We start from the raw sequence: 72089 nt of genomic DNA, 5'->3' as shown, positions 1-72089 counted from the left end.
CCACATCACTCAGGAACACCACCACATCACTCAGGGACACCGCCACATCACTCAGGGGCACCACCACATCACTCAGGAACACCACCACATCACTCAGGGGTACCACCACATCATTCAGGATCCACCACCACATCACTCAGGGACACCACCACATCACTCAGGGGCTCCTCTCAGGGGCACCACCACATCATTCAAGGACACCACCACATCACTCAGGGACACCACCACATCACTCAGGAGCACCACCACATCACTCAGGGACACCACCACATCACTCAGGGACCCCACCACATCACTCAGGGACACCACCACATTACTCAGGGACACCACCACATCACTCAGGGACACCACCACATCACTTAGGAACACAACCACATCACTCGGGGACACCACCATATCACTCTGGGACACCACCACATCACTCAGGAACACCACCACATCACTCAGGGACACCACCACATCACTCGGGGACACCACCACATCACTCGGGGACACCACCACATCTCTCGGGGACACCACCACATCACTTGGGGACACCAACACATCACTCGTGGGCACCACCACATCACTCAGGGACACCACCACATCACTTGGGGACACCACCACATCACTCCGGGACACCACCACATCACTCCGGGACACCACCACATCAGTCAGGAACACCACCACATCACTCAGGAACACCACCACATCACTCAGGGGCACCACCACATAACTCAGATCCACCACCACATCACTCAGGGACACCACCGCTTCACTCAGGAACACCACCACATCACTCGGTAACACCACCACATCACTCTGGGACACCACCACATCACTCGTGGACACCACCTCATCACTCGGGGACACCATCACATCACTCAGGGGCACCATCACATCACTCAGGGACACCACCACATCACTCAGGGACACCACCAAATCACTCAGGGGCTCCACTGAGGGGCACCACCACATCACTCAAGGACACCACCACATCACTCAGGGACACAACCACATCACTTAGGAGCACCACCACATCACTCAGGGACCCCACCACATCACTCAGGGACACCACTACATCACTCGGGGACACCACCACATCACTCGGGGACACCACCACATCACTTAGGAACACCACCACATCACTCAGGCACACCACCACATCACTCATGGGCACCACCACATCACTCAAAGACACCACCACATCATTCAGGGACACCACCACATCACTTAGGAACACCACCACATCACTCGGGGACACCAACACATCACTCAGGAACACGACCACATCACTCAGGGGTACCACCACATCATTCAGGATCCACCACCACATCACTCAGGGACACCACCACATCACTCAGGGGCTCCTCTCAGGGGCACCACCACATCATTCAAGGACACCACCACATCACTCAGGGACACCACCACATCACTCAGGAGCACCACCACATCACTCAGGGACACCACCACATCACTCAGGGACCCCACCACATCACTCAGGGACACCACCACATTACTCAGGGACACCACCACATCACTCAGGGACACCACCACATCACTTAGGAACACAACCACATCACTCGGGGACACCACCATATCACTCTGGGACACCACCACATCACTCAGGAACACCACCACATCACTCAGGGACACCACCACATCACTCGGGGACACCACCACATCACTCGGGGACACCACCACATCTCTCGGGGACACCACCACATCACTTGGGGACACCAACACATCACTCGTGGGCACCACCACATCACTCAGGGACACCACCACATCACTTGGGGACACCACCACATCACTCCGGGACACCACCACATCACTCCGGGACACCACCACATCAGTCAGGAACACCACCACATCACTCAGGAACACCACCACATCACTCAGGGGCACCACCACATAACTCAGATCCACCACCACATCACTCAGGGACACCACCGCTTCACTCAGGAACACCACCACATCACTCGGTAACACCACCACATCACTCTGGGACACCACCACATCACTCGTGGACACCACCTCATCACTCGGGGACACCATCACATCACTCAGGGGCACCATCACATCACTCAGGGACACCACCACATCACTCAGGGACACCACCAAATCACTCAGGGGCTCCACTGAGGGGCACCACCACATCACTCAAGGACACCACCACATCACTCAGGGACACAACCACATCACTTAGGAGCACCACCACATCACTCAGGGACCCCACCACATCACTCAGGGACACCACTACATCACTCGGGGACACCACCACATCACTCGGGGACACCACCACATCACTTAGGAACACCACCACATCACTCAGGCACACCACCACATCACTCATGGGCACCACCACATCACTCAAAGACACCACCACATCATTCAGGGACACCACCACATCACTTAGGAACACCACCACATCACTCGGGGACACCAACACATCACTCGGGGACACCACCACATCACTCAGGGGCACCACCACATCACTCAGTGGCACCACTACATCACTCAGGGGCACCACCACATCACTCAGGGACACCACCACATCACTCAGGGACACCACCACATCACTCAGGAACACCACCACATCACTCAGGGACACCGCCACATCACTCAGGGGCACCACCACATCACTCAGGAACACCACCACATCACTCAGGGGTACCACCACATCATTCAGGAACCACCACCACATCACTCAGGGGCACCACCACATCACTCAGGGACACCACCACATTACTCAGGGGCACCACCACATAACTCAGATACACCACCACATCGCTCAGGGACACCACCGCTTCACTCAGGAACACCACCACATCACTCGGTAACACCACCACATCACTCAGGGACACCACCACATCACTCTGGGACACCACCACATCACTCGGGGACACCACCACATCACTCAGGGGCACCATCACATCACTTAGGAACACCACCACATCACTCAGGAACACCACCACATCACTCAGGGGCACCACCACATCACTCAGGGACACCACCACATCACTCAGGGACACCACCACATCACTCTGGGACACCACCACATCACTCAGGGACACAACCACATCACTTAGGGACACCACCACCTCACTCAGGGGCTCCTCTCAGGGGCGCCACCACATCACTCAAGGACACCACCACATCACTCAGGGACACCACCACATCACTCAGGAGCACCACCACATCACTCAGGGACACCACCACATCACTCAGGGACCCCACCACATCACTAAGGGAAACCACCACATCACTCGGGGACACCACCACATCACTTAGGAACACAACCACATCACTCGGGGACAGCACCATATCACTCTGGGACACCACCACATCACTCAGGAACACCACCACATCACTCAGGGACACCACCACATCACTCGGGGACACCACCACATCACTCAGGAACACCACCACATCACTCAGATACACCACCACATCACTCAGGGACACCACCGCTTCACTCAGGAACACCACCACATCACTCGGTAACACCACCACATCACTCGGGGACACCACCTCATCACTCAGGGACACCACCACATCACTCGGGGACACCACCACATCACTCAGGGGCACCACCACATCACTCAGGGACACCACCACATCACTCAGGGACACCACCACATCACTCTGGGACACCACCACATCACTCAGGGACACAACCACATCACTTAGGGACACCACCACCTCACTCAGGGGCTCCTCTCAGGGGCACCACCACATCACTCAAGGACACCACCACATCACTCAGAGACACCACCACATCACTCAGGAGCACCACCACATCACTCAGGGACACCACCACATCACTCAGGGACCCCACCACATCACTAAGGGAAACCACCACATCACTCGGGGACACCACCACATCACTTAGGAACACAACCACATCACTCGGGGACAGCACCATATCACTCTGGGACACCACCACATCACTCAGGAACACCACCACATCACTCAGGGACACCACCACATCACTCGGGGACACCACCACATCACTCGGGGAAACCACCACATCACTCGGGAACACCACCACATCACTCGGGGACACCACCACATCACTCAGGGGCACCCCCACATAACTCAGATACACCACCACATCACTCAGGGACACCACCGCTTCACTCAGGAACACCCCCACATCACTCGGTAACACCACCACATCACTCGGGGACACCACCTTATCACTCGGGGACACCACCACATCACTCGGGGACACCACCACATCACTCAGGGGCACCATCACATCACTCAGGGACACCACCACATCACTTGGGGACACCCCCACATCACTCGGGGACACCACCACATCACTCCGGGACACCACCACATCAGTCAGGAACACCACCACATCACTCAGGAACGGGAGGAGCGAGACCAGCGCGAGACCAGTGCCGGTGTTGAGGACGCCATCGGGCGGTGTCGTGAGGGAAACGGCTGCGTGATTGCAGAAGGGGAGCGCCGGGAGAATGCCTCCCGTAAGACTACATTCCCCAGCAGCCTTAGGGGCGCCCGTGACGCGAGGCTAGCGCACAGAGGCGCTTGAAAAGCCGACGCGCCCAGGAGCCCCTGGGGGAGCGAGACCAGCGCGAGACCAGTGCCGGTGTTGAGGACGCCATCGGGCGGTGCCGTGAGGGAAACGGCTGCGTGATTGCAGAAGGGGAGCGCCGGGAGACTGCTTCCCATAAGACTACATTCCCCAGCAGCCTTAGGGGCGCCCGTGACGCGAGGCTAGCGCATGGAGGCGCTTGAAAAGCCGACGTGCCCAGGAGCCCCTAGGGGAGCGAGACCAGCGCGAGACCAGTGCCGGTGTTGAGGACGCCATCAGGCGGTGCCGTGAGGGAAACGGCTGCGTGATTGCAGAAGGGGAGCGCCGGGAGACTGCCTCCCGTAAGACTACATTCCCCAGCAGCCTTAGGGGCGCCCGTGACGCGAGGCTAGCGCACGGAGGCGCTTGAAAAGCCGACGCGCCAAGGAGCCCCTGGGGGAGCGAGACCAGCGCGAGACCAGTGCCGGTGTTGAGGACGCCATCGGGCGGTGCCGTGAGGGAAACAGCTGCGTGATTGCAGAAGGGGAGCGCCGGGAGACTGCCTCCCGTAAGACTACATTCCCAAGCAGCCTTAGGGGCGCCCGTGACGCGAGGCTAGCGCACGGAGGCGCTTGAAAACGCCGACGCACCCAGGAGCCCCTGGGGGAGCGAGACCAGCGCGAGACCAGTGCCGGTTTGAGGACGCCATCGGGCGGTGCCGTGAGGGAAACGGCTGCGTGATTGCAGAAGGGGAGCGCCGGGAGACTGCCTCCCGTAAGACTACATTCCCCAGCAGCCTTAGGGGCGCCCGTGACATGAGGCTAGCGCACGGAGGCGCTTGAAAAGCCGACGCGCCCAGAAGCCCCTGGGGGAGCGAGCCCAGCGCGAGACCAGTGCCGGTGTTGAGGACGCCATCGGGCGGTGCCGTGAGGGAAACGGCTGCGTGATTGCAGAAGGGGAGTGCCGGGAGACTGCCTCCCGTAAGACTACATTCCCCAGCAGCCTTAGGGGCGCCGTGACGCGAGGCTAGCGCACGGAGGCGCTTGAAAAGCCGACGCGCCCAGGAACCCCTGGGGGAGCGAGACCAGCGCGAGACCAGTGCCGGTGTTGAGGACGCCATCGGGCGGTGCCGTGAGGGAAACGGCTGCGTGATTGCAGAAGGGGAGCGCTGGGAGACTGCCTCCCGTAAGACTACATTCCCCAGCAGCCTTAGGGGCGCCTGTGACGCGAGGCTAGCGCACGGAGGCGCTTGAAAAGCCGACGCGCCCAGGAGCCCCTGGGGGAGCGAGACCAGCGCGAGGCCAGTGCCGGTGTTGAGGACGCCATCGGGCGGTGCCATGAGGGAAACGGCTGCGTGATTGCAGAAGGGGAGCGCCGGGAGACTGCCTCCCGTAAGACTACATTCCCCAGTAGCCTTAGGGGTGCCCGTGACGCGAGGCTAGCGCACGGAGGCGCTTGAAAAGCCGACGCGCCCAGGAGCCCCTGGGGGAGCGAGACCAGCGCGAGACCAGTACCGGTGTTGAGGACGCCATCGGGCGGTGCCGTGAGGGAAACGGCTGCTTGATTGCAGAAGGGGAGCGCCGGGAGACGGCCTCCCGTAAGACTACATTCCCCAGCAGCCTTAGGGGCGCCCGTGACGCGAGGCTAGCGCACGGAGGCGCTTGAAAAGCCGACGCGCCCTCTCGCCCCGCGAGTCGCGCGCGGGAGGCGCCAGGGGGAAGCCCGGGACAAGGGTGGGGCCGTCTGTGGCCGTCCGGGGCCGGAAGAGGCAGGGCAGGGCCAGAGACCCTGCTCAATTCATCTGGAGACTCGTAACGCAACCACAAGGTAAAGAGAGTGTAATAGCATAAGGTCCTTCGTGAACTGTTGCGCTATCGAATTGACCTCACCGTCGTAAGCTCTGAACTGGTTAGCGTATATTAAACTCTTGGCCCAGCACACATGCCGGGGCCCATGAAAGACAAGGCTATTGTGGGGGCGGGTTCTATTGACAATTTTCTTGTAAAAATGGTGAACAAGATCAATAATGATAGAAGGGTCTCCATGGGTAGAGGTAATTCCTCAGATCAAGATAAAGGCCAAGTCAAGGAGAGCCCCTTTCCATTAGAGGTTCTACCGGATACTGTCACCATTACAGACATTGAACCAGAGGCAATCATTGCAGTAGAAGCACTGAACCACCAGGCCCCGGATACAGAAGTACTTGACAAGTCCATCTCAGAGTATGAGGAGGAGGCAGCTCCTGTCCAAATCCATTCTAGGCCAGTTAGAACCTGTAGGAAGCAGCAAGGTAAGAGGGCGGGAAGACATACACTGAAAAGAAAGGCAGAAACTTATCAATCAGATAGCAACCCCTTCACGGATTTGCCTGTTATGGTGGGGAATAAGAGTGAGGATAATATAACCTTGAGCCCTGGGCAATTGGGCCTGTTAATTCAAGCTATGGAAGCCAAATTCGAGTTGAAACTAGCGGAATCCCTCAAACCACTAGTGTCTCAGCTGGAAACCGTTACTGCAGAGGTCAAAAGACTAGGTGGCCTGTTAGAGAAGCAGTTAGCTGACATAGATAAAGTTAACCCCTCTCTACCCACACCTAATACAGACTCCTTGGAGAATGGCAGGAACGGGACAGCCATGATTGATAAAAACTTACACGCCTTAAGTCAATCCTCTAGTGCTATGCAAGAATCTCCTGGTTCTTCTGTCCTACCCTTACCTCCATCTATCAGTACAGGAGTACACCCCAAACCTGGGCCAGTCACAAAGCCAATTGCTACCCCTATTAGGAGAAGTAATTTTATTGATCTTCCCCCAAGTTGTGCCCCTTACGTAATTGCATTAGTAAATGTGCCCCCACAAAACTCATCTTTGGTTGAGCCATTTGAGGAGTCACGTGACTCCCTAAAATATAAAGTTGTATCTTGGCTGAATTCAAAATGTGGTTTCCCTCCAAAATTCGCAGGAGATATAATTACAGTTAGGAGGGTAAACTGGATTGGCCCCACACGCAAAACTTGCACTGGTGATTGCGTGGTGGTAAATTTTAGATTCCCCCAGCATGTGGCCACAGTTCTATTAAGGGCAGCCTCGATGGCCACCGATAGCAGCAGTATCTGTGTGCGCCCTTTGGGTTATTTCTATAATTATCTTACAGGACCTTCCACCCCTAGCTTGGGCAGCTTAGGCAGAAGCTCCTTTACACCTTATGGCCCTCTATCTGCTATCCCTAGCCAGGCTCCAGGGAGGGAGAACCTCTTTAGGTTTGGACCCAACATTAGTACGCACAATAGATTTGACGCTTTGTCGGGTCTCGAGTTGTGCGATTGACGGGGGGCTGGAGAGGGTATGGAAGATGCTGCTGTAGTGGTTCATGCCCCTATGGCTCCTGTACCTTCTTCAGTTAGCAATGGATGTAAACCGGAGCTGGGTACCCCAGATAAAAGGGATAAGATCAGATTATTAAGCTGGAATATTGCCGGCTTACGGTCCAAGAGAGAAGATCCCAACTGGCTGAACTTTGTAAAAACGTATGATATTGTTGCTATTCAGGAGACCTGGGACTTGGACTGTGACTTTTGGTTGGATGGATTTACTTCTTTCTTTGTCCCGGCATTACCATCTCCTGCAGGAAGGAACAGAGGGGGCCTGCTGATGTTGGTTTCGGTGAACGTAAAGGGTAAAATTATAAAAGTTGATTGTGACACCCATAACTGTCTAGTCTTAGAGGTAACTCTGGTTGACGGCAACAAAGTACTCTTTGTGAATTTTTATAATTCACCGAATGGCTACCCTGTAAATGAACACTTAGTGTGGCTAACTGACTTTTTAATTACATATAAAGAAAAGCAAACCACTTATTGCCATTTTATACTGTTGGGCGATTTTAATGTACATTTATGTGTAAATTGTGACCTAATTGACTCAGATGCCCCTGACAGTATTTCCCCCCCGCATTTTGAACACAGTCAGAAGGGAGTGGTTATGGAAAATCTATTGGCAACCAATGATTTATATGAGGCAGAATTTTTTGACAAAAATACTAGGGTATCTACGTATACTGGAAGGGACTGTGATTCAATAATTGACTATATATTTTTATCGTTAGGTCTTCTTAAATTCGTGATTTCTTATAATGCTGTACCGATGCCAGCGAGCGACCATAACCCCGTGGGGATGGAGCTAGTTAATGGCTTCTCCCTTATGAATTCTACTGATACATCTCAGGTTGTTTTATCAATTAAGACCAAAGACCAGGGGAGGAGGATCAAGTGGGGACAGGTAGTACCAGATGATTTTTTTCTCACCATAACCACTGAGGCTACAGAACAATTGAACATCTGTGTTAATCCCCTTTCAAAAGGAGAGGAGGTTCTAACCTCATTTGAAGACATCTGCCATATAGTATCCCTGAATTTAACATGCAAAGGTCAGGGAGGGAAAAATAGACCGGCATTAGGTTGGTTTGACACTACTTGTAGTAAAGCTCACAACCGCCTAAAAAAAGCACTTAATACCTGCCCAAGGGACATAGCCTTAGTGCGGCAGCTGAGAAAGGACTATTCCAGGGCAACCCAAGCACGTAAACATCATCTAAAAAGGGAAGCCTGGGTGGAGCTCATGGATAAAGCTACCTTAAAAAATAGCTCGAAGTTCTGGTCAATAATAAATACCCCACTATTTGCACGTGATCAAAATGTGGAACTGGAACTTAATATCCCTGAGGACGACTGGCTTAACCATTTCGAAAAAATTTATGGAAGCAACATGGAGCAGGAGCTCTTTGAGCTTCCTGCTTCAGAATTTCCTATAGTGCCAGTAAACTTCAACATAATTGAAGTTATTGAAGCAATCGAGAGTAGCGCGGGTCAAAAGGCACCTGGACCCGATGGGGTTCCTTCGGATATGTTTAAGGCTAACCCGTTTTATTGGGCAGATATTTTATCTAAAGTTTTTAATGTTTCAACTGTTGAGGGATTTCCGAAATCTTGGTCCAGAGCTACCATAATCCCTGTGTTTAAAAAAGGCTAGAGGGGAGATCCAAGATGCTATAGGCCCATATCATTATTGGACTCCTCTGTTAAGATCTTAGGAAAAGTTGTACTAGCTAGAATAACAGCTTGGGCTACCAGGAATAATATCCTGACGGATGTACAACATGGCTTCAGAGCGGGGAGGAGCACAGAGGACCAATGTCTTAACCTCCACCTGATAATATCAAAGTACACGAGGGCTAAAAGGGGATCTATATTCCTAGGCTTTATGGACCTATCCACAGCTTTTGATCTAGTTAATAGATCAAAGCTGTGGACTATGCTCCTGACAATGGGCCTTGATTCCTCTTTGGTATACTTCCTGGCGGAGCTGCATAAAGATCTAAATGCCTCCATTAGGATGACTACCGACGGGAAGTGTACCGCAAACTTTAGGTCCCGACGAGGGGTACGCCAGGGCTGTATTTTGGCCCCAATGCTGTTCACGTTGTACGTGAATTCGTTGGAGGACAACTTAACAGCTGTAACTCAGGACATACCGTGCATGGGGGGAGACCAATCCCGGTGCTCCTCTATGCCGACGATGCGGTGCTGATAGCCAGGACCCCGATTGCCCTACAAAAACTCCTAGATTCTTTTGGATCCTTTATGTCCAATCTGGACTTGGTCATTAATAATGCCAAATCGCATACAATGTCAGTGGGTTGTTCTAAAAGCAAAGAAAAAACATTCTTCTGTGGCAGTGAAGTTATCTCCGGTGTAAAGGTTTTTACCTACTTAGGTGTAGTGTTTGATCAAAGGGGAACCTGCGTTCCGCAGGTAACCTCCAAGGCAAATGCGGTTAGAAGTTCTGCTTCCGCAGTATTGGGGTTTGCAAAAAGACTTGGGGGGAAACCCACAGAGGCTATTCTGGCTATTTCCAAAGCCAAATCAGTTTCTATAGCATGATATGGGGCAGCAATTTGGGGATACACAAAAACAGATTGCATCCAAGTGGAAGAAAATAAATTCCTACGATCATTGCTTGGTCTGCCCCAACAAACAGCGACCTATCCCCTACACCTTGAATTAGGGGTGGGATTTATTACTGATATGCTAAAATTAGCACCCATAATGTTATGGATAAAACTCTGGTTAAACCAGAATCTTAGTTTGAATCATATAATCGTTAAAGACTGTATGAAACTAGATCACGTGAGGGATATCCAGTGGTTGTCATATGTAGAGAATGTGGCTGCAAGGCTAGGACGTCCTGAGATTTTTGAAAGACCGGAATCCCTATGTAAAGAAGATCTAGTATGGGTGAAGATCAATTTCATTAAGCACTGTGACGCGGAGCAAGAGGCGAAGGAACTGGGTAAATCCTCAGTGAGGAGTCATGTAATGATAACTACCACTCCTGAGATGGCGCCTTATTTGTCAGTGGTAACAAACTTTTTCCATAGATGGTTGCTGACAAAATTCCGTTTCAATCAAATTCATACAGTCTTATGGGATATGAAAATCTGGTGTAAGTTAGAGGATTCCACCCCATGTAAATGTGATGACAAGTCTATTCAGGACACTGCGCATTTCCTATTTTTTTGCCCTTGGTTTTCTGAACCCCGTAAGCGATATGTCAAACCTTTGCTGAAAGAGATGAGTTTTCACAGTATAAACCTGCTCTGCTATTTTTGTTAATGTTGGAAACCCCTGTCATTATGTATTGTATTGCTAGTTTTTTGACAGCTGCTGTAAGAATTAGGAGATTAAGATTGGACTTTTAATGCTGCAAAACATTTTTTTTTTTAAACTGTATTTTGTATACGAATTATCGATTGTGGGATTTGTATGGAAAAGGAATCATGAATTTAATTGTATTAATCTGACTTTTTATACTGTTTTTAATATGTATTTAACATGTTTTAGTATACTTTTATGATTTTAATTAATCGAATAAAGTGGTTTTGACTGACTGACTGACACTCAGGAACACCACCACATCACTCAGGGGCACCACCACATAACTCAGATCCACCACCACTTCACTCAGGGACACCACCGCTTCACTCAGGAACACCACCACATCACTCGGTGACACCACCACATCACTCGGGGACACCACCACATCACTCAGGGGAACCATCACATCACTCAGGGACACCACCACATCACTCAGGGACACCACCAAATCACTCAGGGGCTCCACTCAGGGGCACCACCACATCACTCAAGGACACCACCACATCACTCAGGGACACAACCACATCACTTAGGAGCACCACCACATCACTCAGGGACCCCACCACATCACTCATGGACACCACCACATCACTTGGGGACACCACCACATCCCTCTGGGACACCACCACATCACTTAGGAACACCACCACATCACTCAGGCACACCACCACCACATCACTCATGGGCACCACCACATCACTCAGAGACACCACCACATCATTCAGGGACACCACCACATCACTCAGGAACACCACCACATCACTCAGGGACACCACCACATCACTCGGGGACACCACCACATCACTCGGGGACACCACCACATCACTCAGGGGCACCACCACATCACTCAGAAGCACCACTACATCACTCAGGGGCACCACCACATCACTCAGGGGCACCACCACATCACTCAGGGGCACCACCACATCACTCAGGGACACCACCACATCACTCAGGAACACCACCACATCACTCAGGGACACCGCCACATCCCTCAGGGACACCACCACATCACTCGGGAACACCACCACATCACTCGGGGACACCACCACATCACTCAGGGACACCAATACATCACTCGTGGGCAACATTTTTTTTTTTAAACTGTATTTTGTATACGAATTATCGATTGTGGGATTTGTATGGAAAAGAAATCATGAATTTAATTGTATTAATCTGACTTTTTATACTGTTTTTAATATGTATTTAACATGTTTTAGTATACTTTTATGATTTTAATTATTCGAATAAAGTGGTTTTGACTGACTGACTGACACTCAGGAACACCACCACATCACTCAGGGGCACCACCACATAACTCAGATCCACCACCACATCACTCAGGGACACCACCGCTTCACTCAGGAACACCACCACATCACTCGGTAACACCACCACATCACTCGGGGACACCACCACATCACTCGGGGACACCACCACATCACTCGGGGACACCACCACATCACTCGGGGACACCACCACATCACTCAGGGGAACCATCACATCACTCAGGGACACCACCACATCACTCAGGGACACCACCAAATCACTCAGGGGCTCCACTCAGGGGCACCACCACATCACTCAAGGACACCACCACATCACTCAGGGACACAACCACATCACTTAGGAGCACCACCACATCACTCAGGGACCCCACTACATCACTCATGGACACCACCACATCACTTGGGGACACCACCACATCACTCTGGGACACCACCACATCAATTAGGAACACCACCACATCACTCAGGCACACCACCACCACATCACTCATGGCACCACCACATCACTCAGAGACACCACCACATCATTCAGGGACACCACCACATCACTCAGGAACACCACCACATCACTCAGGGACACCACCACATCACTCGGGGACACAACCACATCACTCGGGGACACCACCACATCACTCAGGGGCACCACCACATCACTCAGAAGCACCACTACATCACTCAGGGACACCACCACATCACTCGGGGACACCACCACATCACTTAGGAACACCACCACATCACTCAGGCACACCACCACATCACTCAGGAACACCACCACATCACTCAGGGACACCGCCACATCACTCAGGGACACCACCACATCACTCGGGGACACCAACACATCACTCGGGGACACCACCACATCACTCAGGGGCACCACCACATCACTCAGAGGCACCACTACATCACTCAGGGACACAACCACATCACTTAGGAGCACCACCACATCACTCAGGGACCCCACCACATCACTCAGGGACACCACCACATCACTCGGGGACACCACCACATCACTCGGGGACACCACCACATCACTTAGGAACACCACCACATCACTCAGGCACACCACCACATCACTCATGGGCACCACCACATCACTCAGGAACACCACCACATCACTCAGGGACACCACCACATCACTCGGGGACACCAACACATCACTCGGGGACACCACCACATCACTCAGGGGCACCACCACATCACTCAGAGGCACCACTACATCACTCAGGGGCACCACCACATCCCTCAGGGACACCACCACATCACTCAGGGACACAACCACATCACTCAGGGACAATATCACCTCACTCAGGCGCTCCTCTCAGGGGCACCACCACATCACTCAAGGACACCACCACATCACTCAGGGACACAACCACATCACTTAGGAGCACCACCACATCACTCAGGGACCCCACTACATCACTCATGGACACCACCACATCACTTGGGGACACCACCACATCACTCTGGGACACCACCACATCAATTAGGAACACCACCACATCACTCAGGCACACCACCACCACATCACTCATGGCACCACCACATCACTCAGAGCACCACCACATCATTCAGGGACACCACCACATCACTCAGGAACACCACCACATCACTCAGGGACACCACCACATCACTCGGGGACACCACCACATCACTCGGGGACACCACCACATCACTCAGGGGCACCACCACATCACTCAGAAGCACCACTACATCACTCAGGGACACCACCACATCACTCGGGGACACCACCACATCACTTAGGAACACCACCAAATCACTCAGGCACACCACCACATCACTCAGGAACACCACCACATCACTCAGGGACACCGCCACATCACTCAGGGACACACCCACATCACTCGGGGACACCAACACATCACTCGGGGACACCACCACATCACTCAGGGGGACCACCACATCACTCAGAGGCACCACTACATCAATCAGGGACACAACCACATCACTTAGGAGCACCACCACATCACTCAGGGACCCCACCACATCACTCAGGGACACCACCACATCACTCGGGGACACCACCACATCACTCGGGGACACCACCACATCACTTAGGAACACCACCACATCACTCAGGCACACCACCACATCACTCATGGGCACCACCACATCACTCAGGAACACCACCACATCACTCAGGGACACCACCACATCACTCGGGGACACCAACACATCACTCGGGGACACCACCACATCACTCAGGGGCACCACCACATCACTCAGAGGCACCACTACATCACTCAGGGGCACCACCACATCAGTCAGGGACACCACCACATCACTCAGGGACACAACCACATCACTCAGGGACAATATCACCTCACTCAGGCGCTCCTCTCAGGGGCACCACCACATCACTCAAGGACACCACCACATCACTCAGGGACACAACCACATCACTCTGGGACACCACCACATCAATTAGGAACACCACCACATCACTCAGGCACACCACCACCACATCACTCATGGCACCAGCACATCACTCAGAGACACCACCACATCATTCAGGGACACCACCACATCACTCAGGAACACCACCACATCACTCAGGGACACCACCACATCACTCGGGGACACCACCACATCACTCGGGGACACCACCACATCACTCAGGGGCACCACCACATCACTCAGAAGCACCACTACATCACTCAGGGACACCACCACATCACTCGGGGACACCACCACATCACTTAGGAACACCACCACATCACTCAGGCACACCACCACATCACTCAGGAACACCACCACATCACTCAGGGACACCGCCACATCACTCAGGGACACCACCACATCATTCGGGGACACCAACACATCACTCGGGGACACCACCACATCACTCAGGGGCACCACCACATCACTCAGAGGCACCACTACATCACTCAGGGACACAACCACATCACTTAGGAGCACCACCACATCACTCAGGGACCCCACCACATCACTCAGGGACACCACCACATCACTCGGGGACACCACCACATCACTCGGGGACACCACCACATCACTTAGGAACACCACCACATCACTCAGGCACACCTCCACATCACTCATGGGCACCACCACATCACTCAGGAACACCACCACATCACTCAGGGACACCACCACATCACTCGGGGACACCAACACATCACTCGGGGACATCACCACATCACTCAGGAGCACCACCACATCACTCAGAGGCACCACTACATCACTCAGGGGCACCACCACATCACTCAGGGACACCACCACATCACTCAGGGACACAACCACATCACTCAGGGACAATATCACCTCACTCAGGCGCTCCTCTCAGGGGCACAACCACATCACTCAAGGACACCACCACATCACTCAGGGACACCACCACATCACTCAGGAGCACCACCAAATCACTCAGGGACACCACCACATCACTTAGAGACCCCACCACATCACTAAGGGAAACCACCACATCACTCGGGGACACCACCACGTCACTTAGGAACACAACCACATCACTCGGGGACAGCACCATATCACTCTAGGACACCACCACATCACTCAGGAACACCACCACATCACTCAGGGACTCCACCACATCACTCGGGGACACCACCACATCACTCGGGAACACCACCACATCACTCGGGGACATCACCACATCACTCGGGGACACCACCACATCACTCGGGAACACCACCACATCACTCTGGGACACCACCACATCACTCAGGGACACCAATACATCACTCGTGGGCACCACCACATCACTCAAGGACACCACCACATCACTCGGGGACACCTCCACATTCCTCGGGGACACCACCACATCACTCTGGGACACCACCACATCACTCTGGGACACCACCACATCACTCGGGGACACCACCACATCACTCAGGGGCACCATCACATCACTTAGGAACACCAACACATCATTCAGGAACACCACCACATCACTCATGGGCACCACCACATCACTCTGGGACACCACCACATCACTCAGGGCCACCACCACATCACTCAGGGACACCACCACATCACTCTGGGACACCACCACATCACTCAGGGACACAACCACATCACTCAGGGACACCACCACCTCATTCAGGGGCTCCTCTCAGGGGCACCACCACATCACTCAAGGACACCACCACATCACTCAGGGACACCACCACATCACTCAGGAGCACAACCAAATCACTAAGGGACACCACCACATCACTCAGAGACCCCACCACATCACTAAGGGAAACCACCACATCACTCGGGGACACCACCACATCACTTAGGAACACAACCACATCACTCGGGGACAGCACCATTTCACTCTGGGACACCACCACATCACTCAGGAACACCACCACATCACTCAGGGACACCACCACATCACTCGGGGACACCACGCCATCACTCGGGAACACCACCACATCACTCGGGGACACCACCACATCACTCGGGGACACCACCACATCACTCGGGAACACCACCACATCACTCGGGGACACCACCACATCACTCAGGGACACCAATACATCACTCGTGGGCACCACCACATCACTCAAGGACACCACCACATCACTCGGGGACACCACCACATTCCTCGGGGACACCACCACATCACTCCGGGACACCACCACATCAGTCAGGAACACCACCACATCACTCAGGAACACCACCACATCACTCAGGGGCACCCCCACATAACTCAGATACACCACCACATCACTCAGGGACACCACCGCTTCACTCAGGAACACCACCACATCACTCGGTAACACCACCACACTCGGGGACACCACCACATCACTCGGGGACACCACCACATCACTCGGGGACACCACCACATCACTCAGGGGAACCATCACATCACTCAGGGACACCACCACATCACTCAGGAACACCTCCACATCACTCAGGGACACCACCACATCACTCAGGGACACCACCACATCACTCGGGGACACCACCACATCACTCGGGGACACCACCACATCACTCAGGGGCACAACCACATCACTCAGGAACCACCACCACATCACTCAGGGGCACCACCACATCACTCAGGGGCACCACCACATCACTCAGGGGCACCACCACATGACTCAGGGACACCACCACATCACTCAGGAACACCACCACATCACTCAGGGACACCGCCACATCACTCAGGGGCACCACCACATCACTCAGGAACACCACCACATCACTCAGGGGTACCACCACATCATTCAGGATCCACCACCACATCACTCAGGGACACCACCACATCACTCAGGGGCTCCTCTCAGGGGCACCACCACATCATTCAAGGACACCGCCACATCACTCAGGGACACCACCACATCACTCAGGAGCACCACCACATCACTCAGGGACACCACCACATCACTCAGGGACCACATCACTCAGGGACGCCACCACATTACTCAGGGACACCACCACATCACTCAGGGACACCACCACATCACTTAGGAACACAACCACATCACTCGGGGACACCACCATATCACTCTGGGACACCACCACATCACTCAGGAACACCACCACATCACTCAGGGACACCACCACATCACTCGGGGACACCACCACATCACTCGGGGACACCACCACATCTCTCGGGGACACCACCACATCACTTGGGGACACCAACACATCACTCGTGGGCACCACCACATCACTCAGGGACACCACCACATCACTTGGGGACACCACCACATTACTCCGGGACACCACCACATAACTCCGGGACACCACCACATCAGTCAGGAACACCACCACATCACTCAGGAACACCACCACATCACTCAGGGGCACCACCACATAACTCAGATCCACCACCACATCACTCAGAGACACCACCGCTTCACTCAGGAACACCACCACATCACTCGGTAACACCACCACATCATTTAGGGGCACCATCACATCACTCAGGGACACCACCACATCACTCAGGGACACCACCAAATCACTCAGGGGCTCCACTGATGGGCACCACCACATCACTCAAGGATACCACCACATCACTCAGGGACCCCACCACATCACTCAGGGACACCACCACATCACTCGGGGACACCACCACATCACTCGGGGACACCACCACATCACTTAGGAACACCACCACATCACTCAGGCACACCACCACATCACTCATGGGCACCACCACATCACTCAGGAACACCACCACATCACTCAGGGACACCACCACATCACTCGGGGACACCAACACATCACTCGGGGACACCACCACATCACTCAGGGGCACCACCACATCACTCGGGGACACCACCACATCACTCAGGGGCACAACCACATCACTCAGGAACCACCACCACATCACTCAGGGGCACCACCACATCACTCAGGGGCACCACCACATCACTCAGGGGCACCACCACATGACTCAGGGACACCACCACATCACTCAGGAACACCACCACATCACTCAGGGACACCGCCACATCACTCAGGGGCACCACCACATCACTCAGGAACACCACCACATCACTCAGGGGTACCACCACATCATTCAGGATCCACCACCACATCACTCAGGGACACCACCACATCACTCAGGGGCTCCTCTCAGGGGCACCACCACATCATTCAAGGACACCGCCACATCACTCAGGGACACCACCACATCACTCAGGAGCACCACCACATCACTCAGGGACACCACCACATCACTCAGGGACCACATCACTCAGGGACGCCACCACATTACTCAGGGACACCACCACATCACTCAGGGACACCACCACATCACTTAGGAACACAACCACATCACTCGGGGACACCACCATATCACTCTGGGACACCACCACATCACTCAGGAACACCACCACATCACTCAGGGACACCACCACATCACTCGGGGACACCACCACATCACTCGGGGACACCACCACATCTCTCGGGGACACCACCACATCACTTGGGGACACCAACACATCACTCGTGGGCACCACCACATCACTCAGGGACACCACCACATCACTTGGGGACACCACCACATCACTCCGGGACACCACCACATAACTCCGGGACACCACCACATCAGTCAGGAACACCACCACATCACTCAGGAACACCACCACATCACTCAGGGGCACCACCACATAACTCAGATCCACCACCACATCACTCAGAGACACCACCGCTTCACTCAGGAACACCACCACATCACTCGGTAACACCACCACATCATTTAGGGGCACCATCACATCACTCAGGGACACCACCACATCACTCAGGGACACCACCAAATCACTCAGGGGCTCCACTGATGGGCACCACCACATCACTCAAGGATACCACCACATCACTCAGGGACCCCACCACATCACTCAGGGACACCACCACATCACTCGGGGACACCACCACATCACTCGGGGACACCACCACATCACTTAGGAACACCACCACATCACTCAGGCACACCACCACATCACTCATGGGCACCACCACATCACTCAGGAACACCACCACATCACTCAGGGACACCACCACATCACTCGGGGACACCAACACATCACTCGGGGACACCACCACATCACTCAGGGGCACCACCACATCACTCAGAGGCACCACTACATCACTCAGGGACACAACCACATCACTTAGAAGCACCACCACATCACTCAGGGACCCCACCACATCACTCAGGGACACCACCACATCACTCGGGGACACCACCACATCACTCGGGAACACCACCACATCACTCGGGGACACCACCACATCACTCGGGAACACCACCACATCACTCTGGGACACCACCACATCACTCAGGGACACCAATACATCACTCGTGGGCACCACCACATCACTCAAGGACACCACCACATCACTCGGGGACACCTCCACATTCCTCGGGGACACCACCACATCACTCTGGGACACCACCACATCACTCTGGGACACCACCACATCACTCGGGGACACCACCACATCACTCAGGGGCACCATCACATCACTTAGGAACACCAACACATCATTCAGGAACACCACCACATCACTCATGGGCACCACCACATCACTCTGGGACACCACCACATCACTCAGGGCCACCACCACATCACTCAGGGACACCACCACATCACTCTGGGACACCACCACATCACTCAGGGACACAACCACATCACTCAGGGACACCACCACCTCACTCAGGGGCTCCTCTCAGGGGCACCACCACATCACTCAAGGACACCACCACATCACTCAGGGACACCACCACATCACTCAGGAGCACAACCAAATCACTAAGGGACACCACCACATCACTCAGAGACCCCACCACATCACTAAGGGAAACCACCACATCACTCGGGGACACCACCACATCACTTAGGAACACAACCACATCACTCGGGGACAGCACCATATCACTCTGGGACACCACCACATCACTCAGGAACACCACCACATCACTCAGGGACACCACCACATCACTCGGGGACACCACGCCATCACTCGGGATCACCACCACATCACTCGGGGACACCACCTCATCACTCGGGGACACCACCACATCACTCGGGAACACCACCACATCACTCGGGGACACCACCACATCACTCAGGGACACCAATACATCACTCGTGGGCACCACCACATCACTCAAGGACACCACCACATCACTCGGGGACACCACCACATTCCTCGGGGACACCACCACATCACTCCGGGACACCACCACATCAGTCAGGAACACCACCACATCACTCAGGAACACCACCACATCACTCAGGGGCACCCCCACATAACTCAGATACACCACCACATCACTCAGGGACACCACCGCTTCACTCAGGAACACCACCACATCACTCGGTAACACCACCACATCACTCGGGGACACCACCACATCACTCGGGGACACCACCACATCACTCGGGGACACCACCACATCACTCGGGGACACCACCACATCACTCAGGGGAACCATCACATCACTCAGGGACACCACCACATCACTCAGGAACACCTCCACATCACTCAGGGACACCACCACATCACTCAGGAACACCACCACATCACTCGGGGACACCACCACATCACTCGGGGACACCACCACATCACTCAGGGGCACCACCACATCACTCAGGAACCACCACCACATCACTCAGGGGCACCACCACATCACTCAGGAACACCACCACATCACTCAGGGACACCGCCACATCACTCAGGGGCACCACCACATCACTCAGGAACACCACCACATCACTCAGGGGTACCACCACATCATTCAGGATCCACCACCACATCACTCAGGGACACCACCACATCACTCAGGGGCTCCTCTCAGGGGCACCACCACATCATTCAAGGACACCACCACATCACTCAGGGACACCACCACATCACTCAGGAGCACCACCACATCACTCAGGGACACCACCACATCACTCAGGGACCACATCACTCAGGAACGCCACCACATTACTCAGGGACACCACCACATCACTCAGGGACACCACCACATCACTTAGGAACACAACCACATCACTCGGGGACACCACCATATCACTCTGGGACACCACCACATCACTCAGGAACACCACCACATCACTCAGGGACACCACCACATCACTCGGGGACACCACCAAATCACTCGGGGACACCACCACATCTCTCGGGGACACCACCACATCACTTGGGGACACCAACACATCACTCGTGGGCACCACCACATCACTCAGGGACACCACCACATCACTTGGGGACACCACCACATCACTCCGGGACACCACCACATAACTCCGGGACACCACCACATCAGTCAGGAACACCACCACATCACTCAGGAACACCACCACATCACTCAGGGGCACCACCACATAACTCAGATCCACCACCACATCACTCAGAGACACCACCGCTTCACTCAGGAACACCACCACATCACTCGGTAACACCACCACATCACTCGGGGACACCACCACATCACTCGTGGACACCACCTCATCACTCGGGGACACCATCACATCACTCAGGGGCACCATCACATCACTCAGGGACACCACCACATCACTCAGGGACACCACCAAATCACTCAGGGGCTCCACTGAGGGGCACCACCACATCACTCAAGGATACCACCACATCACTCAGGGACACAACCACATCACTTAGGAGCACCACCACATCACTCAGGGACCCCACCACATCACTCAGGGACACCACCACATCACTCGGGGACACCACCACATCACTTAGGAACACCACCACATCACTCAGGCACACCACCACATCACTCATGGGCACCACCACATCACTCAGGAACACCACCACATCACTCAGGGACACCACCACATCACTCGGGGACACCAACACATCACTCGGGGACACCACCACATCACTCAGGGGCACCACCACATCACTCAGAGGCACCACTACATCACTCAGGGGCACCACCACATCACTCAGGGACACCACCACATCACTCAGGGACACCACCACATCACTCAGGAACACCACCACATCACTCAGGGACACCGCCACATCACTCAGGGGCACCACCACATCACTCAGGAACACCACCACATCACTCAGGGGTACCACCACTTCATTCAGGAACCACCACCACATCACTCAGGGGCACCACCACATCACTCAGGGACACCACCACATTACTCAGGGGCACCACCACATAACTCAGATACACCACCACATCACTCAGGGACACCACCGCTTCACTCAGGAACACCACCACATCACTCGGTAACACCACCACATCACTCGGGGAAACCACCACATCACTCTGGGACACCACCACATCACTCGGGGACACCACCACATCACTCAGGGGCACCATCACATCACTTAGGAACACCACCACATCACTCAGGAACACCACCACATCACTCAGGGGCACCACCACATCACTCAGGGACACCACCACATCACTCAGGGACACCACCACATCACTCTGGGACACCACCACATCACTCAGGGACACAACCACATCACTTAGGGACACCACCACCTCACTCAGGGGCTCCTCTCAGGGGCGCCACCACATCACTCAAGGACACCACCACATCACTCAGGGACACCACCACATCACTCAGGAGCACCACCACATCACACAGGGACACCACCACATCACTCAGGGACCCCACCACATCACTAAGGGAAACCACCACATCACTCAGGGACACCACCACATCACTTAGGAACACAACCACATCACTCGGGGACAGCACCATATCACTCTGGGACACCACCACATCACTCAGGAACACCACCACATCACTCAGGGACACCACCACATCACTCAGGGACACCACCACATCACTCAGGGACACCACCACATCACTCAGGGACACAACCACATCACTTAGGGACACCACCACCTCACTCAGGGGCTCCTCTCAGGGGCACCACCACATCACTCAAGGACACCACCATATCACTCAGGGACACCACCACATCACTCAGGAGCACCACCACATCACTCAGGGACACCACCACATCACTCAGGGACCCCACCACATCACTAAGGGAAACCACCACATCACTCGGGGACACCACCACATCACTTAGGAACACAACCACATCACTCGGGGACAGCACCATATCACTCTGGGACACCACCACATCACTCAGGAACACCACCACATCACTCAGGGACACCACCACATCACTCGGGGACACCACCACATCACTCGGGGACACCACCACATCACTCGGGAACACCACCACATCACTCGGGGACACCACCACATCACTCAGGGGCACCCCCACATAACTCAGATACACCACCACATCACTCAGGGACACCACCGCTTCACTCAGGAACACCACCACATCACTCGGTAACACCACCACATCACTCGGGGACACCACCTTGTTGGACAGGCCACATGAAGGGCCGCTCTCCCCCGGCCCAACCAGGCCCGAACCAGCCACGCAAGTACCACACACCACCATTACACGTCCACCGTCCCCGCAGGGACCCCTACACTCGAACCTGTTGACCGCGTAGGCCGACCCACTACCGGCCTGCGCGCCCATCCTGGGCGCCATCTTGGACACTCCACCACGAGGCCGCCTGGCCCCCGATCAACCTCAACCCTGGGCCTGGCCAGGCCTCAGACATTCCGGCACCAACATCCACCCAGGAGGTGAGCGGGCTACTTGGTCAGTCAATGGGAGCAAGAGGTGTCGATGGCTCTCCCCCGCCAAGTACCGCTCGCCCATCGCCTCCCCGGGCGCTGGCTCCACCCCCCTGCTGGGTGTCTGAACCCCCTCATCCCGGACCTCCCGACCTCCAAGTGCGAGGGTCCGGACATCAAAGCACACCAGCCCTATAACTGGGGCAGCTCCAGAGCCGGACGGGAGTTGTATCTTGGAGTCGAGAGACGCAAAGAAGAACTCATCCTTGACGGACTACTGGCGCTGCCGTAGCTCTGTCTTGTGCACCCTCGTCTTGCCTGCTGGCGCTGCCGCGGCTTTGGGAACCACCCTATCCTTCATCGTCGTCGGGACCTGCTGGCGTGGCCGCGGACCGTTTGTAACCACCACCTTCATCGGGACCTGCTGGCTCTGCCGCGGACCGTCGTCTTCCTTCATCCATCACGGGACCTGCTGGCTCCGCCGCGGCCCGTTCATCTACACCACCGAGCTCGAGGATTGAGAGCTATTTCCATCTCTTTGGTAACAAGACTGTCCCGCTACCCTTTTCCCAAACAGAGACCAGAATAGAGGGGACCCCTGAGTCCAGACCTCCTTGTACCATTCTACCGTACTTGAAGAATTGCCTATAAAGTATCGTTGAACTTTATCATTGTGTGGTGTCCGTCTGTGGGGGGGGAGTTACTTGTCTGTACGATTCACTGGAGACGGCTCTCCCCGGAGACCTCTCCCCTTATCCTCGGCCGACCCTCCCGGTCCGTCTAACATTGGTGGCCAGCGACGGGATCCGAATCACCGCATAAACCGTACAGAGAGTAGCTCACCCCACGGCGAATCACGATGTCAACTAAAGACAGCGGATCAACGGAGAAATTCCAGATGGAGAAATTGGACGAGTACAGCCATCGTGAACTTAAACAGTTCTGTATCGAATTAGGTATCGCTACCACCGGACTAAATACCAAAGATGACTTTAAGCAGGCCCTGGAATCTTGGGCAGAAACCGGGGCTGCCGGAACCCCCGATCAAGACATCGCAGCACAAACCCCCATGGCCCCTGAAGAACGAAGAACGGGTCTCTCGCCAGACGAGATCCAGGAACGAGAAAGAACCCGACTACACGAGCTGGAAATGGCCCGGCTCAAAATGGACGTTGAACTAAAGTTGGCCGAACAGAAAATCAACTTAGAGCACCTGCGTCTCCGAGAAGAAAGAGAGGAGAAACAGAGACAAAGGGAGCTCGAGGAAAAGAAACTGGCATATGAACATGAGCGGAAATTAGCTGAAATCGACCTACGCAAACAGAATAAAGAAGCAGGGGTGCCCGAGCAACCCCACACTCCAGGGGCAACAGAGAAGAAGGTACACATCCCCAAGGATGTCGTTCGAGAATACTTCCGAGAGGACGACATCCAGCAATGGTTTAAGGCCTATGAAATCGCTATGACTGCACACCGGATCGATAGAAGCGATTGGGGGGCCGGTCTGTGGGGGAGATTCCTCAATGAGGGCCGCGACGCCCTGCTGCAACTCCCGGACCACCAGATGACCTCCTATGACCATATGAAAGCTGCACTCCTCACCCGCTATGGCCTCACACCCGAGATGTACCGTCAGAGGTTCCGAGACTGCACCCGCATCCCAGGTACAACTTGGGTGGACTATGTCAATTACTTTAGCCGAGCCTTCGAGGGCTGGATCAAAGGAAGCAGGGTCACAACCTACGAACAACTGTTCAATCTTATGGTATGGGAGCATCTGTCGAACAATTGCTTCATTGAACTTCGTCAGCACCTCCTCGACAGCAAGTTAACGGATCCCCGGCAGCTCGCAGCCGAAGCAGACCGGTGGGAGATCACCAGAGTGAGTCGAAATGGGTCCTCCGAACAGAACCGGAACAACAATGGTCAGCACCGTCCCCGAGGAGGTGGAGGCCAAGGACGCGGAAGAAGCAACGCTCCGGTCACCCTCACTACCAGCCCCACCCCCCCGGCCAACCGGGGCAGCACCCCAGCGCGACCGGGACATCGAGCCAATGTTACCTGCCATCGATGCCAACGAGTCGGACACTATGCAAACGACCCAAACTGCCCCCAGTACCAGAGCCCAAGACCCCGCCAAGTAGCCGCTGCTGCTCTGGGGGAGGAACAGATCTCAGAGGAACAAGAAGAATATGAACAGGAACACCAAGAATGGGAGCCAGCCGCCATGGCTCTCGCCTGCCTAGGGGGGAGAGACATGGTCCCGCGGGTCCCCCTACCCGCTAATACCCAGAAGTACAGCCAATGGGTGGGCATCAATGGACGCCGGGCTGAAGCCCTTCGTGACACTGGGGCCAGTATAACAGCCGTCCGCTGTCACCTGGTGACCCCCGAACAATACTTACCAAACATTCTCTGCCCTGTACGTTCAGCCGATAACTCAGAAAGTCTGTGTCGGATGGCCTGCGTCCCCTTCGAATGGGGAGGGGTCTCCGGCATGTTGAAGGTGACGGTCCGAGATGATGCCCCCGTAGACTGCCTCCTGGGTAATGACCTGGAAAGCTCTCCATGGGCAGCAGTCGAACGAAAAGAGCACCTGGGGATGCTGGGCGTCCCGGACTGGGCGTGCGTCACCACCCGGTCCATGACCGCCCGTGCCAACACCCGCCCAGAGGAACTCGAATGGCCGGCGCCACCGCCTCCGGTCGCCCCCGCCGAAACCACCGACCGTGACGTCCCCCCCGAACCAGCTCAACCTCCAGACCTCGCTAACCTCGACCAGTGGCCTCAAGAGGGGGGGCCCACGCAAGAACAATTTCGCCAAGAACAAAAGACCTGTCCCTCCCTCGAGGGACTCCGCCAGCAAGCGCTAGCCCAAAGCGCAGGGGATACCTCCGGAACTCACTGGGTCTACTGGGACAATGATCTGCTGTACAGTGAGCAAAGAATCGCGGAGCTGGGGGCCAGCCGAGTCCTAGTGGTACCCCTCCGTTTTAGAGACTTTCTGCTAAACCTGGCCCACGATGTCCCCCTGGCAGGACACTTGGGTCAAGACAAAACCTATAGCCGCCTGGTGACCCACTTCTTCTGGCCCAAAATGAGGGACAATGTACACCAGCATTGCCGATCTTGCCCCACGTGCCAAGCCAGTGGGAAGAGCGGCCGCAAACTGAAAGCCCCCCTGCAACCTTTTCCCGTGGTCACCACCCCGTTCGAGAGGGTCGGAATCGATATCGTAGGGCCCCTGGACCCGCGCACAAAACAAGGCCATCGATTCATCCTGGTGCTAGTGGACCACGCCACCCGCTACCCGGAGGCTGTTCCCCTGCGGACTGTGACAGCCCCGGTAGTCGGCCGGGCTCTGATGGGGATCTTCTCCCGGGTGGGCTTCCCCCGGGAGGTCGTCAGTGACAGAGGCACGAACTTTATTTCGAAATATATGAAATCTCTCTGGCAACAGTGCGGGGTTACCTACCGGTTCACGACCCCCTATCACCCTCAAGGAAACGGCCTCGTTGAGCGGTTCAACCGCACGCTCAAAGGGATGATCGGGGGGTTGGAAGAGCCCCTCCGTCGCCAGTGGGATGTGCTGCTGCCGTGCCTCCTCTTCGCATATCGAGAGGTTCCCCAGAAGTCCCTGGGCTTCAGCCCATTTGAACTGCTATATGGACACCCCGTGCGCGGGCCGCTCAGCCTAGTTAAGGAAGGCTGGGAGATGCCCCCTCTAAAGAACCCACCAGATGTTTTCCGCTACCTCCTAACACTCCGCAACCAGACCCGGCGATTCCGAGGACTAGCAAAAGCCAACCTAGAGGCCAGTCAAGAGGACATGAAAAGGTGGTATGACCGGAATGCCTCCTCCATCGAATTTGAACCTGGGCAACAGGTATGGGTGATGTCCCCCACCGAACCCTGCGCCCTACAAGACAAGTGGACAGGGCCCTTCAAAGTGGTCGAGCGCAAGGGTCCGGCTACCTATCTCATCGACTTGGAATCTTCCCGGAACCCCCTCCGGGTCCTCCACGCTAACAGACTGAAACCGCACTTTGTACGGACAGAACTCAGCCTCCTGATGGCCACAGACAATGGGGCTGAAGAGGACTCCGAGCCCCTCCCGGACCTCCTACGAACGCGGGAGAAAGATGGTTCCGTAGAGGGGGTCCGACTCTCAGAGGCCCTCACCCGAGAGCAACGCCAGGAGTGCCAAGTTCTCCTGTCACAATTCGCCAGCCTGTTCTCCCTCACCCCAGGTGTCACTTCCTGGTGTACGCACGATGTGGACACGGGGGACAGCCCCCCTATCCGCCACCGGGCCTACTGCGTGCCAGATCGGGTACGGGCCTGCATCCAGGAGGAAGTAGCCAAAATGCTCACGCTCGGGGTCATCGAGCCCTCAGACAGCCCCTGGGCCAGCCCTGTAGTACTGGTCCCCAAAGCAGCTGCCCCCGGCACCACACCAGAACTCCGGTTCTGCGTCGACTACCGGGGCTTGAATGCGGTCACCAGGACAGACGCACATCCCATCCCCCGGGCAGATGAACTAATCGACCGCATGGGAGCTGCCCGCTACCTCAGTATCTTCGACCTGACGGCGGGCTACTGGCAAATCGGCCTCACACCCCGGGCACAAGAACGTTCTGCCTTCTCCACTCCCGATGGCCATTACCATTTCACAGTCATGCCCTTCGGCATGAAGAATGCCCCAGCAACATTCCAACGACTCGTCAATCAGGTCCTGGCGGGGCTCGAAGGATTCAGCGCCGCCTACCTAGACGACATCGCTGTATACAGCAACCAGTGGTCCGAGCACCTCCGCCACCTCCGAGCAGTGCTGCACGCCCTTCAGCAAGCTGGCCTCACGATCAAGGCCAGCAAATGTCAAATTGGGCAAGGGTCTGTAACCTACCTCGGGCACCAGGTGGGAAGCGGCCTGGTGGCCCCTCTGCAGCTAAAAATTGCCGCCATCCAGTCCTGGCAGCCCCCCATTACCCAGACCGAGGTACGGGCCTTCCTGGGCCTCACGGGCTATTACCGAAGGTTCGTGAAAGACTATGGTACTATCGTGAGGCCCCTCACAGAGCTCACGTCAAAAAATCAGCCCCAGAAAGTCAACTGGACCCCAGAGTGTCAAGCTGCATTTGAACAATTGAAAGCCGCCATGTGCTCCGCCCCTGTGCTCCAGGCCCCCGACTACAGCCGGGAGTTCATCGTCCAGACGGATGCCTCCGACCATGGCATTGGGGCAGTCCTGTCTCAAGTGAACACCGAAGGCCGTGATCAGCCGGTGGCCTTCATCAGCCGGCGACTCCTACCACGGGAACAACGCTGGAGCACCATAGAGAGGGAGGCCTTTGCGGTGGTATGGGCCCTCAAGAAGCTCCGGCCCTACCTTTTTGGCACACCCTTTCGGGTACAGACCGACCACCGACCCCTGCAGTGGCTGATGCAGATGCGGGGGGAAAACCCGAAGTTACTACGCTGGTCCATCTCCCTACAAGGGATGGACTTCACAGTTGAACATCGGCCTGGGCCAGATCACGCCAACGCAGATGGCCTGTCCCGGTTCTTCCGCCTCGACGAGAAGAGTCCCCAAGAGAATGGGTAACTCTCCCCGCCTTCAGCTGGGGGGGACGCATGTTGGACAGGCCACATGAAGGGCCGCTCTCCCCCGGCCCAACCAGGCCCGAACCAGCCACGCAAGTACCACACACCACCATTACACGTCCACCGTCCCCGCAGGGACCCCTACACTCGAACCTGTTGACCGCGTAGGCCGACCCACTACCGGCCTGCGCGCCCATCCTGGGCGCCATCTTGGACACTCCACCACGAGGCCGCCTGGCCCCCGATCAACCTCAACCCTGGGCCTGGCCAGGCCTCAGACATTCCGGCACCAACATCCACCCAGGAGGTGAGCGGGCTACTTGGTCAGTCAATGGGAGCAAGAGGTGTCGATGGCTCTCCCCCGCCAAGTACCGCTCGCCCATCGCCTCCCCGGGCGCTGGCTCCACCCCCCTGCTGGGTGTCTGAACCCCCTCATCCCGGACCTCCCGACCTCCAAGTGCGAGGGTCCGGACATCAAAGCACACCAGCCCTATAACTGGGGCAGCTCCAGAGCCGGACGGGAGTTGTATCTTGGAGTCGAGAGACGCAAAGAAGAACTCATCCTTGACGGACTACTGGCGCTGCCGTAGCTCTGTCTTGTGCACCCTCGTCTTGCCTGCTGGCGCTGCCGCGGCTTTGGGAACCACCCTATCCTTCATCGTCGTCGGGACCTGCTGGCGTGGCCGCGGACCGTTTGTAACCACCACCTTCATCGGGACCTGCTGGCTCTGCCGCGGACCGTCGTCTTCCTTCATCCATCACGGGACCTGCTGGCTCCGCCGCGGCCCGTTCATCTACACCACCGAGCTCGAGGATTGAGAGCTATTTCCATCTCTTTGGTAACAAGACTGTCCCGCTACCCTTTTCCCAAACAGAGACCAGAATAGAGGGGACCCCTGAGTCCAGACCTCCTTGTACCATTCTACCGTACTTGAAGAATTGCCTATAAAGTATCGTTGAACTTTATCATTGTGTGGTGTCCGTCTGTGGGGGGGGAGTTACTTGTCTGTACGATTCACTGGAGACGGCTCTCCCCGGAGACCTCTCCCCTTATCCTCGGCCGACCCTCCCGGTCCGTCTAACACACCTCATCACTCGGGGACACCACCACATCACTCGGGGACACCACCACATCACTCAGGGGCACCATCACATCACTCAGGGACACCACCACATCACTTGGGGACACCCCCACATCACTCAGGGACACCACCACATCACTCAGGGACACCACCAAATCACTCAGGGGCTCCACTGAGGGGCACCACCACATCACTCAAGGACACCACCACATCACTCAGGGACACAACCACATCACTTAGGAGCACCACCACATCACTCAGGGACCCCACCACATCACTCAGGGACACCACCACATCACTCGGGGACACCACCACATCACTCGGGGACACCACCACATCACTTAGGAACACCACCACATCACTCAGGCACACCACCACATCACTCATGGGCACCACCACATCACTCAAAGACACCACCACATCATTCAGGGACACCACCACATCACTCAGGAACACCACCACATCACTCAGGGACACCACCACATCACTCGGGGACACCAACACATCACTCGGGGACACCACCACATCACTCAGGGGCACCACCACATCACTCAGAGGCACCACTACATCACTCAGGGGCACCACCACATCACTCAGGGACACCACCACATCACTCAGGGACACCACCACATCACTCAGGAACACCACCACATCACTCAGGGACACCGCCACATCACTCAGGGGCACCACCACATCACTCAGGAACACCACCACATCACTCAGGGGTACCACCACATCATTCAGGAACCACCACCACATCACTCAGGGGCACCACCACATCACTCAGGGACACCACCACATTACTCAGGGGCACCACCACATAACTCAGATACACCACCACATCACTCAGGGACACCACCGCTTCACTCAGGAACACCACCACATCACTCGGTAACACCACCACATCACTCGGGGAAACCACCACATCACTCTGGGACACCACCACATCACTCGGGGACACCACCACATCACTCAGGGGCACCATCACATCACTTAGGAACACCACCACATCACTCAGGAACACCACCACATCACTCAGGGGCACCACCACATCACTCAGGGACACCACCACATCACTCAGGGACACCACCACATCACTCTGGGACACCACCACATCACTCAGGGACACAACCACATCACTTAGGGACACCACCACCTCACTCAGGGGCTCCTCTCAGGGGCGCCACCACATCACTCAAGGACACCACCACATCACTCAGGGACACCACCACATCACTCAGGAGCACCACCACATCACTCAGGGACACCACCACATCACTCAGGGACCCCACCACATCACTAAGGGAAACCACCACATCACTCGGGGACACCACCACATCACTTAGGAACACAACCACATCACTCGGGGACAGCACCATATCACTCTGGGACACCACCACATCACTCAGGAACACCACCACATCACTCAGGGACACCACCACATCACTCAGGGACACCACCACATCACTCGGGGACACCACCACATCACTCGGGAACACCACCACATCACTCGGGGACACCACCACATCACTCAGGGGCACCCCCACATAACTCAGATACACCACCACATCACTCAGGGACACCACCGCTTCACTCAGGAACACCACCACATAACTCGGTAACACCACCACATCACTCGGGGACACCACCTCATCACTCGGGGACACCACCACATCACTCGGGGACACCACCACATCACTCAGGGGCACCACCACATCACTCAGGGACACCACCACATCACTCAGGGACACCACCACATCACTCTGGGACACCACCACATCACTCAGGGACACAACCACATCACTTAGGGACACCACCACCTCACTCAGGGGCTCCTCTCAGGGGCACCACCACATCACTCAAGGACACCACCACATCACTCAGGGACACCACCACATCACTCAGGAGCACCACCACATCACTCAGGGACACCACCACATCACTCAGGGACCCCACCACATCACTAAGGGAAACCACCACATCACTCGGGGACACCACCACATCACTTAGGAACACAACCACATCACTCAGGGACAGCACCATATCACTCTGGGACACCACCACATTACTCAGGAACACCACCACATCACTCAGGGACACCACCACATCACTCGGGGACACCACCACATCACTCGGGGACACCACCACATCACTCGGGAACACCACCACATCACTCGGGGACACCACCACATCACTCAGGGGCAACCCCACATAACTCAGATACACCACCACATCACTCAGGGACACCACCGCTTCACTCAGGAACACCACCACATCACTCGGTAACACCACCACATCACTCGGGGACACCACCTCATCACTCGGGGACACCACCACATCACTCGGGGACACCACCACATCACTCAGGGGCACCATCACATCACTCAGGGACACCACCACATCACTTGGGGACACCCCCACATCACTCGGGGACACCACCACATCACTCCGGGACACCACCACATCAGTCAGGAACACCACCACATCACTCAGGAACGGGAGGAGCGAGACCAGTGCGAGACCAGTGCCGGTGTTGAGGACGCCATCGGGCGGTGCCGTGAGGGAAACGGCTGCGTGATTGCAGAAGGGGAGCGCCGGGAGACTGCTTCCCATAAGACTACATTCCCCAGCAGCCTTAGGGGCGCCCGTGACGCGAGGCTAGCGCATGGAGGCGCTTGAAAAGCCGACGCGCCCAGGAGCCCCTAGGGGAGCGAGACCAGCGCGAGACCAGTGCCGGTGTTGAGGACGCCATCAGGCGGTGCCGTGAGGGAAACGGCTGCGTGATTGCAGAAGGGGAGCGCCGGGAGACTGCCTCCCGTAAGACTACATTCCCCAGCAGCCTTAGGGGCGCCCGTGACGCGAGGCTAGCGCACGGAGGCGCTTGAAAAGCCGACGCGCCCAGGAGCCCCTGGGGGAGCGAGACCAGCGCGAGACCAGTGCCGGTGTTGAGGACGCCATCGGGCGGTGCCGTGAGGGAAACGGCTGCGTGATTGCAGAAGGGGAGCGCCGGGAGACTGCCTCCCGTAAGACTACATTCCCAAGCAGCCTTAGGGGCGCCCGTGACGCGAGGCTAGCGCACGGAGGCGCTTGAAAAGCCGACGCGCCCAGGAGCCCCTGGGGGAGCGAGACCAGCGCGAGACCAGTGCCGGTTTGAGGACACCATCGGGCGGTGCCGTGAGGGAAACGGCTGCGTGATTGCAGAAGGGGAGCGCCGGGAGACTGCCTCCCGTAAGACTACATTCCCCAGCAGCCTTAGGGGCGCCCGTGACGTGAGGCTAGCGCACGGAGGCGCTTGAAAAGCCGACGCGCCCAGGAGCCCCTGGGGGAGCGAGACCAGCGCGAGACGAGTGCCGGTGTTGAGGACGCCATCGGGCGGTGCCGTGAGGGAAACGGCTGCGTGATTGCAGAAGGGGAGTGCCGGGAGACTGCCTCCCGTAAGACTACATTCCCCAGCAGCCTTAGGGGCGCCCGTGACGCGAGGCTAGCGCACGGAGGCGCTTGAAAAGCCGACGCGCCCAGGAACCCCTGGGGGAGCGAGACCAGCGCGAGACCAGTGCCGGTGTTGAGGACGCCATCGGGCGGTGCCGTGAGGGAAACGGCTGCGTGATTGCAGAAGGGGAGCGCTGGGAGACTGCCTCCCGTAAGACTACATTCCCCAGCAGCCTTAGGGGCGCCTGTGACGCGAGGCTAGCGCACGGAGGCGCTTGAAAAGCCGACGCGCCCAGGAGCCCCTGGGGGAGCGAGACCAGCGCGAGGCCAGTGCCGGTGTTGAGGACGCCATCGGGCGGTGCCATGAGGGAAACGGCTGCGTGATTGCAGAAGGGGAGCGCCGGGAGACTGCCTCCCGTAAGACTACATTCCCCAGCAGCCTTTGGGGTGCCCGTGACGCGAGGCTAGCGCACGGAGGCGCTTGAAAAGCCGACGCGCCCAGGAGCCCCTGGGGGAGCGAGACCTGCGCGAGACCAGTACCGGTGTTGAGGACGCCATCGGGCGGTGCCGTGAGGGAAACGGCTGCTTGATTGCAGAAGGGGAGCGCCGGGAGACTGCCTCCCATAAGACTACATTCCCCAGCAGCCTTAGGGGCGCCCGTGACGCGAGGCTAGCGCACGGAGGCGCTTGAAAAGCCGACCCGCCCTCTCGCCCCGCAAGTCGCGCGCGGGAGGCGCCAGGGGGAAGCCCGGGACAAGGGTGGGGCCGTCTGTGGCTGTCCAGGGCCGGAAGAGGCAGGGCAGGGCCAGAGACCCTGCTCAATTCATCTGGAGACTCGTAACGCAACCACAAGTTAAAGAGAGTGTAATAGCATAAGGTCCTTCGTGAACTGTTGTGCTATCGAATTGACCTCACCGTCGTAAGCTCTGAACTGGTTAGCGTATATTAAACTCTTGGCCCAGCACACATGCCGGGGCCCATGAAAGACAAGGCTATTGTGGGGGCGGGTTCTATTGACAATTTTCTTGTAAAAATGGTGAACAAGATCAATAATGATAGAAGGGTCTCCATGGGTAGAGGTAATTCCTCAGTTCAAGATCAAGGCCAAGTCAAGGAGAGCCCCTTTCCATTAGAGGTTCTACCGGATACTGTCACCATTACAGACATTGAACCAGAGGCAATCATTGCAGTAGAAGCACTGAACCACCAGGCCCCGGATACAGAAGTACTTGACAAGTCCATCTCAGAGTATGAGGAGGAGGCAGCTCCTGTCCAAATCCATTCTAGGCCAGTTAGAACCTGTAGGAAGCAGCAAGGTAAGAGGGCGGGAAGACATACACTGAAAAGAAAGGCAGAAACGTATCAATCAGATAGCAACCCCTTCACGGATTTGCCTGTTATGGTGGGGAATAAGAGTGAGGATAATATAACCTTGAGCCCTGGGCAATTGGGCCTGTTAATTCAAGCTATGGAAGCCAAATTCGAGTTGAAACTAGCGGAATCCCTCAAACCACTAGTGTCTCAGCTGGAAACCGTTACTGCAGAGGTCAAAAGACTAGGTGGCCTGTTAGAGAAGCAGTTAGCTGACATAGATAAAGTTAACCCCTCTCTACCCACACCTAATACAGACTCCTTGGAGAATGGCAGGAACGGGACAGCCATGATTGATAAAAACTTACACGCCTTAAGTCAATCCTCTAGTGCTATGCAAGAATCTCCTGGTTCTTCTGTCCTACCCTTACCTCCATCTATCAGTACAGGAGTACACCCCAAACCTGGGCCAGTCACAAAGCCAATTGCTACCCCTATTAGGAGAAGTAATTTTATTGATCTTCCCCCAAGTTGTGCCCCTTACGTAATTGCATTAGTAAATGTGCCCCCGCAAAACTCATCTTTGGTTGAGCCATTTGAGGAGTCACGTGACTCCCTAAAATATAAAGTTGTATCTTCGCTGAATTCAAAATGTGGTTTCCCTCCAAAATTCGCAGGAGATATAATTACAGTTAGGAGGGTAAACTGGATTGGCCCCACACGCAAAACTTGCACTGGTGATTGCGTGGTGGTAAATTTTAGATTCCCCCAGCATGTGGCCACAGTTCTATTAAGGGCAGCCTCGATGGCCACCGATAGCAGCAGTATCTGTGTGCGCCCTTTGGGTTATTTCTATAATTATCTTACAGGACCTTCCACCCCTAGCTTGGGCAGCTTAGGCAGAAGCTCCTTTACACCTTATGGCCCTCTATCTGCTATCCCTAGCCAGGCTCCAGGGAGGGAGAACCTCTTTAGGTTTGGACCCAACATTAGTACGCACAATAGATTTGACGCTTTGTCGGGTCTCGAGTTGTGCGATTGACGGGGGGCTGGAGAGGGTATGGAAGATGCTGCTGTAGTGGTTCATGCCCCTATGGCTCCTGTACCTTCTTCAGTTAGCAATGGATGTAAACCGGAGCTGGGTACCCCAGATAAAAGGGATAAGATCAGATTATTAAGCTGGAATATTGCCGGCTTACGGTCCAAGAGAGAAGATCCCAACTGGCTGAACTTTGTAAAAACGTATGATATTGTTGCTATGCAGGAGACCTGGGACTTGGACTGTGACTTTTGGTTGGATGGATTTACTTCTTTCTTTGTCCCGGCATTACCATCTCCTGCAGGAAGGAACAGAGGGGGCCTGCTGATGTTGGTTTCGGTGAACGTAAAGGGTAAAATTATAAAAGTTGATTGTGACACCCATAACTGTCTAGTCTTAGAGGTAACTCTGGTTGACGGCAACAAAGTACTCTTTGTGAATTGTTATAATTCACCGAATGGCTACCCTGTAAATGAACACTTAGTGTGGCTAACTGACTTTTTAATTACATATAAAGAAAAGCAAACCACTTATTGCCATTTTATACTGTTGGGCGATTTTAATGTACATTTATGTGTAAATTGTGACCTAATTGACTCAGATGCCCCTGACAGTATTTCCCCCCCGCATTTTGAACACAGTCAGAAGGGAGTGGTTATGGAAAATCTATTGGCAACCAATGATTTATATGAGGCAGAATTTTTTGACAAAAATACTAGGGTATCTACGTATACTGGAAGGGACTGTGATTCAATAATTGACTATATATTTTTATCGTTAGGTCTTCTTAAATTCGTGATTTCTTATAATGCTGTACCGATGCCAGCGAGCGACCATAACCCCGTGGGGATGGAGCTAGTTAATGGCTTCTCCCTTATGAATTCTACTGATACATCTCAGGTTGTTTTATCAATTAAGACCAAAGACCAGGGGAGGAGGATCAAGTGGGGACAGGTAGTACCAGATGATTTTTTTCTCACCATAACCACTGAGGCTACAGAACAATTGAACATCTGTGTTAATCCCCTTTCAAAAGGAGAGGAGGTTCTAACCTCATTTGAAGACATCTGCCATATAGTATCCCTGAATTTAACATGCAAAGGTCAGGGAGGGAAAAATAGACCAGCATTAGGTTGGTTTGACACTACTCGTAGTAAAGCTCACAACCGCCTAAAAAAAAGCACTTAATACCTGCCCAAGGGACATAGCCTTAGTGCGGCAGCTGAGAAAGGACTATTCCAGGGCAACCCAAGCACGTAAACATCATCTAAAAAGGGAAGCCTGGGTGGAGCTCATGGATAAAGCTACCTTAAAAAATAGCTCGAAGTTCTGGTCAATAATAAATACCCCACTATTTGCACGTGATCAAAATGTGGAACTGGAACTTAATATCCCTGAGGACGACTGGCTTAACCATTTCGAAAAAATTTATGGAAGCAACATGGAGCAGGAGCTCTTTGAGCTTCCTGCTTCAGAATTTCCTATAGTGCCAGTAAACTTCAACATAATTGAAGTTATTGAAGCAATCGAGAGTAGCGCGGGTCAAAAGGCACCTGGACCCGATGGGGTTCCTTCGGATATGTTTAAGGCTAACCCGTTTTATTGGGCAGATATTTTATCTAAAGTTTTTAATGTTTCAACTGTTGAGGGATTTCCGAAATTTTGGTCCAGAGCTACCATAATCCCCGTGTTTAAAAAAGGCTAGAGGGGAGATCCAAGATGCTATAGGCCCATATCATTATTGGACTCCTCTGTTAAGATCTTAGGAAAAGTTGTACTAGCTAGAATAACAGCTTGGGCTACCAGGAATAATATCCTGACAGGTGTACAACATGGCTTCAGAGCGGGGAGGAGCACAGAGGACCAATGTCTTAACCTCCACCTGATAATATCAAAGTACACGAGGGCTAAAAGGGGATATATATTCCTAGGCTTTATGGACCTATCCACAGCTTTTGATCTAGTTAATAGATCAAAGCTGTGGACTATGCTCCTGACAATGGGCCTTGATTCCTCTTTGGTATACTTCCTGGCGGAGCTGCATAAAGATCTAAATGCCTCCATTAGGATGACTACCGACGGGAAGTGTACCGCAAACTTTAGATCCCGACGAGGGGTACGCCAGGGCTGTATTTTGGCCCCAATGCTGTTCACGTTGTACGTGAATTCGTTGGAGGACAACTTAACAGCTGTAACTCAGGACATACCGTGCATGGGGGGAGACCAATCCCGGTGCTCCTCTATGCCGACGATGCGGTGCTGATAGCCAGGACCCCGATTGCCCTACAAAAACTCCTAGATTCTTTTGGATCCTTTATGTCCAATCTGGACTTGGTCATTAATAATGCCAAATCGCATACAATGTCAGTGGGTTGTTCTAAAAGCAAAGAAAAAACATTCTTCTGTGGCAGTGAAGTTATCTCCGGTGTAAAGGTTTTTACCTACTTAGGTGTAGTGTTTGATCAAAGGGGAACCTGCGTTCCGCAGGTAACCTCCAAGGCAAATGCGGTTAGAAGTTCTGCTTCCGCAGTATTGGGGTTTGCAAAAAGACTTGGGGGGAAACCCACAGAGGCTATTCTGGCTATTTCCAAAGCCAAATCAGTTTCTATAGCATGATATGGGGCAGCAATTTGGGGATACACAAAAACAGATTGCATCCAAGTGGAAGAAAATAAATTCCTACGATCATTGCTTGGTCTGCCCCAACAAACAGCGACCTATCCCCTACACCTTGAATTAGGGGTGGGATTTATTACTGATATGCTAAAATTAGCACCCATAATTTTATGGATAAAACTCTGGTTAAACCAGAATCTTAGTTTGAATCATATAATCGTTAAAGACTGTATGAAACTAGATCACGTGAGGGATATCCAGTGGTTGTCATATGTAGAGAATGTGGCTGCAAGGCTAGGACGTCCTGAGATTTTTGAAAGACCGGAATCCCTATGTAAAGAAGATCTAGTATGGGTGAAGATCAATTTCATTAAGCACTGTGACGCGGAGCAAGAGGCGAAGGAACTGGGTAAATCCTCAGTGAGGAGTCATGTAATGATAACTACCACTCCTGAGATGGCGCCTTATTTGTCAGTGGTAACAAACTTTTTCCATAGATGGTTGCTGACAAAATTCCGTTTCAATCAAATTCATACAGTCTTATGGGATATGAAAATCTGGTGTAAGTTAGAGGATTCCACCCATGTAAATGTGATGACAAGTCTATTCAGGAGACTGCGCATTTCCTATTTTTTTGCCGTTGGTTTTCTGAACCCCGTAAGCGATATGTCAAACCTTTGCTGAAAGAGATGAGTTTTCACAGTATAAACCTGCCCTGCTATTTTTGTTAATGTTGGAAACCCCTGTCATTATGTATTGTATTGCTAGTTTTTTGACAGCTGCTGTAAGAATTAGGAGATTAAGATTGGACTTTTAATGCTGCAAAACATTTTTTTTTTTTAAACTGTATTTTGTATACGAATTATCGATTGTGGGATTTGTATGGAAAAGGAATCATGAATTTAATTGTATTAATCTGACTTTTTATACTGTTTTTAATATGTATTTAACATGTTTTAGTATACTTTTATGATTTTAATTAATCGAATAAAGTGGTTTTGACTGACTGACTGACACTCAGGAACACCATCACATCACTCAGGGGCACCACCACATAACTCAGATCCACCACCACATCACTCAGGGACACCACCGCTTCACTCAGGAACACCACCACATCACTCGGTAACACCACCACATCACTCGGGGACACCACCACATCACTCGGGGACACCACCACATCACTCGGGGACACCACCACATCACTCAGGGGAACCATCACATCACTCAGGGACACCACCACATCACTCAGGGACACCACCAAATCACTCAGGGGCTCCACTCAGGGGCACCACCACATCACTCAAGGACACCACCACATCACTCAGGGACACAACCACATCACTTAGGAGCACCACCACATCACTCAGGGACCCCACCACATCACTCATGGACACCACCACATCACTTGGGGACACCACCACGTCACTCTGGGACACCACCACATCACTTAGGAACACCACCACATCACTCAGGCACACCACCACCACATCACTAATGGGCACCACCACATCACTCAGAGACACCACCACATCATTCAGGGACACCACCACATCACTCAGGAACACCACCACATCACTCAGGGACACCACCACATCACTCGGGGACACCACCACATCACTCGGGGACACCACCACATCACTCAGGGGCACCACCACATCACTCAGAAGCACCACTACATCACTCAGGGGCACCACCACATCACTCAGGGGCACCACCACATCACTCAGGGGCACCACCACATCACTCAGGGACACCACCACATCACTCAGGAACACCATCACATCACTCAGGGACACCGCCACATCCCTCAGGGGCACCACCACATAGCTCAGGAACACCACCACATCACTCAGGGGTACCACCACATCATTCAGGAACCACCACCACATCACTCAGGGGCACCACCACATCACTCAGGGACACCACCACATTACTCAGGGGCACCACCACATAACTCAGATACACCACCACATCACTCAGGGACACCACCGCTTCACTCAGGAACACCACCACATCACTCGGTAACACCACCACATCACTCGGGGACACCACCACATCACTCTGGGACACCACCACATCACTCGGGGACACCACCACATCACTCAGGGGCACCATCACATCACTTAGGAACACCAACACATCATTCAGGAACACCACCACATCACTCAAGGGCACCACCACATCACTCTGGGATACCACCACATCACTCAGGGACACCACCACATCACTCAGGGACACCGCCACATCACTCTGGGACACCACCACATCACTCAGGGACACAACCACATCACTCAGGGACACCATCACCTCACTCAGGGGCTCCTCTCAGGGGCACCACCACATCACTCAATGACACCACCACATCACTCGGGGACACCACCACATCACTCGGGGACACCACCACATCACTCGGGGACACCACCACATCACTCAGGGGAACCATCACATCACTCAGGGACACCACCACATCACTCAGGGACACCACCAAATCACTCAGGGGCTCCACTCAGGGGCACCACCACATCACTCAAGGACACCACCACATCACTCAGGGACACAACCACATCACTTAGGAGCACCACCACATCACTCAGGGACCCCACCACATCACTCATGGACACCACCACATCACTTGGGGACACCACCACATCACTCTGGGACACCACCACATCACTTAGGAACACCACCACATCACTCAGGCACACCACCACCACATCACTCATGGGCACCACCACATCACTCAGAGACACCACCACATCATTCAGGGACACCACCACATCACTCAGGAACATCACCACATCACTCAGGGACACCACCACATCACTCGGGGACACCACCACATCACTCGGGGACACCACCACATCACTCAGGGGCACCACCACATCACTCAGAAGCACCACTACATCACTCAGGGGCACCACCACATCACTCAGGGGCACCACCACATCACTCAGGGGCACCACCACATCACTCAGGGACACCACCACATCACTCAAGAACACCACCACATCACTCAGGGACACCGCCACATCCCTCAGGGGCACCACCACATCACTCAGGAACACCACCACATCACTCAGGGGTACCACCACATCATTCAGGAACCACCACCACATCACTCAGGGGCACCACCACATCACTCAGGGACACCACCACATTACTCAGGGGCACCACCACATAACTCAGATACACCACCACATCACTCAGGGACACCACCGCTTCACTCAGGAACACCACCACATCACTCGGTAACACCACCACATCACTCGGGGACACCACCACATCACTCTGGGACACCACCACATCACTCGGGGACACCACCACATCACTCAGGGGCACCATCACATCACTTAGGAACACCAACACATCATTCAGGAACACCACCACATCACTCAAGGGCACCATCACATCACTCTGGGACACCACCACATCACTCAGGGACACCACCACATCACTCAGGGACACCACCACATCACTCTGGGACACCACCACATCACTCAGGGACACAACCACATCACTCAGGGACACCATCACCTCACTCAGGGGCTCCTCTCAGGGGCACCACCACATCACTCAAGGACACCACCACATCACTCGGGGACACCACCACATCACTCGGGGACACCACCACATCACTCGGGGACACCACCACATCACTCGGGGACACCACCACATCACTCAGGGGAACCATCACATCACTCAGGGACACCACCACATCACTCAGGGACACCACCAAATCACTCAGGGGCTCCACTCAGGGGCACCACCACATCACTCAAGGACACCACCACATCACTCAGGGACACCACCACATCACTTAGGAGCACCACCACATCACTCAGGGACCCCACCACATCACTCATGGACACCACCACATCACTTGGGGACACCACCACATCACTCTGGGACACCACCACATCACTTAGGAACACCACCACATCACTCAGGCACACCACCACCACATCACTCATGGGCACCACCACATCACTCAGAGACACCACCACATCATTCAGGGACACCACCACATCACTCAGGAACACCACCACATCACTCAGGGACACCACCACATCACTCGGGGACACCACCACATCACTCGGGGACACCACCACATCACTCAGGGGCACCACCACATCACTCAGAAGCACCACTACATCACTCAGGGGCACCACCACATCACTCAGGGGCACCACCACATCACTCAGGGACACCACCACATCACTCAGGAACACCACCACATCACTCAGGGACACCGCCACATCCCTCAGGGGCACCACCACATCACTCAGGAACACCACCACATCACTCAGGGGTACCACCACATCATTCAGGAACCACCACCACATCACTCAGGGGCACCACCACATCACTCAGGGACACCACCACATTACTCAGGGGCACCACCACATAACTCAGATACACCACCACATCACTCAGGGACACCACCGCTTCACTCAGGAACACCACCACATCACTCGGTAACACCACCACATCACTCGGGGACACCACCACATCACTCTGGGACACCACCACATCACTCGGGGACACCACCACATCACTCAGGGGCACCATCACATCACTTAGGAACACTAACACATCATTCAGGAACACCACCACATCACTCAAGGGCACCACCACATCACTCTGGGACACCACCACATCACTCAGGGACACCACCACATCACTCAGGGACACCGCCACATCACTCTGGGACACCACCACATCACTCAGGGACACAACATCATCACTCAGGGACACCATCACCTCACTCAGGGGCTCCACTCAGGGGCACCACCACATCACTCAAGGACACCACCACATCACTCAGGGACACCACCACATCACTCAGGAGCACCACCAAATCACTCAGGGACACCACCACATCACTCAGAGACCCCACCACATCACTAAGGGAAACCACCACATCACTCGGGGACACCACCACGTCACTTAGGAACACAACCACATCACTCGGGGACAGCACCATATCACTGTAGGACACCACCACATCACTCAGGAACACCACCACATCACTCAGGGACACCACCACATCACTCGGGGACACCACCACATCACTCGGGAACACCACCACATCACTCGGGGACATCACCACATCACTCGGGGACACCACCACATCACTCGGGAACACCACCACATCACTCGGGGACACCACCACATCACTCAGGGACACCAATACATCACTCGTGGGCACCACCACATCACTCAAGGACACCACCACATCACTCGGGGACACCTCCACATTCCTCGGGGACACCACCACATCACTCTGGGACACCACCACATCACTCTGGGACACCACCACATCACTCGGGGACACCACCACATCACTCAGGGGCACCATCACATCACTTAGGAACACCAACACATCATTCAGGAACACCACCACATCACTCATGGGCACCACCACATCACTCTGGGACACCACCACATCACTCAGGGACACCACCACATCACTCAGGGACACCACCACATCACTCTGGGACACCACCACATCACTCAGGAGCACAACCAAATCACTAAGGGACACCACCACATCACTCAGAGACCCCACCACATCACTAAGGGAAACCACCACATCACTCGGGGACACCACCACATCACTTAGGAACACAACCACATCACTCGGGGACAGCACCATATCACTCTGGGACACCACCACATCACTCAGGAACACAACCACATCACTCAGGGACACCACCACCTCACTCAGGGGCTCCTCTCAGGGGCACCACCACATCACTCAAGGACACCACCACATCACTCAGGGACACCACCACATCACTCAGGAGCACAACCAAATCACTAAGGGACACCACCACATCACTCAGAGACCCCACCACATCACTAAGGGAAACCACCACATCACTCGGGGACACCACCACATCACTTAGGAACACAACCACATCACTCGGGGACAGCACCATATCACTCTGGGACACCACCACATCACTCAGGAACACCACCACATCACTCAGGGACACCACCACATCACTCGGGGACACCACGCCATCACTCGGGAACACCACCACATCACTCGGGGACACCACCACATCACTCGGGGACACCACCACATCACTCGGGAACACCACCACATCACTCGGGGACACCACCACATCACTCAGGGACACCAATACATCACTCGTGGGCACCACCACATCACTCAAGGACACCACCACATCACTCGGGGACATCACCACATTCCTCGGGGACACCACCACATCACTCCGGGACACCACCACATCAGTCAGGAACACCACCACATCACTCAGGAACACCACCACATCACTCAGGGGCACCCCCACATAACTCAGATACACCACCACATCACTCAGGGACACCACCGCTTCACTCAGGAACACCACCACATCACTCGGTAACACCACCACATCACTCGGGGACACCACCACTTCACTCGGGGACACCACCACATCACTCGGGGACACCACCACATCACTCGGGGACACCACCACATCACTCAGGGGAACTATCACATCACTCAGGGACACCACCACATCACTCAGGAACACCTCCACATCACTCAGGGACACCACCACATCACTCAGGGACACCACCACATCACTCGGGGACACCACCACATCACTCAGGGGCACCACCACATCACTCAGGAACCACCACCACATCACTCAGGGGCACCACCACATCACTCAGGGGCACCACCACATCACTCAGGGGCACCACCACATGACTCAGGGACACCACCACATCACTCAGGAACACCACCACATCACTCAGGGACACCACCACATCACTCAGGGGCACCACCACATCACTCAGGAACACCACCACATCACTCAGGGGTACCACCACATCATTCAGGATCCACCACCACATCACTCAGGGACACCACCACATCACTCAGGGGCTCCTCTCAGGGGCACCACCACATCATTCAAGGACACCACCACATCACTCAGGGACACCACCACATCACTCAGGAGCACCACCACATCACTCAGGGACACCACCACATCACTCAGGGACCCCACCACATCACTCAGGGACACCACCACATTACTCAGGGACACCACCACATCACTCAGGGACACCACCACATCACTTAGGAACACAACCACATCACTCGAGGACACCACCATATCACTCTGGGACACCACCACATCACTCAGGAACACCACCACATCACTCAGGGACACTCACCACATCACTCGGGGACACCACCACATCACTCGGGGACACCACCACATCTCTCGGGGACACCACCACATCACTTGGGGACACCAACACATCACTCGTGGGCACCACCACATCACTCAGGGACACCACCACTTCACTTGGGGACACCACCACATCACTCCGGGACACCACCACATCACTCCGGGACACCACCACATCAGTCAGGAACACCACCACATCATTCAGGAACACCACCACATCACTCAGGGGCACCACCACATAACTCAGATCCACCACCACATCACTCAGGGACACCACCGCTTCACTCAGGAACACCACCACATCACTCGGTAACACCACCACATCACTCGGGGACACCACCACATCACTTGTGGACACCACCTCATCACTCGGGGACACCATCACATCACTCAGGGGCACCATCACATCACTCAGGGACACCACCACATCACTCAGGGACACCACCAAATCACTCAGGGGCTCCACTGAGGGGCACCACCACATCACTCAAGGACACCACAACATCACTCAGGGACACAACCACATCACTTAGGAGCACCACCACATCACTCAGGGACCCCACCACATCACTCAGGGACACCACCACATCACTCGGGGACACCACCACATCACTCGGGGACACCACCACATCACTTAGGAACACCACCACATCACTCAGGCACACCACCACATCACTCATGGGCACCACCACATCACTCAAAGACACCACCACATCATTCAGGGACACCACCACATCACTCAGGAACACTACCACATCACTCAGGGACACCACCACATCACTCGGGGACACCAACACATCACTTGGGGACACCACCACATCACTCAGGGGCACCACCACATCACTCAGAGGCACCACTACATCACTCAGGGGCACCACCACATCACTCAGGGACACCACCACATCACTCAGGGACACCACCACATCACTCAGGAACACCACCACATCACTCAGGGACACCGCCACATCACTCAGGGGCACCACCACATCACTCAGGAACACCACCACATCACTCAGGGGTACCACCACATCATTCAGGAACCACCACCACATCACTCAGGGGCACCACCACATCACTCAGGGACACCACCACATTACTCAGGGGCACCACCACATAACTCAGATACACCACCACATCACTCAGGGACACCACCGCTTCACTCAGGAACACCACCACATCACTCGGTAACACCACCACATCACTCGGGGACACCACCACATCACTCTGGGACACCACCACATCACTCGGGGACACCACCACATCACTCAGGGGCACCATCACATCACTTAGGAACACCACCACATCACTCAGGAACACCACCACATCACTCAGGGGCACCACCACATCACTCAGGGACACCACCACATCACTCAGGGACACCACCACATCACTCTGGGACACCATCACATCACTCAGGGACACAACCACATCACTTAGGGACACCACCACCTCACTCAGGGGCTCCTCTCAGGGGCGCCACCACATCACTCAAGGACACCACCACATCACTCAGGGACACCACCACATCACTCAGGAGCACCACCACATCACTCAGGGACCCCACCACATCACTAAGGGAAACCACCACATCACTCGGGGACACCACCACATCACTTAGGAACACAACCACATCACTCGGGGACAGCACCATATCACTCTGGGACACCACCACATCACTCAGGAACACCACCACATCACTCAGGGACACCACCACATCACTCGGGGACACCACCACATCACTCGGGGACACCACCACATCACTCGGGAACACCACCACATCACTCGGGGACACCACCACATCACTCAGGGGCACCCCCACATAACTCAGATACACCACCACATCACTCAGGGACACCACCGCTTCACTCAGGAACACCACCACATCACTCGGTAACACCACCACATCACTCGGGGACACCACCTCATCACTCGGGGACACCACCACATCACTCGGGGACAGCACCACATCACTCAGGGGCACCACCACATCACTCAGGGACACCACCACATCACTCAGGGACACCACCACATCACTCTGGGACACCACCACATCACTCAGGGACACAACCACATCACTTAGGGACACCACCACCTCACTCAGGGGCTCCTCTCAGGGGCACCACCGCATCCCTCAGGGGCACCACCACATCACTCAGGAACACCACCACATCACTCAGGGGTACCACCACATCATTCAGGAACCACCACCACATCACTCAGGGGCACCACCACATCACTCAGGGGCACCCCCACATAACTCAGATACACCACCACATCACTCAGGGGCACCACCACATCACTCAGGGACACCAACACATTACTCAGGGGCACCACAACATAACTCAGATACACCACCACATCCCTCAGGGACACCACCGCTTCACTCAGGAACACCACCACATCACTCGGTAACACCACCACATCACTCGGGGACACCACCACATCACTCTGGGACACCACCACATCACTCGGGGACACCACCACATCACTCAGGGGCACCATCACATCACTTAGGAACACTAACACATCATTCAGGAACACCACCACATCACTCAAGGGCACCACCACATCACTCTGGGACACCACCACATCACTCAGGGACACCACCACATCACTCAGGGACACCGCCACATCACTCTGGGACACCACCACATCACTCAGGGACACAACCACATCACTCAGGGACACCATCACCTCACTCAGGGGCTCCTCTCAGGGGCACCACCACATCACTCAAGGACACCACCACATCACTCAGGGACACCACCACATCACTCAGGAGCACCACCAAATCACTCAGGGACACCACCACATCACTCAGAGACCCCACCACATCACTAAGGGAAACCACCACATCACTCGGGGACACCACCACGTCACTTAGGAACACAACCACATCACTCGGGGACAGCACCATATCACTCTAGGACACCACCACATCACTCAGGAACACCACCACATCACTCAGGGACACCACCACATCACTCGGGGACACCACCACATCACTCGGGAACACCACCACATCACTCGGGGACATCACCACATCACTCGGGGACACCACCACATCACTCGGGAACACCACCACATCACTCGGGGACACCACCACATCACTCAGGGACACCAATACATCACTCGTGGGCACCACCACATCACTCAAGGACACCACCACATCACTCGGGGACACCTCCACATTCCTCGGGGACACCACCACATCACTCTGGGACACCACCACATCACTCTGGGACACCACCACATCACTCGGGGACACCACCACATCACTCAGGGGCACCATCACATCACTTAGGAACACCAACACATCATTCAGGAACACCACCACATCACTCATGGGCACCACCACATCACTCTGGGACACCACCACATCACTCAGGGACACCACCACATCACTCAGGGACACCACCACATCACTCTGGGACACCACCACATCACTCAGGGACACAACCACATCACTCAGGGACACCACCACCTCACTCAGGGGCTCCTCTCAGGGGCACCACCACATCACTCAAGGACACCACCACATCACTCAGGGACACCACCACATCACTCAGGAGCACAACCAAATCACTAAGGGACACCACCACATCACTCAGAGACCCCACCACATCACTAAGGGAAACCACCACATCACTCGGGGACACCACCACATCACTTAGGAACACAACCACATCACTCGGGGACAGCACCATATCACTCTGGGACACCACCACATCACTCAGGAACACCACCACATCACTCAGGGACACCACCACATCACTCGGGGACACCACGCCATCACTCAGGAACACCACCACATCACTCAGGGACACCACCACATCACTCAGGGGCACCACCACATCACTCAGGAACACCACCACATCACTCAGGGGTACCACCACATCATTCAGGATCCACCACCACATCACTCAGGGACACCACCACATCACTCAGGGGCTCCTCTCAGGGGCACCACCACATCATTCAAGGACACCACCACATCACTCAGGGACACCACCACATCACTCAGGAGCACCACCACATCACTCAGGGACACCACCACATCACTCAGGGACCCCACCACATCACTCAGGGACACCACCACATTACTCAGGGACACCACCACATCACTCAGGGACACCACCACATCACTTAGGAACACAACCACATCACTCGAGGACACCACCATATCACTCTGGGACACCACCACATCACTCAGGAACACCACCACATCACTCAGGGACACTCACCACATCACTCGGGGACACCACCACATCACTCGGGGACACCACCACATCTCTCGGGGACACCACCACATCACTTGGGGACACCAACACATCACTCGTGGGCACCACCACATCACTCAGGGACACCACCACTTCACTTGGGGACACCACCACATCACTCCGGGACACCACCACATCACTCCGGGACACCACCACATCAGTCAGGAACACCACCACATCATTCAGGAACACCACCACATCACTCAGGGGCACCACCACATAACTCAGATCCACCACCACATCACTCAGGGACACCACCGCTTCACTCAGGAACACCACCACATCACTCGGTAACACCACCACATCACTCGGGGACACCACCACATCACTTGTGGACACCACCTCATCACTCGGGGACACCATCACATCACTCAGGGGCACCATCACATCACTCAGGGACACCACCACATCACTCAGGGACACCACCAAATCACTCAGGGGCTCCACTGAGGGGCACCACCACATCACTCAAGGACACCACAACATCACTCAGGGACACAACCACATCACTTAGGAGCACCACCACATCACTCAGGGACCCCACCACATCACTCAGGGACACCACCACATCACTCGGGGACACCACCACATCACTCGGGGACACCACCACATCACTTAGGAACACCACCACATCACTCAGGCACACCACCACATCACTCATGGGCACCACCACATCACTCAAAGACACCACCACATCATTCAGGGACACCACCACATCACTCAGGAACACTACCACATCACTCAGGGACACCGCCACATCACTCGGGGACACCAACACATCACTTGGGGACACCACCACATCACTCAGGGGCACCACCACATCACTCAGAGGCACCACTACATCACTCAGGGGCACCACCACATCACTCAGGGACACCACCACATCACTCAGGGACACCACCACATCACTCAGGAACACCACCACATCACTCAGGGACACCGCCACATCACTCAGGGGCACCACCACATCACTCAGGAACACCACCACATCACTCAGGGGTACCACCACATCATTCAGGAACCACCACCACATCACTCAGGGGCACCACCACATCACTCAGGGACACCACCACATTACTCAGGGGCACCACCACATAACTCAGATACACCACCACATCACTCAGGGACACCACCGCTTCACTCAGGAACACCACCACATCACTCGGTAACACCACCACATCACTCGGGGACACCACCACATCACTCTGGGACACCACCACATCACTCGGGGACACCACCACATCACTCAGGGGCACCATCACATCACTTAGGAACACCACCACATCACTCAGGAACACCACCACATCACTCAGGGGCACCACCACATCACTCAGGGACACCACCACATCACTCAGGGACACCACCACATCACTCTGGGACACCATCACATCACTCAGGGACACAACCACATCACTTAGGGACACCACCACCTCACTCAGGGGCTCCTCTCAGGGGCGCCACCACATCACTCAAGGACACCACCACATCACTCAGGGACACCACCACATCACTCAGGAGCACCACCACATCACTCAGGGACCCCACCACATCACTAAGGGAAACCACCACATCACTCGGGGACACCACCACATCACTTAGGAACACAACCACATCACTCGGGGACAGCACCATATCACTCTGGGACACCACCACATCACTCAGGAACACCACCACATCACTCAGGGACACCACCACATCACTCGGGGACACCACCACATCACTCGGGGACACCACCACATCACTCGGGAACACCACCACATCACTCGGGGACACCACCACATCACTCAGGGGCACCCCCACATAACTCAGATACACCACCACATCACTCAGGGACACCACCGCTTCACTCAGGAACACCACCACATCACTCGGTAACACCACCACATCACTCGGGGACACCACCTCATCACTCGGGGACACCACCACATCACTCGGGGACAGCACCACATCACTCAGGGGCACCACCACATCACTCAGGGACACCACCACATCACTCAGGGACACCACCACATCACTCTGGGACACCACCACATCACTCAGGGACACAACCACATCACTTAGGGACACCACCACCTCACTCAGGGGCTCCTCTCAGGGGCACCACCGCATCCCTCAGGGGCACCACCACATCACTCAGGAACACCACCACATCACTCAGGGGTACCACCACATCATTCAGGAACCACCACCACATCACTCAGGGGCACCACCACATCACTCAGGGGCACCCCCACATAACTCAGATACACCACCACATCACTCAGGGGCACCACCACATCACTCAGGGACACCACCACATTACTCAGGGGCACCACAACATAACTCAGATACACCACCACATCCCTCAGGGACACCACCGCTTCACTCAGGAACACCACCACATCACTCGGTAACACCACCACATCACTCGGGGACACCACCACATCACTCTGGGACACCACCACATCACTCGGGGACACCACCACATCACTCAGGGGCACCATCACATCACTTAGGAACACTAACACATCATTCAGGAACACCACCACATCACTCAAGGGCACCACCACATCACTCTGGGACACCACCACATCACTCAGGGACACCACCACATCACTCAGGGACACCGCCACATCACTCTGGGACACCACCACATCACTCAGGGACACAACCACATCACTCAGGGACACCATCACCTCACTCAGGGGCTCCTCTCAGGGGCACCACCACATCACTCAAGGACACCACCACATCACTCAGGGACACCACCACATCACTCAGGAGCACCACCAAATCACTCAGGGACACCACCACATCACTCAGAGACCCCACCACATCACTAAGGGAAACCACCACATCACTCGGGGACACCACCACGTCACTTAGGAACACAACCACATCACTCGGGGACAGCACCATATCACTCTAGGACACCACCACATCACTCAGGAACACCACCACATCACTCAGGGACACCACCACATCACTCGGGGACACCACCACATCACTCGGGAACACCACCACATCACTCGGGGACATCACCACATCACTCGGGGACACCACCACATCACTCGGGAACACCACCACATCACTCGGGGACACCACCACATCACTCAGGGACACCAATACATCACTCGTGGGCACCACCACATCACTCAAGGACACCACCACATCACTCGGGGACACCTCCACATTCCTCGGGGACACCACCACATCACTCTGGGACACCACCACATCACTCTGGGACACCACCACATCACTCGGGGACACCACCACATCACTCAGGGGCACCATCACATCACTTAGGAACACCAACACATCATTCAGGAACACCACCACATCACTCATGGGCACCACCACATCACTCTGGGACACCACCACATCACTCAGGGACACCACCACATCACTCAGGGACACCACCACATCACTCTGGGACACCACCACATCACTCAGGGACACAACCACATCACTCAGGGACACCACCACCTCACTCAGGGGCTCCTCTCAGGGGCACCACCACATCACTCAAGGACACCACCACATCACTCAGGGACACCACCACATCACTCAGGAGCACAACCAAATCACTAAGGGACACCACCACATCACTCAGAGACCCCACCACATCACTAAGGGAAACCACCACATCACTCGGGGACACCACCACATCACTTAGGAACACAACCACATCACTCGGGGACAGCACCATATCACTCTGGGACACCACCACATCACTCAGGAACACCACCACATCACTCAGGGACACCACCACATCACTCGGGGACACCACGCCATCACTCGGGAACACCACCACATCACTCGGGGACACCACCACATCACTCGGGGACACCACCACATCACTCGGGAACACCACCACATCACTCGGGGACACCACCACATCACTCAGGGACACCAATACATCACTCGTGGGCACCACCACATCACTCAAGGACACCACCACATCACTCGGGGACATCACCACATTCCTCGGGGACACCACCACATCACTCCGGGACACCACCACATCAGTCAGGAACACCACCACATCACTCAGGAACACCACCACATCACTCAGGGGCACCCCCACATAACTCAGATACACCACCACATCACTCAGGGACACCACCGCTTCACTCAGGAACACCACCACATCACTTGGTAACACCACCACATCACTCGGGGACACCACCACTTCACTCGGGGACACCACCACATCACTCGGGGACACCACCACATCACTCGGGGACACCACCACATCACTCAGGGGAACCATCACATCACTCAGGGACACCACCACATCACTCAGGAACACCTCCACATCACTCAGGGGCACCCCCACATAACTCAGATACACCACCACATCACTCAGGGACACCACCGCTTCACTCAGGAACACCACCACATCACTTGGTAACACCACCACATCACTCGGGGACACCACCTCATCACTCGGGGACACCACCACATCACTCGGGGACACCCCCACATCACTCAGGGGCACCACCACATCACTCAGGGACACCACCACATCACTCAGGGACACCACCACATCACTCTGGGACACCACCACATCACTCAGGGACACAACCACATCACTTAGGGACACCACCACCTCACTCAGGGGCTCCTCTCAGGGGCACCACCGCATCCCTCAGGGGCACCACCACATCACTCAGGAACACCACCACATCACTCAGGGGTACCACCACATCATTCAGGAACCACCACCACATCACTCAGGGGCACCACCACATCACTCAGGGGCACCCCCACATAACTCAGATACACCACCACATCACTCAGGGGCACCACCACATCACTCAGGGACACCACCACATTACTCAGGGGCACCACAACATAACTCAGATACACCACCACATCCCTCAGGGACACCACCGCTTCACTCGGGAACACCACCACATCACTCGGTAACACCACCACATCACTCGGGGACACCACCACTTCACTCGGGGACACCACCACATCACTCGGGGACACCACCACATCACTCGGGGACACCACCACATCACTCAGGGGAACCATCACATCACTCAGGGACACCACCACATCACTCAGGAACACCTCCACATCACTCGGTAACACCACCACATCACTCGGGGACACCACCTCATCACTCGGGGACACCACCACATCACTCGGGGACAGCACCACATCACTCAGGGGCACCACCACATCACTCGGGAACACCACCACATCACTCGGGGACACCACCACATCACTCAGGGACACCAATACATCACTCGTGGGCACCACCACATCACTCAAGGACACCACCACATCACTCGGGGACATCACCACATTCCTCGGGGACACCACCACATCACTCCGGGACACCACCACATCAGTCAGGAACACCACCACATCACTCAGGAACACCACCACATCACTCAGGGGCACCCCCACATAACTCAGATACACCACCACATCACTCAGGGACACCACCGCTTCACTCAGGAACACCACCACATCACTTGGTAACACCACCACATCACTCGGGGACACCACCACTTCACTCGGGGACACCACCACATCACTCGGGGACACCACCACATCACTCGGGGACACCACCACATCACTCAGGGGAACCATCACATCACTCAGGGACACCACCACATCACTCAGGAACACCTCCACATCACTCAGGGGCACCCCCACATAACTCAGATACACCACCACATCACTCAGGGACACCACCGCTTCACTCAGGAACACCACCACATCACTTGGTAACACCACCACATCACTCGGGGACACCACCTCATCACTCGGGGACACCACCACATCACTCGGGGACACCACCACATCACTCAGGGGCACCACCACATCACTCAGGGACACCACCACATCACTCAGGGACACAACCACATCACTCTGGGACACCACCACATCACTCAGGGACACAACCACATCACTTAGGGACACCACCACCTCACTCAGGGGCTCCTCTCAGGGGCACCACCGCATCCCTCAGGGGCACCACCACATCACTCAGGAACACCACCACATCACTCAGGGGTACCACCACATCATTCAGGAACCACCACCACATCACTCAGGGGCACCACCACATCACTCAGGGGCACCCCCACATAACTCAGATACACCACCACATCACTCAGGGGCACCACCACATCACTCAGGGACACCACCACATTACTCAGGGGCACCACAACATAACTCAGATACACCACCACATCCCTCAGGGACACCACCGCTTCACTCGGGAACACCACCACATCACTCGGTAACACCACCACATCACTCGGGGACACCACCACTTCACTCGGGGACACCACCACATCACTCGGGGACACCACCACATCACTCGGGGACACCACCACATCACTCAGGGGAACCATCACATCACTCAGGGACACCACCACATCACTCAGGAACACCTCCACATCACTCGGTAACACCACCACATCACTCGGGGACACCACCTCATCACTCGGGGACACCACCACATCACTCGGGGACAGCACCACATCACTCAGGGGCACCACCACATCACTCAGGGACACCACCACATCACTCAGGGACACCACCACATCACTCTGGGACACCACCACATCACTCAGGGACACAACCACATCACTTAGGGACACCACCACCTCACTCAGGGGCTCCTCTCAGGGGCACCACCGCATCCCTCAGGGGCACCACCACATCACTCAGGAACACCACCACATCACTCAGGGGTACCACCACATCATTCAGGAACCACCACCACATCACTCAGGGGCACCACCACATCACTCAGGGGCACCCCCACATAACTCAGATACACCACCACATCACTCAGGGGCACCACCACATCACTCAGGGACACCACCACATTACTCAGGGGCACCACAACATAACTCAGATACACCACCACATCCCTCAGGGACACCACCGCTTCACTCAGGAACACCACCACATCACTCGGTAACACCACCACATCACTCGGGGACACCACCACATCACTCTGGGACACCACCACATCACTCGGGGACACCACCACATCACTCAGGGGCACCATCACATCACTTAGGAACACTAACACATCATTCAGGAACACCACCACATCACTCAAGGGCACCACCACATCACTCTGGGACACCACCACATCACTCAGGGACACCACCACATCACTCAGGGACACCGCCACATCACTCTGGGACACCACCACATCACTCAGGGACACAACCACATCACTCAGGGACACCATCACCTCACTCAGGGGCTCCTCTCAGGGGCACCACCACATCACTCAAGGACACCACCACATCACTCAGGGACACCACCACATCACTCAGGAGCACCACCAAATCACTCAGGGACACCACCACATCACTCAGAGACCCCACCACATCACTAAGGGAAACCACCACATCACTCGGGGACACCACCACGTCACTTAGGAACACAACCACATCACTCGGGGACAGCACCATATCACTCTAGGACACCACCACATCACTCAGGAACACCACCACATCACTCAGGGACACCACCACATCACTCGGGGACACCACCACATCACTCGGGAACACCACCACATCACTCGGGGACATCACCACATCACTCGGGGACACCACCACATCACTCGGGAACACCACCACATCACTCGGGGACACCACCACATCACTCAGGGACACCAATACATCACTCGTGGGCACCACCACATCACTCAAGGACACCACCACATCACTCGGGGACACCTCCACATTCCTCGGGGACACCACCACATCACTCTGGGACACCACCACATCACTCTGGGACACCACCACATCACTCGGGGACACCACCACATCACTCAGGGGCACCATCACATCACTTAGGAACACCAACACATCATTCAGGAACACCACCACATCACTCATGGGCACCACCACATCACTCTGGGACACCACCACATCACTCAGGGACACCACCACATCACTCAGGGACACCACCACATCACTCTGGGACACCACCACATCACTCAGGGACACAACCACATCACTCAGGGACACCACCACCTCACTCAGGGGCTCCTCTCAGGGGCACCACCACATCACTCAAGGACACCACCACATCACTCAGGGACACCACCACATCACTCAGGAGCACAACCAAATCACTAAGGGACACCACCACATCACTCAGAGACCCCACCACATCACTAAGGGAAACCACCACATCACTCGGGGACACCACCACATCACTTAGGAACACAACCACATCACTCGGGGACAGCACCATATCACTCTGGGACACCACCACATCACTCAGGAACACCACCACATCACTCAGGGACACCACCACATCACTCGGGGACACCACGCCATCACTCGGGAACACCACCACATCACTCGGGGACACCACCACATCACTCGGGGACACCACCACATCACTCGGGAACACCACCACATCACTCGGGGACACCACCACATCACTCAGGGACACCAATACATCACTCGTGGGCACCACCACATCACTCAAGGACACCACCACATCACTCGGGGACATCACCACATTCCTCGGGGACACCACCACATCACTCCGGGACACCACCACATCAGTCAGGAACACCACCACATCACTCAGGAACACCACCACATCACTCAGGGGCACCCCCACATAACTCAGATACACCACCACATCACTCAGGGACACCACCGCTTCACTCAGGAACACCACCACATCACTTGGTAACACCACCACATCACTCGGGGACACCACCACTTCACTCGGGGACACCACCACATCACTCGGGGACACCACCACATCACTCGGGGACACCACCACATCACTCAGGGGAACCATCACATCACTCAGGGACACCACCACATCACTCAGGAACACCTCCACATCACTCAGGGGCACCCCCACATAACTCAGATACACCACCACATCACTCAGGGACACCACCGCTTCACTCAGGAACACCACCACATCACTTGGTAACACCACCACATCACTCGGGGACACCACCTCATCACTCGGGGACACCACCACATCACTCGGGGACACCACCACATCACTCAGGGGCACCACCACATCACTCAGGGACACCACCACATCACTCAGGGACACCACCACATCACTCTGGGACACCACCACATCACTCAGGGACACAACCACATCACTTAGGGACACCACCACCTCACTCAGGGGCTCCTCTCAGGGGCACCACCGCATCCCTCAGGGGCACCACCACATCACTCAGGAACACCACCACATCACTCAGGGGTACCACCACATCATTCAGGAACCACCACCACATCACTCAGGGGCACCACCACATCACTCAGGGGCACCCCCACATAACTCAGATACACCACCACATCACTCAGGGGCACCACCACATCACTCAGGGACACCACCACATTACTCAGGGGCACCACAACATAACTCAGATACACCACCACATCCCTCAGGGACACCACCGCTTCACTCGGGAACACCACCACATCACTCGGTAACACCACCACATCACTCGGGGACACCACCACTTCACTCGGGGACACCACCACATCACTCGGGGACACCACCACATCACTCGGGGACACCACCACATCACTCAGGGGAACCATCACATCACTCAGGGACACCACCACATCACTCAGGAACACCTCCACATCACTCAGGGACACCACCACATCACTCCGGGACACCACCACATCACTCGGGGACACCACCACATCACTCGGGGACACCACCACATCACTCAGGGGCACCACCACATCACTCAGGAACCACCACCACATCACTCAGGGGCACCACCACATCACTCAGGGGCACCACCACATCACTCAGGGGCACCACCACATGACTCAGGGACACCACCACATCACTCAGGAACACCACCACATCACTCAGGGACACCACCACATCACTCAGGGGCACCACCACATCACTCAGGAACACCACCACATCACTCAGGGGTACCACCACATCATTCAGGATCCACCACCACATCACTCAGGGACACCACCACATCACTCAGGGGCTCCTCTCAGGGGTACCACCACATCATTCAAGGACACCACCACATCACTCAGGGACACCACCACATCACTCAGGAGCACCACCACATCACTCAGGGACACCACCACATCACTCAGGGACCCCACCACATCACTCAGGGACACCACCACATTACTCAGGGACACCACCACATCACTCAGGGACACCACCACATCACTTAGGAACACAACCACATCACTCGAGGACACCACCATATCACTCTGGGACACCACCACATCACTCAGGAACACCACCACATCACTCAGGGACACCACCACATCACTCGGGGACACCACCACATCACTCAGGGACACCACCACATCTCTCGGGGACACCACCACATCACTTGGGGACACCAACACATCACTCGTGGGCACCACCACATCACTCAGGGACACCACCACATCACTTGGGGACACCACCACATCACTCCGGGACACCACCACATCACTCCGGGACACCACCACATCAGTCAGGAACACCACCACATCACTCAGGAACACCACCACATCACTCAGGGGCACCACCACATAACTCAGATCCACCACCACATCACTCAGGGACACCACCGCTTCACTCAGGAACACCACCACATCACTCGGTAACACCACCACATCACTCGGGGACACCACCACATCACTTGTGGACACCACCTCATCACTCGGGGACACCATCACATCACTCAGGGGCACCATCACATCACTCAGGGACACCACCACATCACTCAGGGACACCACCAAATCACTCAGGGGCTCCACTGAGGGGCACCACCACATCACTCAAGGACACCACAACATCACTCAGGGACACAACCACATCACTTAGGAGCACCACCACATCACTCAGGGACCCCACCACATCACTCAGGGACACCACCACATCACTCGGGGACACCACCACATCACTCGGGGACACCACCACATCACTTAGGAACACCACCACATCACTCAGGCACACCACCACATCACTCATGGGCACCACCACATCACCCAAAGACACCACCACATCATTCAGGAACACCACCACATCACTCAGGAACACTACCACATCACTCAGGGACACCACCACATCACTCGGGGACACCAACACATCACTTGGGGACACCACCACATCACTCAGGGGCACCACCACATCACTCAGAGGCACCACTACATCACTCAGGGGCACCACCACATCACTCAGGGACACCACCACATCACTCAGGGACACCACCACATCACTCAGGAACACCACCACATCACTCAGGGACACCGCCACATCACTCAGGGGCACCACCACATCACTCAGGAACACCACCACATCACTCAGGGGTACCACTACATCATTCAGGAACCACCACCACATCACTCAGGGGCACCACCACATCACTCAGGGACACCACCACATTACTCAGGGGCACCACCACATAACTCAGATACACCACCACATCACTCAGGGACACCACCGCTTCACTCAGGAACACCACCACATCACTCGGTAACACCACCACATCACTCGGGGACACCACCACATCACTCTGGGACACCACCACATCACTCGGGGACACCACCACATCACTCAGGGGCACCATCACATCACTTAGGAACACCACCACATCACTCAGGAACACCACCACATCACTCAGGGGCACCACCACATCACTCAGGGACACCACCACATCACTCAGGGACACCACCACATCACTCTGGGACACCATCACATCACTCAGGGACACAACCACATCACTTAGGGACACCACCACCTCACTCAGGGGCTCCTCTCAGGGGCGCCACCACATCACTCAAGGACACCACCACATCACTCAGGGACACCACCACATCACTCAGGAGCACCACCACATCACTCAGGGACCCCACCACATCACTAAGGGAAACCACCACATCACTCGGGGACACCACCACATCACTTAGGAACACAACCACATCACTTGGGGACAGCACCATATCACTCTGGGACACCACCACATCACTCAGGAACACCACCACATCACTCAGGGACACCACCACATCACTCGGGGACAACACCACGTCACTCGGGGACACCACCACATCACTCGGGAACACCACCACATCACTCGGGGACACCACCACATCACTCAGGGGCACCGCCACATAACTCAGATACACCACCACATCACTCAGGGACACCACCGCTTCACTCAGGAACACCACCACATCACTCGGTAACACCACCACATCACTCGGGGACACCACCTCATCACTCGGGGACACCACCACATCACTCGGGGACACCACCACATCACTCAGGGGCACCACCACATCACTCAGGGACACCACCACATCACTCAGGGACACCACCACATCACTCTGGGACACCACCACATCACTCAGGGACACAACCACATCACTTAGGGACACCACCACCTCACTCAGGGGCTCCTCTCAGGGGCACCACCACATCACTCAAGGACACCACCACATCACTCAGGGACACCACGACATCACTCAGGAGCACCACCACATCACTCAGGGACACCACCACATCACTCAGGGACCCCACCACATCACTAAGGGAAACCACCACATCACTCGGGGACACCACCACATCACTTAGGAACACAACCACATCACTCGGGGACAGCACTATATCACTCTGAGACACCACCACATCACTCAGGAACACCACCACATCACTCTGGGACACCACCACATCACTCGGGGACACCACCACATCACTCGGGGACACCACCACATCACTCGGGAACACCACCACATCACTCGGGGACACCACCACATCACTCAGGGGCCCCCCCACATAACTCAGATACACCACCACATCACTCAGGGACACCACCGCTTCACTCAGGAACACCACCACATCACTCGGTAACACCACCACATCACTCGGGGACACCACCTCATCACTCGGGGACACCACCACGTCACTCGGGTTCACCACCACATCACTCAGGGGCACCATCATATCACTCAGGGACACCACCACATCACTTGGGGACACCCCCACATCACTCGGGGACACCACCACATCACTCCGGGACACCACCACATCAGTCAGGAACACCACCACATCACTCAGGAACGGGAGGAGCGAGACCATCGCGAGACCAGTGCCGGTGTTGAGGACGCCATCGGGCGGTGCCGTGAGGGAAACGGCTGCGTGATTGCAGAAGGGGAGCGCCGGGAGACTGCCTCCCGTAACACTACATTCCCCAGCAGCCTTAGGGGCGCCCGTGACGCGAGGCTAGCGCACAGAGGCGCTTGAAAAGCCGACGCGCCCAGGAGCCCCTGGGGGAGCGAGACCAGCGCGAGACCAGTGCCGGTGTTGAGGTCGCCATCGGGCGGTGTCGTGAGGGAAACGGCTGCGTGATTGCAGAAGGGGAGCGCCGGGAGACTGCTTCCCATAAGACTACATTCCCCAGCAGCCTTAGGGGCGCCCGTGACGCGAGGCTAGCGCATGGAGGCGCTTGAAAAGCCGACGCGCCCAGGAGCCCCTAGGGGAGCGAGACCAGCGCGAGACCAGTGCCGGTGTTGAGGACGCCATCAGGCGGTGCCGTGAGGGAAACGGCTGCGTGATTGCAGAAGGGGAGCGCCGGGAGACTGCCTCCCGTAAGACTACATTCCCCAGCAGCCTTAGGGGCGCCCGTGACGCGAGGCTAGCGCACGGAGGCGCTTGAAAAGCCGACGCGCCCAGGAGCCCCTGGGGGAGCGAGACCAGCGCGAGACCAGTGCCGGTGTTGAGGACGCCATCGGGCGGTGCCGTGAGGGAAACGGCTGCGTGATTGCAGAAGGGGAGCGCCGGGAGACTGCCTCCCGTAAGACTACATTCCCAAGCAGCCTTAGGGGCGCCCGTGACGCGAGGCTATGTGGTAAATAAATAAATAATACCCTATTTTTGAATGCTTGAATGAATAACAGATAGCTCAATAAATAAGAGTCAAGATTCGAGGTAGTAGGAGTTGTTGCAGGTTTATTACAGCATAAGGACAGGATCAGGACAACCTGCATAGGGTGTCCCAGCAGCTGCTGGGGCTAGGTCTGGGATGAGCTTGGAATGAGCGCGCCAACATTTAATAACATAACATCGATATATATACATAGCGCAAACACATAGCATTACATTGCAGTAGGCGTAACAGTGGGTGGAGTAGAAGGCGTGACGTGTAACAGTCGCGAGAGATAACAGTAAAAGTAGGTGTAACTGGGAGTATACATAGACATGTGATGCGAACGTAACAGAATATGTCATGAATGGGCGGACACATAGGAGGGGGCTACCTAAGGAGCCGGGACCTCTAACCTAATGGTGCGCGAAAACTAGCAATGACGTATTACTAGGAGAAGCTGGGGGCTACGAACTCTGTGCTAGGAGCAGAGACTAGAGTCTGGAGGGTCGGAGCGACATGTACCTAAACCCTATCTGGTATCTAATGTTTAGGGAACGTGTTGATATGAACTAGAAGTCATGAGGGGAAAAGCTAACCTGATTCTAAGACTGGACCATGCATTATTCTACATGTAGTGCGTGAAGAATATAAAATGACCATTAAATACAGTATTTCTCTAACATGGAGACGAGAAGGCTAGACAATGACGGAAACTATTGATGCAGTTCAGTAGCTTAGGAATGCAAAGGAGGAGGACTGAACTGATAGCTGGAACTATAACATACTTTTGGCAGACTCAGAGGCAGGGCCGGGCTGCACCGGGCACTGCAAGGCAGGAAGTAAGTGAAGGGTCGAGGATACAGGTGGGGGCTGTATCGCTCCTTAGCGAGGCTTTCAGGAGACAGGAGCTGAATCTGTGGTCCGGGCCCTTTTGAGGCCTAGAAACGGGGACTTTATAATTGAATAACGTGCACACTGAGAAACGTGGCAACATTACTTACATAGGCCTGATATTCGTAGTATTCACGAGGACTGGAAACTAACATACTAGAGGTGGACACAACTGTAATTGCGTCTTTAATTAGAAATGGGGAATAACATATGCATATTGGTCATGCACACATAACATATGATGGATGGGGCGTAGGGACACAGAACATGGCAAAATTTACTTTTCCACATTCCCTCCTTGTCACTACGTTTCATCAGGAAACATCAATATTCATGATACCGTCTATCATTTCATACAGTACCATTTGCTCGTCTCGAATTGTCTTGGAACGGGATTTAGAACGGGGCTTGGGACAGGGAATACAAGAGGTAGCACACATGCTGCAAATCGCAGGGCCACATTGTATACAGAGGCAGCAGCTAAATATGACCGCTACTGCAATACTTAGAAAGGACAGGACTTTCCATCCCCATGCGGAAATTACATTCCAGAACCAACCGGACCATGTCCAGGTGCCTGGATCTTGATGTAACAGATAGGCAATTTTATGGAGTCTGGTTATAGCTGAATAAACAGACGGCGCGTTATTTGGAATGAAAATGCAACAACTAGATCCGAGAATTCTACAGGCCCCGCCCCTATCGGCCAGTATGACGTCAAGGACGAGACGATTTTGCAAAACGACAAATCTCATAGCAGATTGTTCTTCGGTTAGGTTACCTAGAGCAGAGGCAGTCTCATTTACTACAGCTTCGAGGGTTCTTGTTAACCTACGTATTAACTTACTATTCTGGACAGGACCTATGAAGAAGAAGAAACCTTTATTGAAATCTGTATACTGTTCTAGAGTAGTTTCAGTTTGATCGACAATTGGGGACTCCCTTCTATGTCTAGTGTGTACTAAGAAAGAATTCCTATGATAGTCAGGTGGGGCTAGAAAGACAGGTGGCAGTAGGAAGGCAATGTAACAGGTTCCTTCCCAATCGAGGGGCAGACGGACATATGCAGTTTGACCACAAACAAAATAAGAATGACGTGAAGCTTTAAAAATAGATTTCCTACTGTCACTATACTGGATAACAGTAGTACATTCACTATGACCTATATGTACAGAACCATAACTACGGACACATAATTCGCCTTTGACTGGTAGTACTGAAATAGCAGGTAAGTCTGGAGTAATATCAGACTGAACATTCAGGACCATGAAATTCGACGAATAATTTCCTAAATTATATACCTCATTTTCTAAATCTAAACCTGTTCTGTGGGGAAAACCTTGCTTGTCTGGAAAACATGTACTGTTAAGAAAAGACATATCTGTTGAGGATGACGTTAACGTGGACCATGCTCCACACGAACCATTGTGTGAGAATGGATAAGGAAAAAGTGGCAGAACTCCCTTCGATGTCTGGAAAGGGGGGAGTCGACCACACACCCAACAATTAGTGGCATTGCTGGTCTGGTGTGAATAATGTAACATACGGATGAATGTGTTATTACGCATGGCAAGGCGGTATGCATATTCGTGAGGAGGCAGATCACTAAACGTGTGCTCTACTGTAGCATTAGCAGACATATTTACATGAGGAACTGATAAATACAGGAAAAATGCGTAGCTGGTGCAGGAAATCATTATGCTGAGAAATAATATGAAACTCAGAAAAACGATACATTGCAGTGAACTGTGACTGACTCTCTCACTATGGGGGTCTATTTTATACATGTCAGAAACAGTCTAACCGTTTCACCTAGGGGAGGACTTATACAATCAAACTGGCTGACTTATTAGACCTGAGCTTTAACTTATACTCCTGTTGCGGAGTTTTCTCTAACAAGGGAGGGGTTGTAACAAAGTCTGGTGCGGGACAGTCCTTTAAAACAATGTTCTGGCAATCCTTCGAATCCTGGGAAATGTTCTTGGCAATGTCTTTAAAATCTGGTCTCGGTCCTTTGAAAAGTTTTACATGAGAAAGGTGGATCCACCCCTTCCTGCCTTCTAACTTGACGGCAGTTCGGGTGGTCAAGAGGACTTGACGTGGTTCCTTCCAACGTGGTTCCAGCGGACTTGATCTGTCAAAGTTGCGGACGAGGACCATCGAACCTGGAACGATTTCATGCGGTGCCACCTCGGTATTGTCTGGAAATGCGGCGGCAACCTGTGAACGACATGAGTTGAGGGCAGACATCAAGGAAGCTAGGTAATCTGTCAGCATATTACATGAAACATCGGTAATACTTCGGGGTCTAGGAGTACCCCACATATTAGGGGGGCGGCCGAATACGACCTCATACGGGGACAGACCTGATCTGGAATGTGCGACCATGCGCATGTAAAACAGAGCGACTGGCAAAGCTACTAACCAGTCTACACCTTTGTCTTTACAGACTTTTGCTATACGAATTTTCAGAGTCTGATTATGTCTCTCGACTAGTCCAGCTGCTTCTGGATGGCGTACACAATGAAACTTCCACTGGTACCCTAACAACAGGGAAACGTGCTTCATTAATTCGGATGAGAATGGCTGACCGTTATCAGAATATACGACTCTAGGGAGTCCATATCTAGGGAAAAATTCACGAACCAACTGCTTGGCAGTGGTCGCGGCTGTGTAATCTGGGACTGGATAGGCTTCTGTCCATCTGGACAAAGCGCATACTACTACAAGGACATACTTGAAACCTCGACATCGCTCCATTTGAATATAATCCATCTGGAGGACCTCAAAAGGGTGGTCAGGGGGCTGGAAACCACCTTGTTCCACCGGGACACTTTTACCTGGATTAAACTGACAACATATCATACAGGTACGGACTTTCTGCTTGGCTGCAGCTCGTAAATGCTTGTTGAACCAAATGTTCTGGATACTGTCTAACATAGCTTTTTCTCCTAAATGTGCTGGACTATGTGCGGTATTGATAATGACTTGAACCATAGAATCGGGGAGAAACCATGTGGCTCTACCCTTCGTTAACCATCCTTGATCTGTCTGGACCCCTCCTTGTACAGACCATTTCTTGATTTCATCGGGGGTAGCATGTGACTGTATATCTATGACATCTTGAGTAGGGTCCTTAACTGTCATGCATATAATCAGATCTGGAGTATGTGTCTGATTAACTGGAATGTCTGGAGTCTGTGCTGTAAGCTTGGCTGTGCGGTCTGCTAAAACATTACCTTGGGTAATAATGTCTGTAACTTTCGTATGTGCTTTGCACTTCATGATAGCGATAGATGTCGGTAAATGTATGGCATCTAACAGGGCTTGAATAAGGAGACCATGCTGAATCTTGGTTCCATGAGAAGTCATAAAACCTCTTTCTTGCCAGAGCACTCCGAAGTCGTGTACAACTCCGAATGCGTAACGTGAATCCGTGTAAACATTAACCTTCAGGTTCTTGGCATGTATACAGGCTTGTGTCAGAGCGACTAGCTCTGCTGCTTGAGCGGACAGGGTATCAATACGGTGTGTTTCAATAACTTCAGTGTCAGTAGTCACTGCATACGCGGCGACTAGTTCTCCTGTACTAGTTCTCATACATGAACCATCCACATAAAGTGTCAGGTCAGGATCTGGTAACGGAATGTCTGTCAGGTCTTGTCTGGGCTTTGTCGTAATGTTAACTACTTCCACACAATCATGTGGGTCTGGATTTGAATTGACTGATGGTAACAGTGTAGCAGGATTCAGGACGTTGCAGCGTCTAATTTCTATGTGTGGCTGGAACAGTGTCAATTCATAACCTGTTAAACGTGCAATTGTCAAGTGCTGAGTTTGTGTTCGGTTTAAAAGAACTTCTACTGAATGTGGGACTTGTACTGTCAGGGAATGTCCTAAAACTATGGAATCACTTTGTCTGATAGCTAGTGCTGTGGCTGCAACTGACTTGAGGCACGCAGGCAACGCCTGGGCGACTGGATCTAATGTGCTCGAAAAATAAGCACAGGGCTTGTATTGACCTGCTTGATCTTGTGTAAGAACAGATAATGCTGTACCTTCACGTTCTGTAACGAAAAGTGTAAAAGGCTTACTGTAGTTCGGTGTAGCTAGAACTGGAGCTTGACATAGGGCTTTCTTTAACTCGTTGAAACTAAGTGTATGTTCAGATGTCCAAGGGAGGACAGTCGATACGGCTGCCTCCTGTGTCGTTAACTGTATCAATGGCTTGGCTAGAAATGCATACTGGGGAATCCATTGTCTACAATAAGAAGTAAGGCCGATAAAAGCACGTACCTCCTTCTGGGTTCTGGGCTGGGGAAGACTCGCTATTAACTGGATACGGTCGGGTGTCAACTGCCTACCCCTCTTGGACAGCAAGTGTCCTAAGTATACCACTTGCTGGACACAGAATTGAAGCTTCGAAGGTGACACCTTGTGCCCCATCTCGGCAAGAAAATACAGAACTGTAAGTGATGCTCGCTCGCAGTCACGTTCAGAACGGGCTGTGATCAGTAGATCATCGACGTACTGGAGCAGGGCAGTGTCAGTTGGCATGTGAATGTTGTCTAGTTGTCTCTTGAGTGCTTGACTGTAAATACTAGGGCTTTCTGTGAAACCTTGAGGAGCGCGTGTAAACATATAGCTCCTTCCATTTAAACAAAATCCGAAAAGAAACTGGCTGTCTGGATGAATTGGAACACTGAAAAATGCATTCTTGAGGTCAATAACAGTGAAAAACATGGCTTCGGAATCAATGGCAGTTAACAGGGAAGAAATATCCGGAACAACTGGATACTGAGGAATAATACATTTATTAAGCTCTCGTAAATCAATCACTAATCGATATACTGGGGGTGCATTCGGATCAGTACGTTTCATGACTGGAATGATCGGAGAATTACATACATTGGAGTCAGTTTCTACAACTACCCCTTGAGCCATGAGCTCGTCAATAATTTTGGATAAGGCTGCTACAGCCTCAGGTGGCAATCTGTACTGCCTGATTCGGGGTAACACTACACCTGGTTTGAGAGTCACACGATAGGGTGTGATTTGCATGTAACCTACATCAGTTGGACCTTGTGCCCATAAATGCTGCGGAACATTAGACAATCTTGAATCAAAATCTCGTAATACATAGTGACCCTTAAAGTCACGTAGGAACAGACGTATTCCCTCTGGGGAACAGCAAATAACTGCACCTAACTCTTTCAATGTCTTAATACCCAATAGATTTTCTGGACATGACTTAGTAAGTAACAGATCAGTAGTACGGGACAATGGACCTACTTCTAGAGTAACTGGCTGTGATATTTCATTAACTATGGGTTTTCCTGAAAATCCAAGGGAAACATTTCTTGAGCCTGAGAGCGGAGCCCCTGGAACTTCGGCATGACTAATTGTGGTCCTACTTGCCCCTGTATCGATCAAAAACTTTCTGTCTTTCCCTAATACTTGACTATGAACATAAGGACCTTCTTGGTCTACAGGTATCTCGATGAGAGGCAAGCCTACCTCCCTCTCTAGGCTGTTTCATGAATAGGACTGATACTCTGGATACTCGGACTGTGCATACTGGTACATCTGCGATGTAACGTGCTGTGTTGCAGCAATAGGCTGCGGTACTGTAACTGTCTGTTGTGCATTCTGTGACTGAGGAATCTGTGAAACTTGTTCTTGTCTAGGCGGACGTGGTCTTTCTTTAGTCTTACCAGTAGCTATGTTGTGCTTCAGAACTGCACACTCGTTTATAAAATGACCTGGCTGTTTACAATAGTTGCAGTTCCCTTTAACGGGAGCCGCAGGATGACTGGCTTGATTCGGACCCCTCTTCTGACTATCTTGAGGAATAGATTGTGCAACTAGCACTTTCATTTTCGTGTCTTTCATACGTTTTCTCTCGTGTTCTTGCTCTTCTCTGATTCTATTCTGGTGGTACTGGAGCATCTGGAGCATCTGGGACGGACTATTTGCTTGCCAGGTGCTTTCGACTTTCAAAACTCGGTTTTTAATCTGTGGACTTGAATTCTCGACCAATTTGGTAACGAAAAGATGAGGGTATGACTCACTACTTGTCTTGAGACCACTGTTAATACTGAAACATTTCTCGA

This window comes from Lissotriton helveticus, chromosome 6 (genome assembly GCF_964261635.1).
Source record: "Lissotriton helveticus chromosome 6, aLisHel1.1, whole genome shotgun sequence".
Classification (NCBI taxonomy): domain Eukaryota; kingdom Metazoa; phylum Chordata; class Amphibia; order Caudata; family Salamandridae; genus Lissotriton; species Lissotriton helveticus.
The sequence above is the reverse complement of the archived record's forward strand: the minus strand, read 5'-3'. Positions refer to the sequence as shown.